Here is a 72,089-nt window from a genome sequence, read left to right on the forward strand (position 1 = left end):
TGGTCAACAGTTTCATCAACTTCTTTGCAGAGTCTGCTTTTGGCATCATCAGAGGATTATTATTATTATTATTATTATTATTATTATTATTATTATTATTATTATTATTATTATTATTATTATTATTATTATTATTATTATTGCATCAACAGAAGGGTATCACAGCGGCCAGTTGTTTCGCCGGATTTGGCATTAATTACTAGTCGGGCCCCACCCAGGGGCCTAGGACGTCATAACGTATTTTCGTAATATGTGTGCAGATCCAAGCAGTGCAGCCTTTTGCATTTGACTGATGGTGATTTTGTCAATTTTTAACTGTTTTAAATGTAATTCCAGTGCTTTTGGAATAGCACCCAGTGTGCCGATTACCACTGGAATTACCACTGCTGGTTTGTGCCATAATCGTTGGATTTCGATTTTTAAGTCCTGGTATCTCGCGATTTTTTCATATTCCTTCTCAGCGACCCTGCTATCACCTGGTATTGCGATGTCTATGATTGTAACCTTATTTTTCTCATCCGTTTGTATGCGAAAATCCCACAAGATTTTGACCATCTGACTCTCGACGACTTTTTCAGGCTTATGTTCCCACCAGTTTGCTGCTGTTTTAATATTATAATTTTTGCACAAATTCCAGTGGATCATTTGTGCCACTGAATTGGCATCATCAGAGGATTTTTCGATTTTGGCCTTAATGGCATTTGTTCGGATAGCTTGTTCTTGCGCAGCCAGGATTAGTGACTCTGTTTCTTTCTTTAATGTACCTGCTGTTAACCATAACCAAGTTTTTTCACTGTCCACTTTATCTTTTATTTTTTCCAGAAATTGACCATGTAAGGCTTTGTTCTGCCAACTCTCCATTCTTGATTTTATCACATCTTTTTTGTATTCTTGTTTCGTCTGTTGGGCCTTCAATAGATTTTTGTTCTTTACTTCGATTAATAGATGTTCTTGACTTTCTTTTAAATAATCAGCCAGTGCATGTTTTTCTTCTTCAACTATTTGCTTCACTTGTAATAATCCTCTGCCACCTGATTTTCGGGGCAGGTATAGTCTATCAGTGTCACCACGTGGATGTAAACTGTAGTGCATTGTCATTAGTTTCCTGGTTTTTCGGTCCAAAATGTCCAAATCAGTTTGTGTCCAGTTAACTATACCAGCTGTGTATCTTATAACTGGTATTGCCCAGGTATTTATGGCCTTGATTGTATTTCCACCATTTAATTTAGATTTCAAAATTTTCCTAACTCTGTTGGTGTACTCTTTTTTATTATTATTATTATTATTATTATTATTATTATTATTATTATTATTATTATTATTATTATTATTATTATTATTTTAAAAGGAAGGTACTGCAGGAAAATATACTCAGCCAATGTAACTTTTCATTAAAATTAAATGGCGTATACACAGGATCAAATTAATCTTCCGATGATAAAACAGTAAGCCCTGAATTAAACATATGTCAGTTTAGCAGAATGCAGATAGAACATACAATGTCTTGTATGCATTTAAATCATATTCATAACTGTGTAAAATATGTTAAAGAGGCACTGGAACTGTTTAAAATATGTGTGCATAAAATATTCATAAAGTATTCAGATTTAATGAACATTCTATTAAATGTCTGATTTAACAGACATTTCACCTCCCCCAATTAATCCATACATTCAGCAATTATGATGGTCACAAAAACATCCACTTTTTGGGAAATGATTTTTTTTAGAAGTAAAATGTTAAACACCAGTCCCTATACTATAGAAGCACATGCTATAGAGAGCCTTAATGGTGAACCTATGGCACGCGTGCCAGAGGTGGAACACAGAGCCCTCTCTGTGGGCACATGCACCATCACCAGCTGCTCTTCTGGTATCCATTGTGCGCATGCGTCCGGCCAGCTAATCCCTGTGCATGCCAGAGTACCAGAAAGCCGAAGACCCGAGTTTCAAGGGCTCCAGCATGCTTGTTCACATATGCGCGCACTGGACACCAGAAGACCAGGGGGCTGGCATGTGCATACCCACTGCCCAGCTGGTCTTCGAGTTTCCTGGGCTCTGGTGTGCTTGTGCATGAATGCACAAACACACATTCTAGTTTGGGCACTCGGTGCCGAAAAGGTTCACCATCACTGCTATAGAGTGAACTACCTTTGCTATGATAATAGTAATTACTAATGCATATACAATATAATACAATACAATAGCAGAGTTGGAAGGGACCTTGGAGGTCTTGTAGTGCAACCCCTGCCTAGACAGGAAACAAATGGCTATCCAACATCTTCTTAAAGACTTCCAGTGTTTATTCACAACTTCTGGAGGCAAGCTGTTCCACTGATTAATTGTTCTAACTGTCAGGAAATCCTCAGTTCTAAGTTGCTTCTCTCCTTGATTAGTTTCAATCCATTGCGTCTTGTTCTACTCTCAGGTGCCTTGGAGAATAGCTTGACTCCCTCTTCTTTGTGGCAGCCCCTGAGATATTGGAACATTGCTATAATGTCTCCCCTAGTCCTTCTTTCATTAAACTAGACATACCCAGTTCCTGCAACCATTCTTCTTATGTTTTAGTCTCCAGTCCCCTAATCAGCTTTGTTGCTCTTCTGACTCTTTCTAGAATCTCCACATCTTTTCTACATCGTGGTGACCAAAACTGAATGCAGTATTCTAAATGTGCCCTTACCAAGGCATTATAAAGTGGTATTAACACTTCACGTGATCTTGATTCTATCCCTCTGTTTATGTAGCCTAGAACTGTGTTGGTTTTTTTTTTGGCAGCTGCTGCACACTACTGGCTCATATTTAAATGGTTGTCCACTTGGACTCCAAGAAACCTCTCACAGTTACTACTATTGAACAAGGTATAACCTATACTGTACCTGTGCATTTCGTTTTTCTTGCCTAAATGTAGAACCTTACTCTTTTCACCATTGAATTTCATTTTATTAGTGCCCAATAGTGCCCAATGTTCAAGTTTGTCAAGATCATTCTGTATCTTAAACCTATCTTCTGGAGTGTTGGCTATTCCTGCCAGCTTGGTGTCATCTGCAAATTTGATGAGTTCCCCATTTATTCCCTCATCTAAATCGTTGATGAAGATGTTGAAGAGTACTGGGCCTAAAACAGAGCCTTGGGGTACTCCCCTGCATACTTCCCTCCATGTAGATGCAGTTCCATTGAGGACTACACGTTGAGTGCAGTTGGTCAGCCAGTTATGAGTTCATCTGGTGATGATGCTGTCTAACCCACATTCTTCTACTTTATCTAGTAGTAGGTTATGGTCTACCTTATTAAATGCCTTACTGAAGTCCAGGTAAACTATATCGACGGTATTTCTCTTGTCCACTAATTTTGTCACTTTGTCAAAGAATGCAATAAGATTAATCTGGCATGATCTGTTTTTGATAAACCCATGTTGAATTTTGGCTATTACTTTGTTTACTTCTAGGTGTTCGCTAATTCGTTGCTTGATTATATTTTCCAGAATCTTTCCTGGTATTGAGGTCAGGCTGATAGGTCTGTAGTTTCCTGCATCTATTTTTTTTCCTTTTTTGAAGATGGGAACCACATCAGCTCTTTTCCAGTCCTCAGACAGTTCCCCACTGCTCCAAGATCTCTAAAAGATGTAGTTCAGTGGTTCTGAGATCTCGTCTGCCAGTTCCTTCAGAACCCTAGGGTGTAATCTATCCAGTCCTGCTGATTTGAACTCATCTAGGGTAGACAGGTGCTCACTTACAATTTTCTTCCCTATTTCAATTTGTGTTCCTAATCTGATTTTTGTGGTGCTATTTTTGATAGGTTGGACTGTTTTATCCCTTTGTGTAAAGACAGATGCAAAAAATGAGTTAAATAGTTCTGTTTTCTCCCTGTTGCTTGTCACCTTCTTGCCACTTTCTCCCAGCAATGGACCAATTGTTTCCTTAACCTTTTTATTGTTTTTAACATGTTGGAAGAAGCTTTTTTGTTATGTTTTACTTTTGTGACAAGCCTTTCTTCATTGTGAGCCTTAGCTTTCCTCACTTCATCTTTACAGGCTTGGGCTATTTGCTGATATTCTGACTTAGTTATGTCCCCCTCTTTCCACTTTTTATACTTATCGTTTTTGTCTTTCAATTTGTCAGAAAGTTCTTCATGCAGTCATGCTGTTTTTTGGGGGGAGCTGTTATTTTTCTTCTTCATTGGTATTGTGCTAGACTGAGCTTTTGTAATCACATTTTTCAAAATTTCCCAAGCTTCTTGAGTTGTTTTCCCCTTGAGGATTCTCATCCATGGAATTCTTCCTAAGCTCTCTCTAAGTTTATTGAAATTAGCTTTCTTAAAGTCCAAGATTCTAGTTTGACTTTGTTCTACTACTTGCATTTGCATAATGTTGAATTCCAATATTGCATGGTCACTTGCCCCCAGGGTTCCTGTGGCTTCAACACCTTCTATCATTTCCTTTCTGTTACTGAGAATTAAGTCCAGTATGGCTGATCTCCTTGTTCCCTTCTCTACCTTTGTCTGCTAGGTTTGTTAGGAACCTGTTGAATCTTCCACGGTGCAGAGTTTGTTTCCCAGTGAAGTTTCCCAGGGTAGTTAAAATCCTCTATTACTATTGTGGTGTGCTTCCTACATACCTTAGTTAGCTGACTAGCAAAAAGTTCATCTACTTCTTCTGCTTGGTTGGGTGGCCTGTAGTATAGACCTATGGCAATGTCATCCCCCCCCCCCAACTTTTAATATTGACCCAAATGCATTCAAGATAGTTCTCATCATTGTTGTGCTCTATTTCTGTAGAGATGTAGTTATTTCTTATATATAGTGCAACTCCACCTCCTCTTTTATTTGGTCTATTTATTTTAAATAATTTAAATCCTTCTAGCTGTATGTTCCATTTGTGGGTTTCATCCCACCAAGTTTGTGTAATGGCAACAATATCGTATCTGCCCTCATTTACTTAAATTTATAAATCACCCTGTTTATTCCTCATACTCTATGCATTGGTGTATAGACATTTGAGTCCATTTTCACTTGACCCTGTGTTTACTGTCTACATAACCTGTGTTATGCCTCACTGATCCTATTTTCTTTCCACTTGTATGATTCATGCACTATTAAATGCTTGGTTTTGCTTGACAGCAGGAGTGATAATCTTACCTGCACAAATATCTATGTTACATGCACTGATAACCGTATGAATTTGAGATTGCTGTGGACAGAAATGTTCTGTATCAATTAATTCTCTGTCCCTGCTGTTCAGTTTAAATGTTTATCCAGAAAATATGTGAATTTAATGCCAAGTAACTCAGTCCCTTTCATGGATGGGTGCAAACCATCTCTTTTGTACAGTTTTTCATTGGACCAGCTGCAGACATCATGACTAATGAAACCAAAGCCTTCCTTTTTACACCACTCCTTTAGCCACACATTAAACTTTGCTACACACTGGCCCTTCCCTTTTTGTTCCTTATATACTGGTAAAACTTCTGAAAAGATAAGCCTACAACCTATTCTATTAAGTTTATACCCCAAGCTCTGGAAATCGTTCTGCACAGAAAGTACATCTTTTGGGGACAGATTATTTGTGCCAAGATGTATAATAGCATCAACATCACAGTCCTTACTTGCATTCTTGACTATATTTAAGAATACGCCTCTTGTCTCTGCTGGCAGTAGCACCTGGCAGACACCTGACATCTTTTAAAACCTCTATATCCTTTCCTAAATTTACATCCCTTACCATTGAATTGCCAACCAGAAGGTGACTTCTCTTTTTGCATACCTTGCTCTTCTTGTGCGACTGATTGTGATACCTGGGTCCCCATTTCATTTTTACGAAGAAAGTTCTTCATTTTGGACCACGATCCCCTGCTTATTTGAGTCATCATTAGCACAACTACCTTGACCTGTGTCTTTAGTGTCCCCATTAAGGTCAGCAAGGGCACTATATCTGTTATGCTGTGTCACAGCAAAAGGTTTGTGTTTATGGCTCACAGCTCTCACCCTGCCAGATCCCACAGTTGTCCAGACTGCTCTTCTCCTGCAGGAACTTTGCGGTAGAGGGGGCTGATAGCGTGGTATCTCCATAGAGTGGAATGGCTGAAATGGACACCTAATTTCTGCTTGGAGAACACAGATTAGAGATTCTAGATAAGTAATTTGTCTATGTAGACTAGTAATTTGTTTACAAAGGGGACATTATCCAAATTTGAAAGGAGTACTGCAAAAAACAGGTGCAAAACAGCTATTACATTGAACTAAGCTGGTCATTTTGAAATAAAATAAAATCACAATCTCAAGCACACGAATCCAGAATGTATTATTGGTATTTTGATTTATAGATATATGATTCACTACCTTAGTCCTCTTTGTCTCTCTGACTCCTCCCTTGTAGCCAGCAGCTCCAATCACCAGCCTCAGGAAAGTTCAAATGAAATAGAGCTAAAGGGCCACTACCTTAGTCCTCTTTGTCTCTCTGACTCCCCTCTTGTAGCCAGCAGCTCCAAACACCAGCCTCAGGGAAGTTCAAATCAATATAGTATTAGTTATTCAAACAAATGCTGAACAAATGGATATATTTGCTAAACATTTATCATAATTCTCTCATATAGTAATTGCTTAGTTAAGTAAGCACATCATGTGAGATATTTTGAAACCATGTTGTAGGTCAAATTGCAATGATAAAAAAGTACTTTTTGCAGTTAAAGAAGGCCAGATCAGAAATAGATACTGGAAAGAGCACTGGAACGCTATTGTATAAAAGCTGCCAAAGTTTATCTCTGTCTCCTTTCATGCCACCTACAATCCAGCTAGATTTATCTTGAGTTCCTTTCTCACATTCCCAACTTTCCAGGCCTGAAGTGTCCTTTATTGGTGCTTTAATCTGGTAACAGTTCTTGTATTCCATGTTCAGTGGCAATCTTTGCCTTCCCTATAGAACTGAAAGAGAGGAAGTTTTAGACTATGAAGTAACCATCAAGTCTACCACAAGATTTATGCTTCTGGTTCTGTTGCCATGTTCATATACCTTTACTTCATTGTCATCAGAGTTATAAAAGTAACTCAGAGCAGAAGAAGAAACCTGCAGATGAATACTCTTCAAGTAGCCAAACATAGTCTATCATATTTTACAATCAAGTGAAATATAGCTATGGTCAGTAGATTTTCCCATTTTATCCAAAATAAAGAAAAAGAGGAGAAGGAAGCATAGAAGAAATAATTTACCAGCAAGGATATATCGCAGGGGCCACCTGTCACATTTTGGGATACTGCAACAGATCATTTGTACTTAATATGATTAACTCTTGTTGTTCTATAATTTAGTTATTTCTTCATAACCTGATATGCTAATCTGTTCAACTAGCCAGGGTCAAAACTGTAGCATAGAAGCCCAAATGAGCACCTTGATCATTTTAAGGACCAAAAACAACTTGCCTATCTTTACTCCTTCTTGTAGTTTTTTCATTAAATACTCTTTAATTCTTTAATTAAATACTGATTTTTGTAGCAGTGTAATAGCAAATTTGATACTGCATGCAGAATCTGAATTATTGTTGTGGACTTGAGCAACTTACTATGTCTGCCCATAAGTAAGTTAAACTGAGACTAAATTGCAATCCAAATATTGGTATTGAGTGTTTCTTCATGAATACCCAGATCTTTTTTAAAAATACTTTTGAATAATACTATTGGGCTTCATATTACTAGTGGTGTGTGACTCAGTACACTGTATTTTCATCTTCCTACTGCTAATACACTTGAAAAATGCATGCAGTTTACAAAAGTGATAAAAGAAACTTGATTAAAGAAACAATTTTCTCATGTGAGCTGATTACAGTTTACACAATGGCAGAATCTAAATCCTTAGCTGATAATACCTTTAGATTCATAATTGCAATTAAGAGAGTGCTTTCGTTTTTAAAAAAGCATTGGCACTTATGTGTATCACAAGAAACAAAACTAGATTGAGTCAACCATATAATCCTCACCCTGGAATATTAATCAGGTCCTTTACTCATTATCTGAAATCGCTGTTTTATGCTATCTTTCTAGTTTTATGCTAATCAGTACTTTCACAAAGCTCCTGAAAACAATAACAGTGCATGTTTACACATTCATCTAGACATAGGCATATTCTACAAGCTTAAGGTTAATGCTTATAGATTGATGCCAAATATATAAATATATTAAAAGTTTGATTAAACTGATTTGCCCTAAAAATGTGATTCCGGAAACTCAATTTTTCCCTACTTATGATTAATAGAAGTAACACTGTCTGCTCTTTGGATGTTGTTTTATTGCGAAGCAAGTATGCCCTCACTGAATACAAAATAAAATTAATTGTGGTGTTTTACAAATTTATTATTTTCACGAAACATTTTGTCAGTAATTTAATTTATTGGGAATCAGCATTTAAATATTTCTCCCACAAGAATGATACAGATTTAAAATAGCATGTCCATCAGAAGGGACTCTGTGAAATATTCAATTTTTATATTATTTTTATTTTATTATTTATTATTAAATTTATTACCCACTGATATTGTGTTCAAATTACTCTGGCAGGCTTTTAATTAGTCAACCACCTCCAGCATGAACTTCTGAATTGGGTCACCAAGCCATCTCACAGAGTCAGGTCTTAAGGCTCTTATGAAAAATCAGGAGGGTGGGAGCCAATCCACACCTCAAGGGATAAGATATTCCAAAGATAAGCCAATCCACACCTCAAGGGATAAGATATTCCAAAGGGCAGGAGACATGGCAAAGAAGGCTGTTCTCCTGAACACCCCTGATATTCCCTGACTGATGAGATCCACAATATGTCCCTTTTGCCAGCGTGGCTAGGCAGGCCAATCCCATTACAATGAAACAATTTCCCAAGTAGCCTAGACTCATGCCACACAGGACTTCAACGTGATAGCCAACAACTTTTATTACAACATATATAATTAGTTTACATGGTAAACTTTTTATAACTGTCACCAACCTATATTTGACTGAGAAATCAGTTTCTACAAAACTCTATCTTAATGTCACAGCCAAGTGGAAAATGCTATTTTAACCCGTCCTTTCACTGAAAAGCATATAATAAAAGTTTGGTATAATGCAATGGTTACGTAGTAATTAGACCCAGTTCTGAGCAATGTATAAGGTATCAGGCTAGAAACTGGGAGAATGTGAGTTCCAGTCCTGCCTTAGAGTACAAAGCCAGGTGAATGACCTTTGGCGGGTCACTTTCTCTCAGTCCTAGGAAAGATGCAATGGCAAACCATTTCTGAAAAACATTGCCAAGAAAACATGTCTAGACAGTCATTGAGAATCAGACATGATTAAACAGAAAATAAATAAACAAAATAGAAGACGTTTTTCCCCCTAAACCATTGCTAAGGAAGATATACTCATTTAAAATTTAATAGCCTAACAACATGGAACTATATTTTGCTCATGATAATAATAATAATAATAATAATAATAATAATAATAATAATAATAATAATAATAATAATAATAATAATTTTATTTGATTAGCCGCAACCCTCTCCCGAAGGACTCGGGGCGGCGTACAATCAAAACAGATAAAATACAGATAAAGACAAACATACATACGTAAAGAACAAAGACATATACATGTGCATGGAGGAGGTAGGCTCATAAGTGAAAGACAATTAAAAAAACACAATTTAAAATCCCATTAAATAAAATTACTGAATTAAAAAACCCATCAGGAGCGTTATGAAGTTATGATTGAGCCAGGCCGGCTATTTGAAATAGGTGGGTCTTGAGCTTTACACGGAAGGAGAGGAGGTCAGTAGTGGTCCTAATATCCGGGGGGAGGTCATTCCACAGGGCTGGGCCCGCCACAGAGAAGGCTCTGCTCCTAGGCGCCGCCCCATGGCACTGTCTGGTGGACGGCACCTGGAGAAGTCCCTCTCTGTGCGAGCGAATGGGTCGTAGGGATGTATGAGGCAGAATACGATCCTGCAGGTAACTAGGTCCTGAGCCATGGAGCGCTTTAAAGATCATAATCAAGACCTTGAAACGCACCCGATAGACCACAGGAAGCCAGTGCAGCTCGCGCAGGAGAGGTGTCACATGGGAGTACTTAGTACTCCCCATAATCACCCGCGCGGCCGCATTCTGGACCAACTGCCGTCTCCGAGTGCATTTCAAGGGAAGCCCCATGTAGAGAGTGTTGCAGTAGTCCAGGCGAGACATCACCAGCGCATGGGTGACTGTGCGTAGGGCGTCCCGGTCCAATAGGGGGTGCAATTGGCGCACCAGGCGAACCTGGTGGAACGCCCCCCTGGCCACGGCTGTCACATGGTCATCCATGGACAGCCTGGCATCCAGGAGGACACCCAAATTGCGCGCCCGCTCCACAGGGGCGAGTTGAATGCCCCCAATGGCCAGAGATGGGATTAACTGGTTGAACCGGGGGGCCGGAACCCACAGCCACTCCGTCTTGGAAGGGTTGAGCTTGAGTCGGCTGTCATCCATCCAGACCCGTACGGCTTCCACACACCGGGACATCACTTCGACGGCCTCGTTGGGGTGGTTCGGGGTGGAAATGTACAGCTGAGTATCATCAGCGTACAGATGATATCCCACCCCGAAACCACGGATGATCTCACCCAGCGGCTTCATGTATGTGTTGAACAGGAGAGGCGAGAGGACCAACCCCTGTGGCACCCCACAAGTAAGGGGGCTTAGGGTCACCTCTGCTCCCCTGCCAACACACGTTGCGTCCGGCCAGAGAGGTAGGAGCCGAACCACCGCAAAACAGTGCCCCGGACCCCCAACCCCTCCAGTCGGTGCAACAGGATACCATGGTCGATGGTATCAAAAGCCGCCGAGAGGTCTAATAGGACCAGGATAGAGGAACAACCCCTATCTCTGGCCCTCCAGAGATCATCCACCAACGCGACCAAGGCCATCTCTGTACTGTGCCTGGGGCGAAAGCCGGACTGGCGCGGGTCTAGATAATCATTCTCCTCCAGATGTCGTGGGAACTGAGAAGCCACCACACTCTCTACAACCTTCGCCAAAAAGGGAAGGTTGGAGACAGGACGATAATTGGCCAGCTCCGTAGGGTCCAGGGAAGGCTTCTTGAGCAAGGGTCTCACCACCGCCTCTTTCAAGGCGGCCAGAAGAGACCCCTCACCCAACGAAGCGTTCACTAGGCCCAGGAGCCAGTCGCGTGTAACCTCCCAGGATGCCAGTACAAGCCAGGAGGGGCACGGGTCCAATAAACATGTGGTGGGTCGCAGTCGTCCACGCATTCTGTCCAAATCCTCGATGACAACCAAGTCAAACTCCTCCCAAAAAGGTTTCTCAAGACTCACCACTGGCGTCTCGACTGGGCCACTGAAGGGGACCCAATCCTTCCGGATTTGAGCGACTTTATCCTGCAGATATTTCCCAAATTCCCCTGCCCTACCCTGTAAAGGGGCCTCCGGCAGCCTCTGAAACAGAAGGGAGCGGGACACCCGAAACAGGGCGGCAGGGCGGTTCTCTGTGGATGCAATGAGAGCGGCACAATATTGGCGTTTGGCCGTTCTCAATGCCACTAGGTACGTCCTTAAATGGGCTCGTACCTGTGCTCGGTCAAATTCGGATCGGGAGGATCTCCAACGACTCTCTAGGCATCTCTTGCGGCGCTTCATCACCCTTAGCTCCTCGGTAAACCAAGGAGCCAGGGTGGATCATTGGCGCCGGAGAGGCCGCAAAGGCGCCACCCGGTTCAAGGCCCCGGTAGTCGCATTATTCCACGCGGCCACCAGGTCCTCTACCCGAGGGCGGGTCAGGGCTGTAGGAGGTGGCCCAAGCTCCGTCTGGAACCTATCTGGTTCCATCAGGCGCCTGGGGCGGAACCATCTAGTGTTTTCCGGTTCCGCCTCCCCGCAGCGAGGGGTAGCACCAGGGAAGTCAAGTCGGAGGAGTGAGTGATCTGACCATGACAGAGGAGTGATGGTTAAATTCACTCCTCCCAGATCACTCAACCACTGGCCAGAGACAAAAACAAGGTCCAAGGTGTGACCTCCCTCGTGTGTCGGGCCCTGAATCATTTGAGTCAGGTCCATGGCTATCATGGAAGCCATGAACTCCCGAACCCCCTCTGATGCTTCTCCCACCGATGGCAGGTTAAAATCCCCCATCACTAGAAGTTTGGGGGTCTCAACTGCCACCGATGCAATCAGCTCGAGGAGCTCAGGCAGGGTCGCTGATGTATGGCGGGGAGCCAGGTATACTATCAGCAGGCCCAACTGCCTCCCAGGGCCCCATTTCACAACAAGGGATTCACATCCGGACGTCTGTGGCACAGTGGACTCCCTCAGCTCTAAGTCCTCCAGGATAATCACTGCTACCCCACCGCCCCTTCCCCGGGCCCGGGGCTGGTGAAATGCTTGGTAACCTGGTGGGCACATTTCCACGAGGGGTAAACCTCCCTCGTGGCCCAACCAGGTTTCCGTTATTCCCGCGAGGTCCAGCTCCCCCTCCAAAATTAGATCATGAATGAGGGGGGCCTTATTGACAACGGACCTCGCATTGCATAACAACAGCCTCAGGCCCTGAAACGTTTTCTTCTATACTTAGCTATCTGAAATATAACATTTCTAATGAGACTCTGTCAAATGATGAGAATAGAAGAGAATATAACTGATAGCTTGAACTATGGATTCCTTAGTAGTCTACTGATTATTTGCTACGTGACTTCATCGGTATGAGTGAGTGCAGGTTTTCCTCCCTCTTGGGGGCCTTGGTGGCCTACGTGGCAAGATGCTGAGCCTGCACTACACTGAGGTAGGCAGCTCAGCAGTTCAATTCCCGTGAGCGAATAAGCCACGTAGGGACAGGATTTGCCTACTGGCATTCAGGTAGTACAGGTAATACGGGTAAAATAACACCACCCGAAAAAATTCTTTTCACACAAGCAACCAGTCACCTCGGTGGTCCCTGGCTAACATATGCCATATGCTAAATAAAAAAAATTCTTCCCTATTTATATACTCTAGATTACCCTGCCACTGTTGGTGGGAATGTTGTTTTCTCATTGGCACCTTACTCAGTTAGAACAATTAATCAGTGGAACAACTTGCCTACAGAAGTTGTGAATTCTCCAACACTGGAATCGTTGACATTGGACAACGATTTGTATGAAATGGTATAGGGGTTTCTGCCTGAGTAGGGGGTTGGACTAGAAGACCTCCAAGGTCCCTTCCAACTCTGTTATTCTAGTCTACTTGATTATTGTTTTCTGCTTGTTCATTTGCTATGTTCATATATTGGTGGTGGTTTTATTTATACCTCAGCTGCTGATTATGTGTACTGTATTTTTGTGTCTTTTTATTTGGGGTAGGTTTTTATGGTGCTTTCAACTCCTGCTCTTCATCCAGAATCATTAATTTATATGGGCAGCTATATACATTTAAATAAATATATAGCCAAGTATATGCATGGAGAGAGAGAGAATGAGACAGACAGATTCAGATGACAGTCTCTCTCTCTCTCTCTCTCTCTCACACACACACACACACACACCTCCACACACCTCCACACACCTCCACTGACAAACTCTCTAAGTGTTTTCCTCTGCAAAAATGAGAGTCTGGAAAATAGAGTTTGGTATAAAAGTAAAAGATTCATTATATTTTAAGCACTGTAATCAAAGGTTAATTGGTTTTAGACACCTAATAATTATGACTCTATGAATACTTTAGATAAATAGCTTTAAAAGTACTTGAGAGTTTTCATGATCTGGGAATGGACACTTCAGTTTTGCAGTAATACGATTTGTTACCTAAAATGGCTGATGTCATTTTAATTTTAAAGGAAAATCAAAAAACAGTGTCACTCTATTATAATACCTATAATTATTTGTTTTTATTCATAAAAAATAGCAAACAAATACAAATCAAATTCTTCTTCATATTCACCTTGCAGTTCCATAATCCCAATTGTTTATTGCAATTATTTATCTATCTTATTATTTAATTGTCATATTTTACATTTTTCTTGTTCTATACCACTTGAAGCTATCTGTAAATACTGTAAAATAAGAAACTGCCTAAAATAATCTTTATTTAAACCTTAACTTACACATAGTATGTAATAGTATTATAGTATATTATTATTACAAATTGGCTTTCTATCCATCTATTGTGAGCCACAGTGGTTAGAGTGCAGTACTGCGGGATACTTTTGCTTACTGCCGGCTGCCTGCAATTTGGCAGTTCAAATCTCACCAGGCTCAAGGTTGATTCAGCCTTCCATCCTTCTGAGGTGGGTAAAATGAGGACCCAGATTGTTGGGAGCCATAGGCTGACTCTGTAAACTGCTTAGAGAGGGCTGTAAAGCATAATGAAGCAATATATAAGTCTAAGCGCTATTACTCTTGCTGTTGATCAATCACTTTACTTCAGTTCCAGTTGGTTTCAGTATTTAAATTCTGTACCCAGTATTTTACATACAGCATTTTTAAAATTTCACTACATATGTCTCCCATATTACATTACTCAATTTGATATATTACTATATGAAATTCTGCTACTTGCCATATAAATTTAGGTTTTTTATCTGTAAGAAGATATTTTACATGAATATTATTCAGAACACTTTTTATTATTATTAGAATTCTACGAATATCCCTATACCAGCAACAGTACAAGAGGATATGTATCAGTTTTTCAAATACATGTTCTCACATAAGCAGGCTTGGACATCATTAGTAATTATTCTGCTGCTTCATGAGTCAAAAATGAGAGATATAATACTCAGCAGTAACAACAACTCGTGGTTGACAATTTTACCCACATAATACTGATTCAAAAGAAATTTTGGAGATTGCCACTAGCGTAGAATTTTTTTTATAGCTTTTGTAACAGGACCATATGTAAGGGGACTCTCCAGCCACTTGAAACTCATTGAAATATGCTTGAGATTGACAATGTGTTGAGAACATCTGTCAAACTTGGCCAAGATTTCAATCAAGTGTGATATGAATGTGTTACTCTGATACACTAGAGTCAATAAATAAGTTGGCTGCTGTTGATAGAAGAAAAGTTTGATTGTAATTGCCAACTTTCCCTGTTTTATAACTGAGCTCTGTTATATCAAGTGCAGTTTTATGTGCTAAATTTACTAACAGAAAATCAAGTAAACAAGTTCTACACATTATTTTCTTAATTTAATTTTATAAGACTTTTTTATTAAAAAACAAAAATACAAAAACATCTACTAAGAAATGATAAAGTAAAATTATATATGTGCCTTCAAGTAGTTTTGATTTCTAACAAAGTGCATACAGTTCTTGGCATATTTTCAGAAGTAATTGGGCTGAGACAGAGTGACTAGCCCAACGCTAGCTTTGTTGAGCAATAGGTGGGAATAAAACTGTCAATGATTGTCCTGGTGTCTTTAACTAAATTGGCTTTCCTAAACTAAACATATTGTATACAAGGAAAAAGGGGAGAATGCAAGCAAGCTATCTAACCATTGAGAACAAATGTTACATCTGTTGGAATACAGTATTCATATATTTTGTACAACTATATCAGTATTCAGTAGAGTGAGATATTCTACAACCAGTAGATGGCAGTGTTTATAGGTTTGTAGTTGCATCTATACTCTATGTCTTTTCTACAAATAGCCCTGTTTTCCTGCTTCATTGTCACAGTTAAACAGAAAAACACATGTGGACTGTGCAGTGTCTGTTCTATAGGGATATATACAGAACTTCTAACAATATCTATACTTATAAATTAAATAAAGTAAATTATAACAGTGATTTGTTGGAAAAATTTTATGAAATCCATCCCGAAGTAAAACAAGTTGCAACATTTTTATTAGTTAAAAAAGTGCCTTTTCAAAAATGGTAAGATTCACAGCTCTAGAACACAGTTCTTGATATTCAAACTAATATTAATTTCCCATTTTTAAAAAATAATATTTTAGAAGTATATCACTTCCAGTTTAGCCATAATTCTTTTTAAATGATCAAGTTCAAAATTTTTGGAATAATTCAACATAACCTTAGCATTTAAAAGATTTTCCCATAAAGTTGCCTATATATATCTTAACATATTGTTCCCCAAAAAAATGCCAGTGATTCAGAAGACTAAATCACACGAGTCAAACATCCTGCAATTTTTTCCTATGTTGACAATAAAGTAATACGTATGTGCCATCCATCATTTTAAATACAAGAGAAGGAGTGGGATCAAATAAATACAAAATGAAATATTTTGATTCAATGATAGTCCATTAATGGATGGGCCAATTGTTTAATCCATAAATCATAAATGCCAATAATATCAACATTGAATATATTCTTTAATTTTTAATGCAAGCAGGATATTTCTAACATAGATTCCATCAGAAGACAATACATTTCAAATTTCTTTTAAGTGGCCAAAACGTGATCAAAACAGATCAAGACGTCATTGGATATATTGCCACTCTTGAAGGTTAGGGAGGCAAATTTCTATTTGAAATCAAGAAGACCCTTGAAATTGTAATTGCCAAGTAAATGATTTAAAGCAACTATTCTAGGTTCCTTCTATAGTTTCAAATAAACATGCAATATAATTTGAAGTAGAATTCTTCCTTATTACAAATATTAAAATGCCGTAGAAACATAACAGAGCTCAACCATGATTTCTGAGGAAGATGGGGAATTGAAAGTAGTTCTGCAACAGGAATTTGAATCAAGCTACGGTGGGTCTACTTGAGGACATTCTGTTTCCAGAAGAAGATACAGTATTACAGAAGAAGATATGCAGCAAAATTTATTGCATTCAAATGAGACTTTGAATAAGAACTTTCCATCAGATATACGTAAACAGTAAACTGGATGAGGCTTTAAAAATAAGAAAGAAATAAAAAAAAATAACAGTTCCAGGGAGCAATTGGAATATTTTTAAATTATATTTGTGTATTCACATACAGAGAGGGAGAGAGTTACGTTGTCTATAAGGTACCATGCTGGTCTGAAAAAAAAAAAAACATAATCCTTGATACTAGAAATTTCAGAGGCAACCTAGGAGCAATCTGTCTGGTACATCTTTTTGTAAACAGGTACTTTGTAACAGAACAAACAATTGCAAAAGATGGTTGACCAAAATTTTCACATGTGTGTGTCTTCTGAAGCATTTGACATTCATGTGAGGTACTGGTAAAGGGGAATATTTGTAGCTCAGGGCTGAAATGAGAGGTGCTTCATGCTCTTTGAGCTTGGTTGTTGTTGTTTTTTGTTTTTTGCAAATATTTCATTACCAAACTAGGTAACACCATAAGTAGGAGATAAGCATTTGCTCTCAGTTTACTGTATATTCTAATGGCTTGTTCTGGCAACGTTGGTGGGAGTGGTCTTGAAAGTTCTTTGGTTGGATTGCTTACTATTAGCTTGTTTGGCAGTTTCTTCTTTGGGGTGTTATCTACTTCTTGATTGTTGGCGTGATGTTAATCTTGGTGTTAATCTATGCTCATCTGACTGATGATTGCTGGTGGGGAAGTATTTTAGGTTTTTTGTTCTTTTTTCTTGGTTTGTTGATTGTGTCTTTTACATAGTATGTAGATGTATATGTCTATATATCTATTGATGGCTAATTTGTCAGAGTTTCGGGCTCCCAGAAATTCTTTAACATTTTTTGACTTGGCTTGGTCTAGGAAGGTCACAGCTCCCAGTTGAAATTATAATTAAATTTGTCACTATGTTGTGAAAATAAAGAGTTTTCTGACTGCTACTTGGTGTTCATGGATGGGTGTTTGTCCTATATATTGGCTGTTGCAGTCTACATGTTATATTATCGATGACTCCTGTTTTTGTTTTGTTTTTTGTTTTGTTTTTTTTGTTCTGGGGCAGCTTGGAGAGCTGTAGCTGGTTTTGTACTATTTCATTAGGTCATAATGGTCTATGATAGTAACAGTTTTAGTCAATGACAAAAGCTTAGACGCCTTTATTTTCTATAAACGTATAATGCACAAAAAAAGGGGGAAATGATTTGCCATTTCACCAAATACTTGTATCCATTGTCTATATAAATTCTGTAAATGTAAAAGCTGGATCCATAGCATTTACGACCACAAATATGCATATTTCTTCACAAATATATCTACATTTTTCTATCTCTACAAATGATCCAGAAAATTGGCAGTTTATTCATCTCCAAAAACACCATTTCCTTCATCCCTAACTTCACGTTGACCTCATAGCCAAAGAGATAATAATATTTTGAAAAACTGCGATCGTGGTAATTTAGAATAGATAATATTGTTGCAAGTCACATGACTAGAAAAACGTTTGTAAAAAAATTAATAAATTGATCGTGCTATTTTATTATTTCCGTTAAGAATTAAGAATTTGTATTTTATTAAAACACACCGAAACAATTATTGATGTTATGGAAGAATCGCTTCACTCCACATTGATAGGACACATTTATTTTTTTGGATCTAATTCAATTCCAGAGCAACTCTGTATGGTTACATTATAAAAAATAAAAAGCAGTAATAAATAAGTGACAATTTATACCTGGACACAAATGCCAAGAGTTATACAAAATACTCAACAGTCGCCCTATGCCAGAGCTGGGAGAAAAGCCAGGTTTTTAAGGATCTCCAGAACAACATTTGAATGGTGATTTGGGAGGTCAGGTAAGTTATTTCATATTGTGTTATGTTTTCATTAAGTTCTACAGATTTTTTTAAAAATTAATTTATGGTTATATTAATCACTATATATTAATTCACTTAACTAATGAATGTTTAATTACACATAATTAAATTAATTACATAATTAAACTATTTTAATTACATTAATTTTATTTTAATTTATATGCAATTATTTTAATAATTAATGTAATCATTAATGTAATTATTAAAATAAATAAATATATAAATATTAATTAACTGTTTGGTACAGCAACCATACAGGACTTGCAAGATTCCAACAAACAGGACTACAGAAGAAACAATTGCAACCAGTCTGGTTCCATAAAAGGCCTGCGTATTGGGGGATTCAGAAGGACTGAGAAAATATCTACAAACCTTTCACATCCTGGTCAGAAACTTACAACTCCTTCCCTTGGGATGCCATTATAAGGCATTACATGCCCCCCCAAAAAAACTAGATACAGGGATATTTTTTCCCTTTGTGTCATCACTCTGCTGAACACCTAATTCTCAGAATACTATCATATATCTAAATATAATTTACTCATGTTGTACAGCTGTAGTATTATTATCATCCTTCTTATCTTCTTTGCTAACCTCTTATTGGTATTATTTTTGTTGTTGTTACTTTGTTGCTTTGCATGGATACGGAGAGCTTCTACACTAGAAGTAATATGCTTGTGTATCTAATCATAGTTGGCCAAATAAATGATTCTGTTCTATTTTGAAAGTATTCTAACTAATTAATGTATCTAATGTATGTTTTAGGGGGTGCGATGGCTCAGAGGTTAAAGACGCTGAGTTTGTCAGCTGGAAAGCTGACAACCCAGGTGTGAAACCCAAGCACTGTGCAATGAGATGAGCTCTCGTTTCTTGCTCCAACTGCTACCCACCAAGCAGTTCAAAAGCATGCAAATGTGAGTAGATAAAAAGGTACCATTTCAGTGAGAAGGTAACAGTGTTCTGTGCACCATGGCATATAGCATGCAGGCCAAGACCATGGAAATGTTTTCAGACATTGCTGGTTCCCTTGGCTAAGAAATGGAGATAAGTACCGCCTCCTAGAATTGGACGTGACTGAAAGAAGAAACCTTTACATTTAATGTATGTTTACTTAGAACTAATTCATACCATGTTGAATAGAATGCCATTTCACATAAGTGTGCATAGGACTGCAGATATAGACAATTTCACATCTGTTTGACTTTACTTCTGCTTCTCTATTCATCATGTCTTTCAGGCAGCTATATTGTTATGTTTCCTTAGTTTTTCTTTTAATTTCATTCTCTACTTTGATAATTATGTAAAGGCAGCGGATACATTTTTAGATAATTTAATGACTGGGAAGACACATGGGAAACATCTGACCTACAATCATTTGCAAAAGGTGCTTCATCCTTTTTCAGATGTATTGTAAATTGAGCTGGACTCTGACAAAATATTGATGCCACTATGAAAAAGAAACAGGGACAAGTTGAATTAGTGCATTCTCTTACTGGTTGATCAAAATAAAGATTTGTAACCTAATTAATCTGAGATGGGTAGGTTAATAACCATACCTGTGTGAAAATAGCACTAAGCACTATTTTTATACAAGTCAAAAGTAGGAAAAATTCTTGTTTGGTTGCTAATGCAGTAACCCCTGACAGAAAAGATCAGCCTACTTCCAAATGCTTCTCCAAGTCTGATGTCTTAGGCTTACTCCAGGGATGCAAAGTTGTGGAAAATCTTCCTATTAACCATCATCATTTTTTTGTAAAATTAGAATGAATATCAGTTCAGATTTTCTAATATCTATGGACATCCTTTTCTAACTTGTTTCGTCCAAGGGTCAGAATTCTGAATATCAGTCCCTTTGGACAATGCCAGATTGACAGGAGGCTGTACTAATCTATGACCATACAATGAGTGCATAATCCTGCAGAATAAATAATCTGGATAGAAATGCGTAATATTTTCATGGGATAAAGGCATCGGTTTTATTTTTCCATATTCTGTTGTGAATTATCACTGTCAAATTAACCATCTCTAAAAATCACAGAGCTGAAAGAGACTAAGTTATCTGACTGTCATTTCAATGAAACTCAGCTAATGAAAACTAATAACATATTTGGCAGTTTTATCTCACCCAAAATTATCTCAAGATAGCATTGTTATTAAACACATGGTTAATATTGCATATAATATCATTTTGATAGGACAATTATTTGATTTTTAATTACCATACCCTGACAAATTTATTTGGATCAATTTTACAATTTATGACCAAATATTGGCAAGTTGATTAAAATTTAATACCTTGTTTACTCATTCTTTGAAACTTCAAAACTAATCTGTTCAGAAATGTCTTATTATATTATGTATATTGGGTTGAGTTCTAGCCTAAAATCGGAGGAGAAACCTGAAAAAATCTAGCTTACATTTTCAACATCTTCATATAACAATCATTTTAAGAAGAGTGTAGTAGATAATAGAGATTCATCTACAGTGCACAATGTTTAGACATTTGCATAATGTCCTTTGGCATAATAAACAAGAAGCTTTTTTTTTGTAGTTTGATTTTCAACATCTTGTATAAATGGGCCCATTTTTGAAACACAAAAGAAGGAAACAAGATAGAATCTTAGCTTTTTGGCAAAGCAAACTAAAGTGGACGGAGGCAAACATGTTTCATTCCATTTCCAAGGAAAACATTCTTCACTAAATTGAGAAGAAATCAGGGTGGGCAATAAAATATTAAGAAGTATGAATGAGTAGTAAGAACCTCAGAATGATGTATAAAAGCAACAGAAAGAATAAAAAAAATGATACGCAGACATCGTGACAATACTCAGTTAGAGAAAAAGTGCTCTGCAAGATTGCTTACATGTGATCAATATTCAACATCCTCTTATCTGTGCCTGATAATACTATTTTTACTTTGCAGTTCAGGTTTTTGTTTTTTTGTTTTTGTTTTTTTAAAGTCCCTCTTGGGCAACCTTGCCTTTGGCATCATATATCATTGTTTTGGGCATTTCTCATTATTGGCAAACACATCTTTTGATAGACTTCCAATGACAAAATGTAGCTAAGTGGGGGAAATGTACCACCTCCATCCTAATTCTTTATGCAGTCATCAGTGAAGTCAAATTGGTAAATAAAGTCATACCTATAGGCTCTGTGTACATGTGTGTGTGTGTGTGTGTGACAGAGAGAGGAGGTGAGATAATATTATTTTCTATAAATTAATGCAAATCAATCCAATGTCTGGTGAAGTTTTCTTTGTTGAAGGATATGGACTATAATATATCCACTACCAGTACTAGGAAGGTTGTTACATCATTTTTTTTACTTCCTAGTCGCGTGATGGTGAACCTATGGCATGTGTGCCCGAACTGGCACATGGAGCCATGTTGCCTGGCACCTGCAGCATCGTCCATTCACCTCACGACAATCAGCTGGTCTTTGTGCATGCAGCAATGCTGGAAACTGGAAGAGCTAGCCTTCTGTTTTCTGGCATGAGCATGCGCGCCAGCCAGCTGAGTGTCATGCATGCATGTGCACCAGTTACCAGAAGAGGAACAAGTGGCATTGCACATGCCGGAAACCAAAAGTTCATTTTCCAGTGCGCACATGCTCCCTGGGCAGCTCCTCTTCTGGGTTGTGACCCAGATGAGCATGCACGGACAAAGCTCATGCACAAAGCTCACGTGCAAAGCTTGTGCACATGCGCACGCTCCCTTTTCAGCACTCGGTGCCAAAAAGGGTTGCCATCACTGTCCTAGTCTAATGCTAAGAGGATATGAGAGGTCCAAAGTCATTGAGCCAGCTTGTCCACCTAATGAAAGACTATAACCTGAGTTTACCTGCTTCAGGTCCAGCACCATAATTACTACACAACATAGGCTTTCTTATACAGACAGAAAAACAGACATTAGTGTAATATGTATAATACATTCTAGATTCCCACAGAGATAAATGCTTTCCTGAGTCCTGCCTTTTCAGGAGCATACCTTTTGTTTTGAAGAGCCTTTACTTCTAAGAATAAAGTTGTTTTGATAGTGAAATTTAATTGTAGCATCCACCTACGCAGTCCTTTAGAAAAACTGAAGTAATTTTATTTTTTAAAAAGATTAACTGATGCAAAAGAATAGTATAACTTCTAGCTCTTTGCATTAAAGTAACTGCAGGGAATTGTAAGAATCATTTTGTGCCAGTTTACTTAATTTAGAGAAATGTATTTCTGCTTTTTTAAAGAAGTTTTTTTTAAGTCATATTTGAAATCCTAAAATTTTCTTATCCTAATTATTTCTGTTCCAGTTGCATTTCACTGTTGTTACAGTGGAAATCCTATAAAGCAAAATAGTATATCTAATATGAGAAAAATCTAAACGAGGTGACTGAGTTTGTGCTATGAAAACCTATTTAAGTACATGCCAACAGTTAAACAGGATCCAACATTTTATTGAAGCTAGAAAATTATATTGAGTCACTCTTGTTCAGAACAAAAAGCACCAGAGATTAATCAACCAATTTTTTATCAAAGGCTATAGAAATTGAAGATAAATATATATATACATCTATTGACATTTATTTTACAACTGGTAAGTATAGATAGGGGTACACAGGAATATGAGCATTCATGACCATAAATGAATTACTTTGTAATTCAAAGTGATAATTGCCTTGGAAAAGTGTCAGTCAAATCGATTGTTAGGCAAACATTGCAACCTGCATCCCATTTTGAATAGAAGAGTTGTAAACATGCACATCATCAATATCCGTGACAATATTGTAGTTTATGGAAACATATGGTGTGAATCAAAGGCTATTCACTGATTAACAAAGGTTGCAATTCCAGGATATAGGTCATATATGGAAGGAAAACTCTTTAGCATTAAGATTCTTGCAATCATATACAATGAGTTTTAAATTAAGTAGATAAGCAAAGGCAAAGATAATCATGGGTTATCATTGACCTAGATATGAGCATATACAGAAAAATAAAAATTCCTCCCACTACTTTAACTTTTGTAGGGATTTTCATGATCAAAGCATAAAGTGCAAATTGTGAATTTTCCATTTGTGTTTCCTCCCAAAAGTCCCTGTATGAAAAAAGAAAGCAAACACAATCTAACCACTATCCCATTACTACTCAATTCTATAGCCATCAAAATATATATTTAAAAAAAACTCCATAAAAGAAAAATGTTGCCAATAAAGTCTGGGCTGTCTTAATTTCATGCACTGTGAATTCAACAATTTCTTCATTTCTCATTTATTTCTCTAAAAGTAGCTTCATTTAAAAACAGGGAAACCACATTTCATGCTCCTCAGTTTCATTAACATTATACAAATGCTTCTACCAAAAGGAGACTTCTCTAATTAAACCATTGTAGCAGATAAAAACATTTAAAATGATGAATCTGAATGGAATCTGACATTCCATATATTCTGTTGCATTTCTTTTCCTTATAGAATGTGATCTAAAACCATAAGCTAAAGATATAAAACTATAAGCTAAACTATTCTGTCCTACCAATAACAGAATTTGACTATCTCATTCATTTTAAAAATTTTGACAAAAGTCCTGATGAAAATGTATCAATACTGTAAAAACTAAATTCTATGACAAATGAAAACCATAAATTGTTGACTAAGTGAAAGATGCACCAAATGCAGTCTCCATTTTAAATGAATTTGGTAAGTCAGACCTATCATAATTAAACAATTATGAATAACAGTATCTGGAGCTTTATGACATCTTGAAATAAAATGTTTCCAGAAATGAGAGTAAATGGTACTTATATCCTTAGGGGCAAGAAAATAAGCATTTTGACTGACACCTTCCAAGGAATGAAAGTAATGATAACGATTATTCAAAGCACAGTAGAAAAGTGAAAAGAGCAGTATTAAATATTTTTTGTTGGTGATAGTGTTACCTAGATTTCATTGTATGTAATATCTGGTTATAGAAGAAAGCTATGCAATCCTTTTGCTTAGACAAACAAAGCTGATGTATCAGCCACACCAATAATATCAAGTAGATGCTATTGTCTTATGTTTCCATTTCTTTAACTAGCATTAATGTAAGCATAATATAAACATAAATTTAATATATAAATAAATATAAACAACTTGACACCTGATGACTCCATGAATGATCATGTTATTGTTTTTCTCAGCAATCCTCCTTACATGGCATAAAGCATCATCAGGTTCATTTCCTTAGTAATGTTGTATAAAACTACCCAGGATGATTTACATAGCTTGAGATATGACTTGGGAGATTATGTAATGTCAACCTGATTATGATTTATTCAAAAAGGTTTGTCTGTGGAGCTTCTCGGTAATCCAGGTCCTAGCTGTCTCAAAGGTGCTTCTTCAAAAGGCAACTGGCCATCTATCCCCTGCCTCCAATGCAATCCTTTCAGCAGTTCCAAGATCATTCCACCGCATTTGTACTCTGATACTGGTGACTCTGAGGGCCCAGATAAACCGCCAAGTTGCCTCAAGAGCTCTCAGGGAGAGTGCCAGATGACTGCAAATAAATAGGAAACTTTCAAAGCCGCCACCATCTCATCCTGTCATAATTAATCTTTCTATTGTTCCCACCACCCTGCCAGAACCGATGAAGATTCTTGGATGAGAAGCAAAATGTCGTCTTTTCGTCAAGGAAAAAACATGATTTTTTTTACCCCACTCCTACAACTCTTGAAAGGATAATATGCTGCTTTTTCCAAGTCAATTAACATTTAGGGCAAATGAAAGTGGAAAATCAAAAGTCAATTGTTGTAGGATGACCTCAGAAACCTTCCTGGTTTAGTGTCTATCTAGTCATTCTTTTCAAAAGTAGAAAACTTCAAAAGTTTACATTGAAAGTAAAAGTTAAAAAAAATCTCCTTCTTGTAATTACTTCCTGTCCTTTTCTATATCAGACCAATATTTCTTCTGATTTAAACCACAAAAACCTATATACACCCAGAAAAATAGAATTGTGTAGGCTTGTGATAAAGTAGATTGGTAGAAAACAATCCCAAACACAAAAGTCATTGAATGTACTGAAGTTATTGGAATTATTTACACTGAAATGATTCCCATTTTCTATTGCTATAGTTAGCTAAGAATCATTTTTCCTTTCAGGAAATTCACCTCCATTAAAAAATTATTGCAACGTTTTCTGTTACTTTGCATGTTTTTTTCAAAAAGAAGACTCCTTTGAATCTAGCTTAATTTTAGATAGAGCTGCTAAGTTTTCTTGGCAACAGTATAGAAATGGTTTGTCACTGCTCTCTTTTGATTTTTTGGGGTTTTTTCCAAATTTATGGATGCCCATAAATTCAACCCCAAGTAGGTTATGCTGAAGATTATCTTTTTAATTTAAGAATAGGAAAAAAATAAGAAATAAGCATGGATAGGTTTTCCCTCATATGTAAAAATTTTAAAAAAATGATAAGCTTTTATATCATACATTTTAGCTGCCATCAAAACACATTAAACAAGTGAGAATTTTATAGCAAAAAGCAGGACATCATGCCAAATACAATATTATGTGTAAATATAAATAATACTATATGTTATAAGAAGTTCTTCATTACATACAGCACATTCAATTCCTTGTGCTTTTTTATTTCTCCACACTACTTAGGCAAACAAAATAATAATCTTCTAACAGTAACACTGTCTTTTTTTTTTTTTTTGAGGTGATCAATTAAGAGAAAATTAAAATTCAACTATAGTAAGGCTCCGCAGTCAGGACTGGGCTACTGGGAGTTTGCAAGGGTTCGGGAGAACTTCTAGCTAATATTCTGTGCAGTTTGGAGAACCCCCAAATCCCAATCCTGGCTCCCCTGCCAGGAGTCCCCACGCGGCCAGTTTTGATGCAGGTAAATACAGGGCGCATCCGAAGGCTCAGGGAGGACGAAAAATGGGCCTACCAGAAGTCCAGGAAGCACCTGTGGAGCCTGAAGAGGCCATTTTTGCCCTCTCGGAAGCTTGAGGAAAGCCTCCAGAACCCGGGGAGGGCAAAAAATCCCCCTGGCATGGTGCAGGAAGCTGATTATGCCACACCCACCATGGCCACGCCTACCAGCAACTGGGCAGAGAACCCCTTGCTAAAAATTTTGAAGCCCACCTCTATCTGCAGTGCCCCCACTATTTCAAAATATGGGGGAGTTTCCTGTTTGATTCCATTTGTTTAGGCATTTTTGGTGATTTCCTTAAAGAAAGAAATACGTTGTGCTGAGACAATCAGAAGAGAGAGACTCACTTCTTGCTTCAATTCTACAGCAATTGTCCTACTACAAAATTAGAACTAGCCAGGTAAATACATAGTCAGGAATATACAGTACTCTCTCTCTCTCTCCATATGTTGTAGATGCATAATTTGTAGAAGTAAAACCAAATGCAAAAATCAGAAAGGCAGTTTTTGGTTCAAGTATAATTGCTCTCAAATTACATTCATAGTACAATCTGTGAATGCTTATACAGAATTGCCTAATTACACTTGCTGAGTTTTATCCTCAATTTGAGTGTGCATAGAATTGCAGTTTTGTGGCACAATCTATGTGGACTGATCTCAGAGCATGCCTCAATGAGTGCAATGAGATTTTCTTCTGAGAAAATATGCACCTGGTTGCACTGCTACTAAATCGATTTAAAGAAACAGTTAATAAGGATGTCACACAATAAATTAATGAAGAATAAATTAATGAAGGATAGAAAGTTAATGCAGATAAAACTATGGGCTGATTTACATGAACAAAAGACAAGCAGAATATTACCTGCTTTTTTTTTAAAAAAAAAGAGAAAACTAACATAACAATTCAAATACAATTCTGTTTTGTAAGTTTTTCTTGACAACAATTTTCACATCAATGTCCTGATGTTCCAATGTCTGTAGGATACAATGAAATAGCAAAGTTATATACCATCTAGCATAGTAACACCCAGCACAAATTTGAAACAATAACATTTATCAACAGTTTGAAAGAACATTTTTAGAAGTCACTAACAAAATCATTTTTAAAATGTGCTAATTAAGATTTATTCTATTCTATTTTATTCTATTCTATTCTACACTGTTTTAGTATAGCAATATTCAATCCTTGGATGAATATTAAATCAGGAAGGTTTCTGAGATCATCCCACAACAATTGACCTTTTGATCTTCCAGTTTCATTTGCCCTAAATGTTAATTGACTTGGAAAAAGCAGCATATTATCCTTTTAAGAGTTGTAGGAGTGGGGTAAGGAAAAAAAGAAAAGAAACTGATCTGAGCATGCCAAAATCAGCATCAAAGCTCTGTTAAATCATAGTGCAGTGAAGCTAGAAATTAGAATCAAGAAAGGGGAGTTAAAGCGCTCCAGTGACATCTACAGGCAGTCTAACTGGGGAAACCAGCTCTACATTCCAAAATATCAATCCTGCATACAACATGCATACATTCTGATTTACAGAATTCACATTTCTAATAATACCATTTCCAAATAGAAACTAATACACAGTAGCTTGAAATGTAACTGCATACAATATATAGGACATTTTCAATATCCTCACATCATATTGTTTTAGATGTTCATAAGAAAGAGAAGGATTAACAGTGATAATGTTTGTAACCTTTCCAACTAAATCAAATATTCAACCTTCTGCTGTGCAATACATAAACTGAAAGAATTTCTATATTCTGATATGTTACAATATTCAATTCAATATGAAACACAAAGTACTGAACTATTTAATAAGACATTTCATTAGACCAATTTTAGATTGATATTACTATTGTAATAACAAACTATTATAAAAATATGATCAATACAGGTGACGTTAATTGTCAAAACATTTTAAGGTAATGACTGCTTGGTCTCATTATTTATCACTTAAAGGTTGCAATGTCAAGCAGCATTTCAATGTGCAAAAGAATAATTGCAATCCATAGAGCCTTTACAATATATAAGATATATAAGAAGAAGTGACAACCTTTAAATACATTAAATGACTATTTTGTAATTGCATTTTTCTATTTTTTATCTCTTCTGGAGAGAGAGGGCGGGAGAGAGAGAGAGAGAGAGAGAGAGAGAGAGAGAGAGAGAGAGAGAGAGAGAGAGAGAGAGAGAATTCATGGCTGAATAGCATTATGCTTAGAGCACCTCCTTTGACGCAGTGGACTAGAGTTCAAATGTCAGCTGACACCAGAAGTGGGTTGCTGCCGGTTTGGTCTGGATTGGCCGAACCAGTAGTAGTGGCGGCGGGAGACTTTACCCACCCACCTGGATGCTTCTGTGCATGCGTAAAAGTGTTGGTGCATGCACGGGAGCACGCCCGAACTGGTAGTAAAAAAAATAGAACCCACCTCTGGCTGACACCTACCTTATCAGTCCTTAGTCAAAGGTCCTCCCTCAATGCTTCACTGCTTATCTCGAATATGAGAGTGATATGAACTAGGACATTCATGCCAACTTAGACATTGGTTAGATTAATAAGATCCTTATCACATATTGAGGAACTAGGACAATTTGACAATAAATGAGCTATTAGAATAAATTAAAGCTGGACAAGGCAAGAAAATCTGCAATTGATTGAATGTTACAACAATAATAGACCTGAGAGAGATGTATGAAACTATGGATGAACAGAAAACCTGCATGCACAATAACTGAAAAAGCAATAATTATTGCTTTAAACATTTCAACATAGTGAAGAGAAAGCTGTCCTCACAACTTGAAATAGATCAACTACCGGTATATATTAGAACACACTAGAACAACTGGATATACATCCAAACCTGAAGCTGTAAAATCACTATCACCCCTTCTATTACAGAAAAAAAGCAGCTGTTGATTATGGATAAAGATTATGGATAAACTAAACTACAGTCATCCCAGTTGACTTAAGGCTAGTGGAGATCAAGTAGAGATAAAGTGCCATCAAGTGCAGCATATTCAAGGTGCTCGTTGTCACCTTTAAAACACTTCATGGCTTTGGACCAGGTTGTAAGAGGGACCATCTCTTGCTGATCACATCTACTCGACCCATCAGAACAGGGAAGCAGGGACTGTTATGTGTCCCATCCCTGAGGGAGATATACCTGATGGGATGCAGAAGGGCCTTCTCCATGGTGGCTCCCTCTCTCTCTGGAACATCATTCCCTCAGAGATTAGAATGGCCCCCACTCTAATACTCTTCCAGAATGCACTGAAGACCTGGTTCTGCCAGTGGGCCTGGGAAACCCAGAGTGGCATGGAGCCCATTAAATGGCTCCTGTCATCTGTCGTTGCCAGGGCAGGAGGTGGAAGATGGGAGGTGATTTTGTTATATTGTAGTATATTAATTTATTTGATTATTTTTGTTAGTTTTTATTGTTTTAAATGTGGTTTTATATTCTGTAAGCTGTCTTGAGTTGCCATAGGCAGCAATATAAATTCAATAAATAAATAAATATACTACATGATTGTATTATCCCCATTGCTATTCTGCATAGGCTTGAACCCCTTCAGTCACTTAGTCATAAAGACTAAATATGGTACAAGTTCAACAGTGGAACTAATACCAAGCATCTTATCTGTATGGATGACATCAAGCTGTATGCAACATTAATTCACTGAGCCACCTGACACAGATGTACAGTGAGGACTTTGGGTTGCCATTTGGACTGCAGAGATATGGATGGATGGTAGTAAACTGAAGTTAAAAAGTAAAGCAAAAAAGGAAGGTAGGTAAGAGTCAAATTAGCAGCAGTTCTCATGGCAGACATACAGGCCAGTTACAAATAACTTAGTATCTCATAATCACATGGGAACTATGATGAAAAGACAAGGAACATCCAAGTACCTCCAAAGGATAAAACAAGTCATGAAAAGCTAGCTTAATGGGAAGAAGATCTACACCATCAACATTTGTGTCTTTGCCAGTCATCAGATATCCTGCAGGTATAATGAATTGGCCAAAGGAGAACACAGAAGCTGCCAATGTGAAAACCTGAAAAAGGACGGCCAGGCCTGGGGAGTGTCAAAGTCACTGTCCTAAATAAAATCCAGAACATCCAGGAATACATCAATAAGATTACACCCAAAGATGGGCTCCTGAGAGAATGCCTTAGTGACATGGGAAGAAGATCAAGCTGAGAAAATGCCATGGCAAAACAAGAGCCTGCATAGGACAGACCAATGACAGTTACCTGAGGTGATAGACATTGGGAAATTCTACCAGTGGCTGGAAAGGTCTCATCTAAAAGACAGCACTAAGGCACTGATATGAAGAGGGTTCACAAACAGTCCAATATATAGTGGTAGGTAAGATATACAGCATGCACTGAATGGCACAACCAAGTAAGTTGCATTGTTACAGGAACATCTGCATAGTGTATGGGGTAGATCCACTTATGTCCAGATGGGTAGTTTCACAGAAGGTCATGTAGAATAATAGGAATAAGAACCGTGGCGGTGCAGGTGGGAATGCACTATTGCAGACTAACTCTGCTCACACTGATCCTGATGAGCTCAAGGTTGACTCAACCCTCTATCCTTCCAAGGTCAGTAAAATGAGGACCCAGATCGTTGAGGGCAATATACTGACATGACAAACCACTTAAAGAAGCTGTAAAGCACTACATACAGTATATCTAAGTGCTATTGCTTTTGCTATTGCTGTGGGACTTCCAGATCCAGATGGACAAACAAGTACCAATCAACAAACCAAACACTGTGGTTATAGATGAAGATCTGAAGGTGATATTGATGATTATTGTACCCAGAGAGAGAAATATCTGCCGCTATATACATACATACACATTCATTCTCTCTCTCTCTCTCTCTCTCTCTCTCTCTCTCTCTCTCACACACACACACACACACACACACACACACACACACACGAGAATATTTGCTGTTGCAAAATGTACTATTAACATTTACAAAAACAATATGCATTTTTTTCCTACAAGTTATGCAAAGACCAGAGAAGTCATAGAATTTTCAAACAGGTTATTTATGAGGTACTGCCCAGCAGGCCTAACGCTTTGGTCATTGTGTTAGCAGCAGAATAGATTTTTGTTTACTGTGTATTTTATTATCACTGTGTTATCCAGGTTTATAGTGCCCACCCACAGTCCATGAAGAATAACCAGAGATGCCAGGCAAGTCAAATCATTGGAATCAAGTGACACAAAGTAGCAGAGGCATAGCTGGGATTGAGGAAGCAGCAGGCAGGGTGCCTTCGGGGAGCTCTAATAGCCTATCTGCTGCTTTCTCATTTCCATTCTAAGTAGGATTGTGCTGCTTGTCACCTGCACAGCTTTCTGATTCAGTTCAAAGCTATGCATACTCATTTGCAAGTAAATCCCACTGATTTTGAGAGCACTTACTATTCTGGGGCATGCTTAGTATCGCAGCATAATGTTACCATTCAACATGTGTGATTAGCAGCTACCAAAAAATAGACATATATACAATGTTGCATTAATAGCACAAACGCTGTTCTTTCATTCAGCCTTGAAATATTGTTTCCGTACCTATCAAGACAATGTACCTTATATTAGTATCTTTATTACAGAAGGTTCTTCAGACTTTATCATATCATTAATAATAATATAAAGTGTGAAACAAACAAGAGGACCGTGTGCTTTTGCTTGCATTTCTGTCCTTGTATGGCAAAATCCAAGAATTCTCAAATGGACTTCTAGAGGTTTAAGACCTGGAATTCCAGTGTGCACCTCATATACCTATTTTATGTCTACAGATATCTCCTTTGACTCCTTTGTGTGGTGTGTGTGTGTGTGTGTGTGTGTGTGTGTGTGTGTGTGTGTTGCAAAAGAATATTGTTTTAATGTTAACTTTTGTCCAAGAATGTCCTTGGGTTCCATTGTGGTGCAGTGGCCTAGAGGTGGAGCTCTTGCGTCACAATCAGGAGGCTGTGAGTTCAATCTTAGGTAGCGGCAGATATTTCTCTCTTTCTGGGCACAATGAGTAAATATCAGCTGTGAACTCTGCATTGACAACAGGAAGGGCATCCGGCCAATAAACATTCTGCTCCATTCAGTTGCCCCAATTCCACCCCGATGCAAGGGATTACGGGGTCATTAAAAGACAAAAAAGAATGTCCTTGGGTTCCATGTTAGTCCAACTGGTTCATTAAGGGGCTATATTTGTAGAAGGCACCGAGACTAACAAGGGAAAAAAAGATGCCAGGGTTAAGGAAGCTGGCAATAAGCAACCTCATCAGTTTTCTTTGTCTTTTATGATTGACTACATTAGCTACAGCAGGCCTTTTTTGAAAGACAAGTCCTATCATAGAGCTATTTGCTTTAGGGGTGGGTTCCTGCCAGTTCTAACATCTTCTATAGAAGAGGTTGCACAAATCTACCATGCCATTTAGAATCGGTTTCAGCTCCCCCCCCCTGCCTGTCTGCACCACACTTGCCCCGTCCGCCGCTCACTGATTGGCTGGCTCACCAATCACCCCACCCGCCTCTAAGAGTCCTATCTAAACTTTAAAATCTTAAAACTGTCAAGTTTGAACATCCCTGTGGTGCTTTTTCTAAAGGTTAAGGGTGCAAGGCTCTTGCAACTTGAAAGCTTTAAGACTTGCACATTTCAATGCCAGAGTTCCTGAGCCAACATGACTGGAGGAGGAATTCTGGGAGTTGAAGTCCACAAATCTTAAAGCTGTCAAGTTTGAACACCTCTGGGATTTTTTTTTCTAAAGGGTTAGGGGTGCAAGGGTCTTGTAACTTGACAGCTTTAAGACTTGCGTGCTTCAAATGCCAGAGTTTCTGAGTCAACATTTTGGTTGTTAAGCAAGAGCATTGTTAAGTGAGTTTCACCACATTTTACAAGTTGGCCACACCCACCCAGTCACATGGCTGGCAAGCCACTCCCACTTGGTCACATGGCCGGCAAGCAACTCCTACCCAGTCACATGGCCATCAAGCCACTCCCACAAAGCAGGCCATACCTATAGAAGAAGTTCTAAAAAAAAATGGAAACCCACCACTGCACAGTATGTTTGTATTCAAAATACACCTTTCCTGAAAATAGTATCATTCAGATTCAATGGACTTTATTCTCAAATGTATCACCTAGTACTGAAAGGATCTGGTTGGGGAAGACAATGTAATCTAGACAAATCCGTGCTTTCCTACCTCCTTAAAAGTATGTTTTTGCTGGTTATATTGGCATCTACTTATCCAGTTCATGTTTATTTGTATTCACATAAGTCAGGGGTGTCCAAACTTGGGAACTTTAAGACTTGTGGACTTCAACTCCCAGAATTCCCCAGCCAGCCTGGCTGGGGAATTCTGGGAGTTGAAGTCCACAAGTCTTAAAGTTCCCAAGTTTGGACACCCCTGACATAAGTTAATTAACATCCACTGTTTTAAAGCAAAGCAATACTAACAAAGAATATATATATATATATATATATATATATATATATATATATATATATATATATATATATATATATATATATATATATATATATATATATATATATATATATATATATATATATATATATATATATATATATATATATATATATATATATATATATATATATATATATATATATATATATATATATATATATTTCACGGGTGTTTGTATCCAATCAGCTGAGGTTTTCGCGGGTGTTTGTATCCAATCAGCTGAAACCCCCACTGGCAGTTAAAAAGAGGAACCGGCTGAGATCTCACATTGCTCCTGGAAGCACCAAGCCGGAAGCAGCAGCCTGAAGATGATGAATGAGACTTCATCGAAACGTCGTGAAGATACTTCCAATTCTACGCGGGAGAAAACCCGAACAACCAAAGACGTACATATATATATATATTGTGTGTGTGTGTGTGTGTGTGTGTGTGTATGTATGTGTGTATGTATGTATGTATGTATGTATGTTGTATATTTTATTTGTGCTGATAAATATAGCTGGGATTGAAATATATATATTTAAAAACCTAGAAATTGATGCACATTTGTTACAGGATTATTAAGGTAGTTAAAATATCCAAGATTGTTAAGGTAGTTGTACCTAAAGTGGCAAAGCTCATTAAGGATTAAATTATTAAGAATATAGTGTTGATATATATGACATATTTAATAATCTAATCTAAACTAAGAACTGAAGCAAGAAAAATAAGGCCTCAGCTAAAGTTGTTTCGAGAATTGACAATGTGCTTCTAATAGAAATCTTAACCAAGAGATGTTTTATTCCCAAATTACCAATCCAAGGAAGGTTGGGAGTACTTCTAAGTAAATCTTTTATTTGCAATCATATTGTCCTGTTATGGAATGAATAGAGGTTCCATAAATTGATATATTTATCCGTTCCCCCAACTCCACCAGTATAATTTTGAGGACTTTTTTCATATTCTTAAAAATTCTTAAATGTTGTTCAAATTAAGCATAGAAAATCTACATAATGATATTTAGCAGTAATGTGGAAGACCTTGGTTGGAAGTACAATTATTTTGGACTCTGGAACATTATAATTACATTATCCAACTGGAAGACCTACCCATTTTGTTCAAAATGCAAAATAGTGGTAAAAACATGTAAACTGTCAGTACAATGCAGTATTCCTGTGTCTTTAATAAAATTAGTGTAGAAGAGGCAATTTCTCCTTTTCCTATCCTAGATTTGCTGTTGTAAACTCTTCAGTGCAATTATTAAAGGTTGCTTAGACATACCTTTTTTCTTTATAATTTTAATTATACCTTCTAAATTGGAAGGGATGTGTTCTTAAATAATATAGGGTCATTCTCTAAGCAACAAAAAATTTTAAGTTTTATTTTTTCCTATGCCTTGTGTCCTATACACTCTACCTGTTCTATCTATTGACTGGTCTATCTGCCATCATAAAGTTGTCTGATTTCCACAATAAAAAAAAAAAATAAGGTGTCTGATATATTATCCTGCCAAACATGACATTTAATGAACCCATATATATAATCAGAAACCCTAGGAGACATATGTAGCATACAGTAAGCATGATACTTTCAAAGCTTGTTTGCATTTGTAAATAAATGCAGATTCAAACAAGTAAAAAGAAAATAAATAAATCTAACTTTTCCTTCCGTGCCTTTGACAATAGAATAATCACAATTCAAAATTAACAATACTAGACATTTATTGAAATCCAGTTGAAGACAATGTTTTTCACTTTCTGAATCTCTATTTTCATCAATAGTTTTTCAAAATTTTCTTCCATGCATACAGTTTAAAATATATAGATGTATAGAATAATTTCAGAATATCACTGGAATTGAGCATTTTAATTTAAGAAATTATATAATGAAAGAAACACCGTTTTAGTAGAATGATGTCATTAAATGTGTCAAGATCAACTTGAAAGGAAGCAAGCTGACTTCAGAGAATCAAACTTCCATATGCAATTGCTTCCTTGAGAACTCAAGATCCTAGTATGTGCTAATGGTGACATGAGTTTTAGCACTGGACTAATCCAATTAATATTTAATTTAGAATCCAAATTAATTTTATAGCTGCCCAGCAGACATCCAATACAGCTAAATTAATTATAGAGAAGATGGCCTCACAGTTTTCTGCTATTAGGAAAGCAAAATTTGTAAGAACGAAGCTAATCTGAACAAAAGACACAAATACTTTCCAAAGATACTTACAGTATGTCTTTATATAGTTTCTCTACAGTATGTGTTCCTGTAATTAGAAGTTTATTATAAGTTAGAATCCAAAACTTTGATTCTAAGGTCTAAGCAGAGTTTATCCTTTTCAAAGAAAAGGGGGGAGGGGGAGGAAGAGAAGACAAAATAACCCAGCAAGAATTCCAAGTTTATCCACTCCTAGTTGCTGCAGGATGGGCTGCTACGGGTTTGCCCAGGTTCAGGAGAACCCCTAGCTAACATTATGACCAGTTTGGAGAACCTCCAAATCCCATCCCTGGCTGGCCCTGCCCACCCTCCACCCCTCCCATCCCACCCCACCCTTCCCAGAAATCTCCACATGGCCCATTTTGGATGCGAAGTAAGTGATGGCCCCGCATGGAGGCTTGGGAAGCGGGAAAAACATGCCTCCTGGAAGGCCTCCAGAACTCGGGAGAAGATGTTTTCACTCTCCCAGAGGCTCAAGGAAAGCCTCCGGAGCCTGGAGAAGGCAAAAACACCCACCACCACCATGGTGCAAGAGGCTAACTAGGCCATGGCCACCATTGCCACGCCCACCCAGCAACTGGCCAGAGAATCCATTGCTGAAATTTTGGAAGCCCACACCTGTGGTAAAGGACTGATCTACCCCAAAGCTAGGGCAATTGTATATGGGATATGAAGACTTGAATCACTTAGAAGACCAAAACAAAGCTCTGCTAGCTATTTCCACCAGAAATCAGGAACAACTAAGATTGTCTTATCCTGTAGCAGAGCATATAATTTTCCATAAAGAAAATTCACTTCAATAAACAAGCTTGGTAAAATACATTCTGAAACAAATAGAAAAAAAATGTTTTCCTGATTCAGATTGCTAAAAGCTGATGGTAGATCTGAGCAAACATAACTACTAAATGTGATAGTAAAAATAATGACTGACATTTCTATAGCATCTTTCATTTCAAGTTCTCTCACAAGCTTCACATAATATTGATTTACAAAAGCTGAACCCAAACCTTGCAAAGATTAAGCATCTAAGTAGTCTGACATGCATGAGTAGCACCATCACAGTCAATAAGAGGGCTAGCCATGCATACAGCTACTCATAAGCTCAAATTGATAGTGATATTGAACTAAAGACCCACATATCTAAGTTAACATTTCATCTCTTTATGTGAGCAGCAACAAACTCTCAGAACCAATCGTCAGTAAGAGCTTATTCTAAAGTCCAGGATGATTTTTATAATTACAAAAATTGAATGAGTCTTAAAAATATGGCTTGACTTAATGATATTACCTATCAAAAACCTCCAATGAATGACCTTCTACACAACTGTAGAAGCAAAGAGCAAAGCAATTTAATACACTAGTGGACTGCAGTTTAGGTACCGTTTGAGCCACTCTCAAGAAATGAGGGAAAGTGTACTATATATAAATTCTTAGCCTTGTATGGAATAAGATAAGACAGTTTGGACAAATGAAGCTATTACTACGGCTCGTATTAATAACATTAATTTTATTAAAATGGTAATCATCATTTAAAATTAGACCACTGGGAGATTAAAAGTAAAGTACTGCAGTGCCATCTGCTGGTAGTACAGATTTTTTTTTTAAAGAAAACCACTTGAACTGCAGTTCTCTCTTCATTTGAATTTTTAAAAAGTTACAAAATTCCAAAACATTACTTTAAAAAGCCCTTTGAAGTGTTTGCAATTTTTTTAACTGAATGAATGAACTTGTTTTTGCTTAAAGTAATATATTTCTTACATATCATATCATTGTCACATATATATACCAAAACTGAGGGAGGGATAATAGTTTAGGAAAGTTATGCCATTTGAGCAAGTCTAGTTTGCTGAATGCCCTGTATGTTTTTTTAATCCTTCTCCCCCTCCTCCCTTTTGCTCTGCATGGAGAAAAATAGAAAATAAACATCAAAATGAGTTTTCACATTTAAGACAAAAAACAATAGTGAAGTTCTGCTTTAAAGCCAGTACCTGATTTAATTCCCAGTTCACATTCAAGGTACTGCTTTAAAATAGTATCTGTGTTGTTGGTGTGCTAATTTTGATTATAAAATTTACTTATCCCATTCCTTGAAAAGAAAGGTAGGAATAATAGCATCCTTCTAGTTTTATCCACAAAGGTACATTATTTCATTCTTTTTTCCCCACTAAACTGCTTTAGATAGAGATGCAATTATGTTAAAAAAGCAATTGTTAATGAGTGTTACCCTAGAACAGGGGTGTTAAACTCAAGGCCTGGGGGCCGGATCCAGCCTGTGGAGTACTTAGAACTGGCCTGCGGGGCTGTCCTGGAAACAGCAAAGGACTGGCCTGTGGCGCTTCTGCCAGCGAAAACAGAGCTCGCGAGGACTGCACACACCTCCCCCCAAGTTCCATTTTCACTGGCAGAGGGTTGCAGGAGGCCATGGCAGCAGTGGCGGATTAAGGCTCACTGGTGCCCTAAGCACTGACAAATCTTGGTGCCCCCCTCCTTCGTACATACTGTACAAATCTTCATTGTTCTTTGTTCTTTCCCAATTTTGTGGTGCCTCCTTGGGACTGGTGCCCTAAGCACATGTTTAGTCTGCTTCATGGTTAATACACCCCTGCGTGGCAGCTGAAAATGGAACTCAGGAGCCTGTATTCAATGGCAGTGTGCTTGGGCCACCACAGGTGCCCCCAACAGGAGTGACGCCAAGCTGGCCATACCCACCCTGACCCCTCCACCCTGACCCTCCTGAGATCAAACACAACCCTGATGCGTCCCTCAATGAAATCGAGTTTGACCCTCCTGCCCTAGAAGAAATCCTCTTGAAAAGAATCCCAGGCAGAAGAATCAACATTTGGCAAGTTATCCACTCAGGTTTTCCATACTCGCACCCTCTTCCCCCTCCCCCACTTCAAATTCACATGGGATCACTTCAGGCAAAACAGAATTGGAGTTCTATAGTCAAAATTATGCAAAGGAAAGAACATTTCTGAATAAATGTTCATGGACTAAAACTGCTAAACCTGCTAAAATTTGCTTCTTTTAGCCTACTCTTCCATATCAGCCAAAGACAATTTCCTGCCTTAAGGGCAGCCTAATTCCTCCTGCTTTTTCACATCTTGAAAGATCTTGCAGTACAATTCAAATGTCAGTTCTTACTTTTCTTTATCTACAACTTGATGCTTCTGCCTGAAGTAGGTAGCCTTACTTGCTAAGCCATAAGCTCTTAAAACTTTAAAACATTTTATCCCTCACATCTGGTCAGTTATCTTAATGGCTTTTCTAGCAGGAGCACAACGATCTACTGAATATTACTTTTAAAAGATACTGAATTTGATGAAAATAACAAATCCTTTTCTTCTTCCAGTTGTTTCTGATATTTCTTATACCCAAACACCAGAAATTTCTTTTCATACACTATCTCATTATTTCTTTATCTTTATTCAGGATCTCTCCAACCCTTATTCTTACTGAATGAATAATTTCTGTGCTCATTGAGATTTATAGGTTGTTTTTTTCAGTGTGTTGTTCTGCATTTTGAAGTAGGCCTCTATTATCTAATAATGATGGCTTGCAAATTAAATTCATTTTTAACAGCATAGTTAAATGCTAATTTATATTTTGGAGTTTTGTTTAATTCATTTAGTTGTAATGCAATCATTTTCTTTTATTAACTTACATTACCCAAAACCTGGTGCTGGAGAAAATTAAACACAATAAATGTACTGTCTGAGATTTGTTTGACATCCTAGGCGCTTAACCATTATCAGTCATAGCCAATGACGTGCGGTGAGGTTTATGGCTGGTGAGGCTGGTGACGTCATCAGGAAGGCGGGGAATGGGACCACGTGTGCAGGAGGCTGAGGGGAGCCTCAGCCTCCTGCACATGTGGTCCCATTCCCTGCCTTCCTGAGCCAACATAAAGGGGACCACAGAGCGCGAGCCGGCGGAGCGCGAGCCGGCGGAGCGCGAGCCGCGGTCCCCTTCATGCTGACTCAGGAATGCAGGGAATCGGACCACATGTACCTTTTCCCTTTTCCCTTTTTTTTTCTTTTCATGATGAGAGCGGTGAGGCTCTGCCTCCCCTGCCTCCCCTGACCGCACGTCCCTGGTCATAGCTCATTATTACCCAGAATACCTTCTCACATAGGTAAATACGCAATCTCATAGTGATCTTTTACTTACAATATGGTTTGAAGCAGAACAGCCCAGTTGTGAAAAACATCCTTCAATCAAGGCACTGCAGCAAATACTTCCAGATCAAGATGGGAGCTAAACCACAACCAGTGCTTGTGACTCAGCTGCCTTAATGCCTCTGTCTTCTCTTCTCTTTCTTTTCTGTACACTGGCAACAAAGCAACTTCAACATTCTTTTCTTCTCTCTTTGGAAGGCAAAGAAGAATTGGACAGAGGTGGTATTCAGCAGGTTCTGATAAGTTCTGGAGAACCGGTAGCGGGAATGTTGAGTAGTTTGGAGAACCGGTAAATACCACCTCTGACTGGCCCCGCCCCATCTATTGTCTGTCTCCTGAGTCCCAGCTGATTGGGAAGGAATGGTTTTTTTGCAGTAACCTTCTCCTGGAGTGGGGGGAATGGAGATTTTACAGTATCCTTCCCCTGCCATACCCACCAAGCCACACCACTCCCACAGAACCAGTAGTAAAAAAAATTTGAATCCCACCATTGGAATTGGACCTATCATAGTATGCACAGAAGACAATGAGGCCATGGGGCTGGTTTTGATCTTTAGTTGTCGTTATTCTATAATTTTATTTTTTAACCCTAATTTAATTTTTAAATTTTAATGTTTCTTTTTCTGTTATATTATATTGTACGCCACCAAGAGCCCCTCTTTGAGGGAGATGAGTGGTTTAGAAATATTAAATGTAAATAAATCAATAAACGGGATGTCATGGTTGCATTAAACTTAACCTAAGCCAGTTATGCATTTTGTAGTCCACAAAAGATTTTTTTCAAAAAATGTATATTTTTAAAACAATTAGAAATATTTTTAAAAGGTGATAGCAGAGTATTGAAATTGGTGTGATAGAAGTTTGATCTTTATCAAAATGGCAGTTCCATTTGTGGAGTATACATACTTCGCTATCCTTCACGGTGTATTTCAAACAGTATACAGCTACTTGTCAATGTATACAACATTTAAATAAATGTAATACAATAGATAGATAAAAATTGCATTGAAATACCGAACTAAAGAAGAACAAGAAGGTAAGTCAAAGATTGAAGTAATGTTGCTTCTGTTTGAAACCTTTAGCTCACATTCCTTTCCTCTCAAGTGTTCCTGAAATCAACAATAGTTATTTCCAACTAAATTGCCTAGGACAAAAGCTTCACATTCTGTTTCTAGCACTTCATTCTACAGTAGAATTCTGGGACACGTTTAAAGTAAATATAAAAATCTAACCTATACGTTTTTTTTAAATTGCATTAATTATTAGAGTTTCCACTGATTTATAATGGCAGAACTACTCCAGATTTGAATAGTTTCCCAGCAAAACCCTATGCCATCACTGCTGCTGCAACTATGGGAGTCTCCCAATATTTTTTTTATTGTTGGAGATTGAAATATTCTGCCTTGTGTGTCAGTACTCCTGAGAGTGAGAATCTGATCTGAGGAATGAATAGTGAAACAGGTTTTTAAACTATAAAGGTAAAACTAAAGGTTCCCTTTGCACATATGTGCTAGTTGTTCCTGACTCTAGTGGGCGGTGCTCATCTCTGTTTCAAAGCCGAAGAGTCAGCGCTGTCCAAAGATGTCTCCCTGGTCACGTGGCCGGCATGACTAAATGCCGAAGGCATACGGAACGCTGTTACCTTCCCACCAAAGGTGGTTCCTATTTTTCTATTTGCATTTTTACATGCTTTCGAACTGCTTGGTTGGCAGAAGCTAGAACAAGTAACAGGAGCACACTCCGTTACATGACACTAGGGATTCAAACTGCCAATCTTTCTGATTGACAAGCTCAGTGTCTTAGCCACTGAACAACCCTGTCCCTGTTTAAAACTATAACACAACATAATTCATATGTAGCTTAGGGTTGAAATATGGGGTCTTTGGTTCCCTGTGATATTTGTTGCTGTTTTTTGCAAACATTTCATTACTAAAATAGGTAATATCAGTGCTAGTAGGAAGTGTGGTTTTCACTCATTTTATATTTTAGTGGCTTATCCTGTCAGTGTTAGTGGGGTTGGTCTTGGTTGGGTTGTTTCCTGTTAACTTGTTTGGCAGTTCCTTAAGTGAGGTATTATCTCTCATAAAATGAGGTGATGATATTACTTAGTTTGGTAACAAAATGACTACAAGAAAACAACCACGCTCAAAGAATACAGGAGCCACAGTAATTTATTTACAGGCAATCCTCACTTACCACAGTCAAAGCCAGCAATTCTGTTGCTAGGCAATAATGTTATAAAGTGAAACATAACATGATCACACAAACTTACAACATCAGTTCCTTCTACATCATTAAGTCACTCACTTGTGCTCATTTAGCGCAATGTCACTTCCTGCCTGCTTTCCCATTGACTTTGCTTATCAGAAGTCAGTTGTCAAAGTTTCAAATTGAAATTACGTGACTGTGGGATGCTGCAACTATTAAAAATGCATGTCAGTTGCCAAGTGCCCAAACTGCAGTCATGTGACTGTGAGGAGGCCATGATGACCATAACTTCAAATATCAATTGTAAATTTCAACACTATTTCTTTTTCAATTGTAAATGTCCACTGAATGAACAATAGGTAAACAAGGGCTACAGGAAGTCCAGAAGGTAAATCACAGATTGCAATGGAATTCATTCCCTAGTAAGATAATTCTCAGGGCTAGAATCTTAAACGTTTCATCAGGAATGCACTAATATCCATTGTACTTGATACTAGTTATCTTGGCAGTTATTGCTGCCAAGATGCTGATAATGTATTGTGTTGTTTTACTGCACTATACTGCATTGTACTCTACTGAGTTGAATTGTTCTGTAGTATACTGTATTATATTGTATTGTACTCTACTGTACTTTTCTATACTATGCTACACTAAGTACTACTATTTATAATATATAAATAATGTTACAGGACATACGATGTTATGGTTACCATTTATAATAAACAGGAGTTATTATTTATTTGGCGTATGGCACACAATGTCAGGGAAATCTATATATATGCTAGACACAATGCAGTTCTGACAGCCTAGATTTCTAATTCATTCTGTTTGGCACTTGCACACGTATCCTTGCTGATTGTGGGGAGGGAACTAGCTTTGCACTAGCTAACTAGTGGTGCTCAGGTTTGCTGGTTCTCCCGGGCTCCCCTGCTGGTCTTGCCTCACCTTGCCTTGTGTCACCAGGTCCAGGCCCAGTTTTTGCTCTTATGCACACGTGAATGCAGCTAGGTATTTCCCATCAAAGTGGAGCCCATTTATCTACTCGCAATATGCTTTTGAATAGCTGGGTAGGCAGAATGAGTGACGAGAACTCATTCAATTTCATGGAGCCAGGTTCAAATCACTAGAGTCCAGATCACTTTGCACCAGCAGTTCCAGGATCATTAAATCACTGTACCACCATGTCTCCAATGAACAGTCATATCAAGATGTAGCTTTTTAAACTTTGGCTGCTAGCGCTGACTTCCAGGGACAAGCTGTAATTCTGTCAATTTTGCCCACAACTATGATAACATCAATAAGCACTAGGCAAGCCCAACCCTAGCCCTATCTTATTCATACTTCCATATAAGGAAAGTAGTATATGGAAAGAGACAAATAATAAGAGGTATTAAAATGTTAATTCATACTAAAATTGGTTTTAGATTTGCAGTACTTCCTTTTTTAATATGTAGGAGATGAACCTAGAAAACTAAGAACAGCCTACCTATATACTATGGATAAAAGCACCCAAAAGAAAATTTTCATACATTTTGCTATATATTTCAGTTCTAGAAAACCTGGAATGATTAATTATGCCACAAAAATGTCTGACAAGATCAGGAAAGCAAAAATAAAAATTTAAAATATACTTACACATTAACAAAATTATGCATACACATTACATAATAGTTAAGTATTATTTTTTATCTATCTATTAATATCACGGTGGTTTTGAAACTGAAGAAATAGCATCCAAATGTTTGGTTTTATATCAATGAAATAAGATTGGAGTTCAAAACTGGGTTTACATTAATATCAGAATTTTAATGAATATTTCAAAGTATTCTAACTTCTTGAACAACTCAATAATCTTTAATTTACTGATGTAAATTAAACTTCATGAGAATCAACAGGTTACATTAATTTAATATTTCAGCCAACAAATTAGTCCAACAACAAATATTATTTAGATGACAAGTATAATTAACTAAGATTTCTCATTTTAAAAAAAATAAAAAAATAATTATTCTGCTAAAGATGTTAGTGTGTGTTTTTGCAAGTCTTGGTTGATATAAATTGATAGTTTCCAATCTTTTGGCTTGCCTGGACCTCACTGAGCAAAGATGAATTATTTTGATCTGCATATAAAATGTATAATATAGTTAATATGTATAAATCATATAATCATGTTAAAAGTTAACAATCCTGTGGGACTGCATTACTAGCTGTCCAGGATTGCATGAGTTGGACACACCTGATATAGATGATAATATAGAGTTTTATATGTAAATAAAGATAGAGATAACAGGAAGTGGCAGCAACCAGTAAATGTGGGTGAGTTCAAAAAGTTAAATAGAATCAGACCTGCTCAATACTGAATGGAAAGCCATTAGTAGATCCCAGAATTTTAATGCAGACTTGGAAAATTGGGAGAGGGGGAGGAGTCCCCAAAAAACCAATGTCAAGCTACTTCTATATTGTTGCCAAGATCCAATGGAACTATATCAGAAATGGGGAACTATGGGCCCTTTTATGACTTGTGGACTTCAACTCCCAGAATTGAACATGGCTGGCTCAGGAATTCTGGGAGTTGAAGTCCACAAGTCATAAAAGGGCCATAGTTGTCCACCCCTGGACTATGAAGTCATAGGAATCAACAGGATTCAAAGCAGATTTACTAGCTTTTGTGAGGGCAAGGGAGCAAGGAAGACTCAAAACTGAAATGTATTTTTAGGCTTCCCAGTATCACAGCCAAATATTGCCTGTTGTAAAAGACAGCTATATAGAGAGCATGGTAACAATCTGAAGATTCATGTACTATATGAGCCTCAGTGTTTAGAACAAAGAGGCAATTTTTGTTGAGGAAAACCTTTTGAGATGTGCTAGACTGACAACTGACTGGAGTTCAATTTATTGAAGTGATATTGAAATATTGGGGAGAGGTGGCTGCAGAATGATTACAGTTCAAAAGCTCTATTGCTAGCTCTATTTCATGAACCTGTATGTTCAGTTGTCACCATGGCAACATGGTCATCAGAGCTATTCAGGAAATGGCAACTTCATTTACATTTTTATGTCAGATGTTGAGAAGACGATCAAAGAAAAACACAAGATGAGGCTCAATATACACAACTACCCTTCAACCTTCTCATAATTCAGAGTAAGAAAGGGGGAGCGGAGAGGGAGGGAGGGAGAAAGATTTTTCTTATTTTATTAAAAAAACATGCGCTCAGAAATGTATTTTTAACAACAATAATTGTACTTTGTATTTTTAAGCAGTATAAAAATATGACACATTTTTATAAGTGATACATATAAAAATGATCACAATTACATAATACTAATCAACTTGTGGGCCCCAGTTTACTGCCAAAAGCTTTCTGTTATTAATCCAACACTATGTCAAAAGCAATCTACCTTAGCCAACAGGATGAAAAATGGAAATCAGACTAGAAGCATAGTTAAATTCTTCAAGAATCTATAATACTTTTATTACATGTGAATAGTCGAGGACTTAGCAGATTTAATTTAGATTGATGTATAAGTTAAAATACTAGAGAACTACCTCGTCCCTTATGCAAATTCTCAACAACATTCTCATCTACCAATCCAGAATTTTCCCACTTTCCGGGTAGCAAATTGTGAAGTAGCTCTTTATATATAACAATCTGAGAATGACAATTCTTGCTTTGTGTTTCATGCTGTTTAGCTATAGAAAGGGAAAGTACTATGCAACTATACTGGCTGATTGTACGTCTAGCAAGGATACAGTAACAAAAATACTACTAAAACTCTTATCATCACCTTTAACTGGGTGAAATGGTGCATCATAGGACAATGATGTTTAAACTAAGGTATCTCAAACTAACAAACTATGTGCATGTCACTGCATTAATTGTTTGCTAGCCGAACTGATGAGTTACTGCACAGGTCATAGGCAGGTCATAGGTCCTTATCAGCAAGTGATGTACTGCGCCTGCTCACACACATCCCAGAGACTTCTTTACTTTTGATCTTCTGTTCGTCTGCCAAGAAGGTGGGCGACAAACTGCTCTTGCCAAAATGTAACAATTAGATAGATTTGTTTATTTTCTTATTTTCATATTAAACGTTTGTTTTAATTAGAACTTGTTACTGGATCTTACTTTCGCTTTCTTGAAGATATGCTGTTTGGAAAAGCCATCAGTCTAAGACCTCATTAGCTCAGGGTGAAATTTCCCCTGACAGTGCAAAAGTCAGGACCCAATACTTTTCAATGGAATGAAATTTGGGGAAATTGCAACTGTCTCAGTGCTAGTGACTGCTGCTGCAGTCATCATTCATCTTCAATGTTCCATGACAAGTTTCCCAGCCAATCTTGCAATTTTCAGTCTCTCCCCTAACCAGCAGTTGCCACTGGCTGTGGGAAGCGAAGGGAAAGGAAGAAACCCTTCCTGACCATACTATGCCCTAAAAACTCTAGCAACCTGTGCTTCCCCTGAGTGCCTTTCCCAATCCATACCACCTTCTGTGTGCTTTCTCTAATCAATGCAGCACTTCTTCCACATCCCCATTCACACACATTAACCCACATCTGCGCCTTTTCTGACCAAAATGATACTATTTGTGTATTCCTATGTCCCTTCCCTGAACCACATAGCACTTCTTGTGCACCCCCAGATATTATTCCCAAGCAATGGCCATCCCAAACACCTCTCTTGACCAGTATCACTCCCTCTCCCCTGCATACTATCTCTGACCTCAACAGCACCTCTTACCCCAAGCACCTTCAGGAATTCTTGCCAATCCATGCCATCCCCTCATATATTATCCCCAACCTGTGCAATAGCTCTTACTAACCTCATACATTTCTCTTGTCCTGCATTGCCTTCCCTTACATGCCCAGTCTAACCTACATAGCACCTCTTATATACACTAGGTATCTTTCCCAACCAATGCCACCCACCCATGCACACTCCTAAACCTGCCTGGCATCTCTGGTGTACATCCACACCCACACATCCTTTCCACCCCATGTAGCACTCCCACATACCCTCACATTCCATTCCTGATGTGCACCCCTGGACATCCTCTGCAGAGGTGGGTTGCTCCCAGTTTTACTACTGGTTCACTTCCTGTGCGCTTCGCATGTGCGCCAGACACACACTGCACACCTGTGCACAGTTCGATGTAAATTGTTCTTCGCGCATGCGCAGAACAATTTAAGTGAACTGCACATGTGCATGCACTACTAAACAACATGCCAGCAATGGTAGCAGCAACCGGGGAACCAGTTCGAGGGCATGGCTAGCATGGGTTTCTGCCAGTTCTGCAACCCAGGCCAAAATATCACTACCAGTTCACCAAACTGGGCCGAACCAGGAGCAACTCATCTCTGATCCTCCGTCAGTGCTCTCTCACATCCAATAGCAGTCTTGCTAGCCTTGGTCTTGTAGCTTCTAGGAGTAAGGGGGAAGATTTTTCATGTTCCCTACCAGCATCCAACAAAAATATTCAAGGGGGAGGCCAGCAGGAAGTTGTAAGCTGGTCTCATTCCCACTGCTTTTTTGCCCACCTGTGGTCATTTCATTTTTCTATTTGTGAAAGAAAATATCTCTGAAACAATGACCCAGCAGGGCTTAAGTTGTCTAATAATTACGAGGTTAGCTATATCAGAAGGTGATGGCTTCTTAGCAGCTAGATAAAATGGTGTAGAATTTATATTTTATTTTATTTCAAATTTTTTTTTTATTAAAAGAGTTTTGTACAAACAATTTTTCCCCCTTTTCACCCCCTCCCGCCATACAATATAAATCTCATACAAATGCTATACCCCCCAACCCCCCCACAAAAATTCACTTTCAAATATTATACCAAATACTTTGCCCCCTCCTCTCCCCCCATCTTAAAATAGATTACTCGTAAATTTTATTTCAAATTTTTAATACCCTTTTACTGTGCTGTCTTAGAAGCTGTTGACCTTTTTTTTACTTGCCCTCATCATGTCTGTTGAAAATGGTTTCACTATTACACAGTGTATTTCAAACAGTATACAGCTACTTGTCAATGTATATAACATTTAAATAACTATAGTACAATAGATAGATTAAAATTGCATTGAAATACTGAACTAAAGAAGAATAAGAATAAGAAAATCGGTCAAAGATTGAAGTAATGCTTCTGTTTAAAAGCTTTAGCTCACATTCCTTTCCTCTCAAGTGTTCCTGAAATCAACAGTAGTTATTTCCAACTAAATTGTCTAGGACAAAAGCCTCACATTCTGTTCCTAGCACTTCATTCTACAGTAGAATCCTGGGACATGTTTAAAGTAAATATAAGAAGCTAACCTATACATTTTTAAAAATTGCATTAATTATTAGAGTTTCCACTGATTGATAATGGCAGAACTTCTCCAGATTTGAATAGTTTCCCAGCAAAACCCTATGCCATCACTGCTGCTGCAACTATGGGAGTCTCCCAATATTTTTTTATTGTTGGAGATTGAAATATTCTGTCTTGCATGTCAGTACTCCTGAGAGTGAGAATCTGATCTGAGGAATGAATAGCGAAACAGGTTTTTAAACTATAAAGGTAAAGCTAAAGGTTCCCCTTGCACATATGTGCTAGTCGTTCCTGACTCTACTGGGCGGTGCTCATCTCCGTTTCAAAGCCAAAGAGCCAGAGCTGTCCAAAGATGTCTCCCTGGTCATGTGGCCAGCATGACTAAACGCTGAACGCATACAAAACGCTGTTACCCTCCCACCAAAGGTGGTTCTAAAAGTTGTCTAATAACTACATAAGAGGTTAGCTATATCAGATAGGTGAAGGCTTCTTAGCAGCCAGACGAAATGGTATAGAATTTATATTTTATTGTATTTCAAATTTTTAATAACCTTTTAACTGTGCTGTCTTAGAAGCTGTTGACTTTTTTTTCACTTGCCCTCATCCTGTCTGTTGAAGATGGCTACATGTTTGCGTTCTTTGAATATCAGCTTTACGGTCTTGATAGCTCCCTCAGGTTAGTATGGGAGCAAAATTCTGACACAAGGACTCACTTAATCTAGATGTCTATTTAGCATTATGACTTAACTTCCACAACCAGTTGGTCTCCTAATATCTTCATTCCAAACTCTCATTCTTAAATGGCACAGCTGGTGTCTGTGCTTTCTAAGAATTTTGTGAATGGTAGACATAGGCTCTGGAAGGCTGGCATAACAATTAATGCAGCTGGGTGTAGGGCCATGGCAGATTCCTTTATATGTCCCTATAAGATGTATTATGTTATAAAAACAAATATAAAATTGAAACATGACTCCTATATTCTGTTTTATTGCTATATCTGTACAATGACAATTACTACACTATGCCTTTATTTATGACAATTACTACAATCTATCCAGAGGTGGTATTCATCTGTTCTCTCTGATTCGGGCAACAGGTAGCGGCAGCTACTGGAGGCTCCACCCCACCACCCGACGTAATGCACGAGCAGACAAAGCACATGTGAATGAAGCGTGCGCATGCACTCACATTTGCAAACCGGTAGGGAAGGTAAGTGAATTCCACCTCTGAGTCTATCTTATTACTATTCAATATACTATATTACTATCCTCCATATTACCTATTACTTTATTACCTAGTGCTTTGTTGCAATTAGCTGTATACTATTCTGTATACTGTTTCTAGTATACATCAAGGATTCATTCTTGAGCCTGTTCTGTCTTGAGTCTCCTCTCTCTGATTAATTAAATTAATGGCCAACATGTAGAACTCTTGTACCATTTTGATGTTGTGCTCTGTCTTTTTTTGGTTTCTATACTTTTTTTATCTCCAACATCCTCTCTCTATCACCACCTTATATTCGATAAGGAAGCACCACAGTTATAATGACTGGGGTCATTTACTTCAGTCCTAGATACATTTACTTAGAACCAAATCTTGGGGTATTCTGTGGGATTGTGTTTAAAATTGCCCTGATTGGTTGGTTGTTTAGTATTAAATTGCATCCTTAGCTATTTTTCTTTTTTCTTTTGGACAATCTACTTCTTCTGAAGGACTAGAACTGTGTTGGCTTTTTTGGCAGCTGCTGCACACTGCTGGCTCATATTTAAATGGTTGACCACTAGGACTCCAAGATCCCTCTCACAGTTACTACTATTGAACAAGGTACCACCTATACTGTACCTGTGCATTTCGTTTTTCTTGCCTAAATGTAGAACCTTACTCTTTTCACCATTGAATTTCATTTTATTAGATAGTGCCCAATGTTCAAGTTTGTCAAGATCATTCTGTATCTTAAGCCTATCTTCTGGAGTGTTGGCTATTCCTGCCAGCTTGGTGTCATCTGCAAATTTGATGAGTTCCCCATTTATTCCCTCATCCAAATCATTGATGAAGATGTTGAAGACTACAGAGTAGTGACAGATTTTATCTTCCTACTACAGGAAAGCTGAATACCAAAGAATTGAGGCCTTTGAACTATAGTGCTGGAGAAGACTTCTGTGAATCCCTTGGACTCAGGGGTGGATTTCAATTTTTTTAATACCAGTTCTGCAGGCGTGGCTAGGGGGGGGGACTGTGACTGAGTGGCTGCGGCCAACTTGACATCACTCACACCCACACCCACTCATTCACATGTCCCCCCACCTAACCACAGGAAAAGAACCAGTAAAAATTTCTGTTTTGCCAGCTGGGAGGCTGGCAAAGAAGCCTCACTTTCCCTGCTGCTGTGGCTCTCGGAGGAAGGAGGTAGGGATGCCGGCCTGGGTCTCACTTCCCTTACCACTCGCTGCTGCCACCCCTGCCGGATGGAGCATTGGAGGCCAGGCCAGCTGAGCCTGCTGCCCTCTCCTGCCTCCTCCCTCTCCTCCTGCTGCCACTGCCCTCTCCTGCTGCCACCCTCTTCTTCCACCTCTCCAGCATGCAAAGCTTACCAGGCCACAATGGTAGCAGCTTCGGGAGACAGTGGCTGGGGGGATTGGGACTAGGCTAGCGTGAATGCTTACCTGTGTGTAGGCAGGAGCAAGCAGTTCTGTGGATCCATGTGACGACGGCAAGGCAGGGCGAGCATCCGAGTGGGCTGGTTCAGAGGCGTGGCCAGCCAGCCATCACTACTGGTTCAGTAACCCAGGCCCCATTTCCACCATTTGTTTGCCCAAACCAGTTTGAACTGGGAGCAACCTACCTCTGCTTGGACTGCAAGGTGATCAAACCAGTCAGTCCTAGAGAAAATCAGCCCTGATTGCTCTTTTAAAGGCCAGATTCTGAAGATGAAACTCAAATACTTTGGCCACCTAATGAGAAGAAAAGATTCACTGGAGAACAGCCTAATGCTGGGAAAGATTGAGGGCAAAAGAAGAAGGGGATGACAGAGAATGAGGTGGCTGGATGGGGTCACCGAAGCAGTAGGCGTGACCTTAAATCGACTCCAGAGGATAGTAGAGGACTGGAAGGCCTGGAGGAATGTGGTCCATGGGGTTGCGATGGATCGAACATGACTTCACAACTAACAACAACAACAACAAAACATCTCTTACAGGTTCAATAAAAAAGAATATTCATATACTGTAGTCTCACATACTAATATCCTCTGTCTCCACTTTTTCTTAAGCAGAATTACCAGACAAGAAAATCTTAAAATGAGAAATGGCATTTCATTTCTTTTGTTAGTTTTGATTTAGTATTGTACCTGTTTGGTATTAGCATTTATTTTATTATTACATTTAGTTTTCTTCTATGCTATCTAGAAACAGGTTTTTCTCTTCTGTATACATCTTAAACTATTTTCCAACTTACCTATCTTACTAAATCGTGCTATAAAATAACTTTAGAGGTTTGAGACATCACAATCTTCATAATTGTTTCTTGAGACTTCGGCCAAATCATTTTTCCATTGACAACATTATCCCTTGTGTAGCTTTTTCTGTTTTCAGCTTTAGTTATTTTACATTTCCCTGTGGTAATAATGTTTATCATCTTCTGGACCAATGCCAGCATCATCATTGGAAAAAAAAACTATGTATGAATTTGAATGCCGACCAATTCAAATCTGTATTTTTTTCTTATATAAGACACAATAGACATAATCTAGGATGCACATATTTAGAGGCTTCAATAGTAATTTTTTAAAAAGGTTCATGCAAATTCAGCAATCCTACCGGTTTCATTTCTTGAAAGATTACGGGATTTTGTATGTGTTTGTGTGTTAGAAGAGGATAAAATAATATTATTTATCTGTATTAATCAATATTTTCAATATACAACAAAAATAAATTTTGACACAAGCTTTGATATTTTAGCATTTATGTTTTTGAACAAATGGCAGCTTTAATAAAGTGAACGATGTGCCACCCATAGTCTGACCCTTTATATCAACTGGCTTGTGATGTGTCATTCTGTAAAATACAGCTCTGCGGTGGCCCTTTGATGCTGCTTCTTATCTACTTGTCTTCACTTATTCAGGCAGCCAAATGGGATTTATTGCATTTTAAAGCATACGTTCACTCCTAGCCACTTTAAGCTTTAAAAGCTAAGTCACATTTTGTCCTATGTGAATTTTATCCTCTATTTCATTTACACAGAAATGTATAAAGTGCAATATCAAAGGACAGATTATATCTGAATATATGCAGAAGCTGACAACTATATCTAGTCACAATGTAGCTATTTTTTTCATTATTAATTTGCAGTATTTGTTTTTCCATTGTGTGAAAATCAGAGAACAGAAACCTTCACCAAAGAAAAAAAATTAAAATATCATCCAATTTGGGCTGATGGTTAAGCCACCAGGCTATTAACCAGGATATTGTGAGTTCTAGTCCTGCCTTAGACATGAAAAAAAAAACACCTGGGTGACTTCAAGTTAGTCATTCTCTCTCAGCCAGCCAACCTTACAGGGTTATTATTGTGGGCAAAATAGGAGGAGGACAATCTTTTGACAAACCTTTGTCAATTTTTTGTCAGAATATTTATCAGTCTTCTGTTTGTTTATAAAGCAGAAAACTTGCAGAAAAGAGCCATGAACACCAATTAGTGGACAGATGAACAATCAATGGATGGAAACTCACCAAGGAGAAAGAAACTTCCTAACAGTGAAGACAATTAACCAGTGGAACAGCTTGCCACCAGAAGTTGTGGGTGCTACAACACTGGAGGTTTTTAAGAAGGGAGTGGTCGGCCACCTATCTGAAATAGTATAGAGTCTCCTGTTTGAGCAGGGGGTTGGCCAAGAAGATCTTCAAGGTCCCTTCCAGCTCTATTCCGATTGTATGAAGTAAACAATATCCCAATCAAGGAAGTGCCAAAGAAGCCAACAGTAAACAACCCAACTAAAGAACCTCTAAGATCACCCCACTAACACTAGAATATAAACTGAGAGCAAACCCCACTCCTTACTAGCATTGATGATATTACCTAATTTGGTTATGAAACATGTGCAAGAAAATAACCAAACTCAAGGAACACCAAAGACCCCTCATTTCAAACTTGATCTACAAATATTTTCTTAATTAGAGGCATGTTTTTCTTCAAGAAGACAGTCTGCATTCTGAAACAATGTGATTCTCTTCAGCAAAGCACTGAGAATATGCAGCTTGCCCAGTTGGGACACTCTGAATCACTTTTAGATCTTCTCTGGCAGTTCTCCTAGTGGAAGTGGTGGTAAAATATCCCAATCCTTTCTTCATAACATTTAAGGATTGAAAGAGAGTAAGTGAAGCCTTCATCTGGAAGCATATATTTCCATTATTTTGTGAAATATGAACTATCCTTGTGCATACATAATATTCCAACTGACCCCTCATCTACTGTATGGGCTATTCCAATCTGGTCATGATTTGGTACACTTTGAATGTGGTCATCATGCTTGACAAAATCCTCCTCCTTCTTCTTAGTATTGCACCATATTAAGTAAGAAAAGAAACTTCAAAATGACAATATAATTAAATTACTCTAGAATCCTATGTACTAGTTTTCAGAAATGAAGTTAAATACAATGCCAATTCAATTTCCTTAAACACCCAACAGCACCTATTTTCTCTGAGATTTCTTGCTAACAGCCTTTCAGTCACATTAAGTGCTTAAAAGTGCACAAAGTTGTATTTTATCATAAGGGCCTCATTGAGCTGTCCGGACTAAGGTAGTAATCCACTACATCTGAAACTAGGATAAGAGCATTTTTGTAATTTATCCTTGCTTTTTTTAATAAAAAATGGCTTTTTATCACCTTTCTCATTTTGGTGAGTTATATTTATAGAGATCTTCCAGTTAAATGAATATGGTTTGGTTCCAGTCAAAACATGAGAAGTGTCCCAATATTTCCTAACTGATTCTCATCTCTTGATGAATCCCCGTACAATAAAAGCAAACTTGTCTCTTTTATTTATAACCTGTTTTTTTTCTTTTCTGTACCATCACAGTCAAATTATGAATCTACCAACTTTGATTAAAACCTTCTTCATTTAATGTGTGTTCCATCTCACATTCATTTTGTTGGGTTTTATATCTTTTTAAGTCTTATTCAAATGTTCTTGAATGAGTATTAAAATTTCTCTCTTTGTAACAAAGTTGCATATTTATGGAATTAAAAATGGGCTTTCTCAAAGCAATGTATTTCCAAATATTTTAAATATTATTATTAAACAAATCTCTAAAATTATAAACCAAATATAATTTAGATTTTTCAATTAAAAATATTAGTCAATTAAAATAAAAAATAAAAACAGCAAAGACCTAACTATTCATGTTGCCAGACTATAAATAATGTCAAGTCAAATTCAAAACATAGTCACTTTTATGTCCATGTAATTTTTCTCAAAATTAGTACAAAAGTAATTTGCCATTACCTTTTTCCTGGCTATTCCATGGAATATTCTGATTATCTCCGTCCAAGCAATAATCTTGTATTATATTCAAGATTAGCCAAGATTGGCTAGGTAGTGAAGAAAAAGACTGCAATATGAAATAAAGTGGCATTTGAGGGACCAAAGATGTTAGGTGCTGCCAGATATATAATATCTCTGTAAAGTTAACAAAGTGAAGTTAAATAAAACCTGCTTTTCTCAATGTCCATCACTTTTCAGTATTGGGAAACTGTCAAGCCAAAGCAAACCTTTCTTTATTTATTGTAGTATCAAGCTGCAAAGCCTTCATAAATTGATGCCAATACAAATTGACCTGTGTGGTGTGTGGCTAATTTATGCACTAGGAGCGAAACACTCAAAATGTTGGATAAGCAAGCAATCTAAAATTATTATATACGATTTACTTCTTTTTAAAAAAATCCTGGTTACTGTCCCTGAAGAAAAGTGAATTATGCATATGCTTTCCCACATGCCATATATTAAGATACATTACTAGGATTTTGGCCCTTTAGAATATATAGCTGACAGATGTAGCTAATGTAAAAAATAAGTACTGTTCCTTGTAGAACTGGCTAATCTTCCTAGACTTTTATGACAACGGCTGAGTCAATGAATAACTGTTCTAAATGATCATCTAGACCAGGACTGTCTAACTCCTGGGTCCTTGGAGTGGAGCATTGGCCACGCAAGGTTTAGCAAAGGGAGAGAAAGTCCCAATACGTCATGTGACTCCGCCGTGACAATGTGAGTTTGACACCCTTGATTTAGACAAAACTCTCACAATCTTTTGTATATATGAGGAATTCAACTTCATCAAATAATTCATATTTACTCTAATTTATAAATACTGAAAGTCATGTTTCTAATGTATCTGGAAAATACTAGATTGATGTAAAAAGTCAAGGCTCCAGTTTTGCAAACATTTGCCTTTACCTTTACTTTACAGTACAATACAATTGCAGGAGACAGCCATTGGCCCTTTTACGGAATTTTACCTTACACTGATACTAAAAACGTACTTAGAAAAGCCAACAGATTGGTTTTGTGGATGGGTTGAAGACAGTTTCATTCTGCTTAGAAAAGGATTGTATTCTGTAAGACTAGAGTAATACTGTTCAATGAAATAATTTGTCTTTCAAAACAAAACTATGGCAGGACCACACATAGGATTACAACTATGAGTGAGACAGAAAATGATCAATTCGGTCATAAATGTTCTCGTTTTGTTAGCAAGATTTGTGCTGCTTATCATATTTTTTTTCTGTAAATGTCTTCTCTATTAATACCTAACTCACCTTGCTCTGTTTATTTTTCCTAAAATAACATCTCATTAAAATTCAAGATCCACACTAGACTTACACTTTGACTGATTTTCCCCCCTCTGTCCATACTTGGCAGGCATTTATTAGTAATTAAAGATTTCTTGACTATGTTCAAAGGATATTCAGATAATCAACAAGCAATGGTTTTGATTGATAGTCACTGTCAGGCATGCTGGAAGATGAGACTTTTGAATAGATTTGCTTGAAAAAGCTTCCTCGTGTAAAAAATATGTTCTGACTGGATTGAAAACAGACAAAATTCTCTCCATATGCCAATGATGCCAAAAAAGAAGGACAGACTAGAAAAGATTTGCTGCAGCCTTCAAAATTTCTTTATGATCCCATTTCGCTCCAGGGTGTCTCTTCTTTTCTGTGTTATCCTTGGCTCCTTAGTGGTATGACATTTCAAGTAGATATCCACAGCAATAAAACTAACACCAATGCAGCCTTGGCTGCTTAGGAATTAAGACAGAATGCGAATCCTGTGGGTTTTGAAATAATGAGAAGAGATGGCAAAACCAACAGTGGTAGTAAAAGGGCAGGAGCAGTTAAAGAGTCTCCATGGGTCATCTTCGGAAAACATATTATTTCTGTATACATTCACTTGATTTAGTGTCTTCTACATAAGGACTGTAGTACTCCAAAAGCTAATAAATCATAGCTCTGGGTGACAGCTTGAGCACCTGTGCTTTATCATACAGCAGGGAAGCTTGTAAATTACCCAGAGAAAGCAACTGGTGGCCATATAGTATGTCTGGGAGAATCATTCAGCACTCATCCTGGCACAGTGATTAACTTCATTCCCTTTTCAATACCATATAAAGCAAAGATGACAAGTAAATGTACAGTGTTTTTATGATTAATACATAGAGCTGACTTTAGGATCATGTACTTGCTGATGGTGTCCCTGAAAAAAAAGGGGGAAATGTGTACCTGCTACTTCCAACAACTACATATTAATATAGAACTCTGTGCTATGAACATATGTAGCATTATTAGGGTCACTATAATTTGTCTTGTTTTTTGATTGCTTAGTATTATGTGCTTCCCAAGAAAAAAATGTTGTTGTAGATCAACAGTTTCAGGAAAGGTAATGGCTAAATATTATATTTCTCTCTCCTAAGAAGAGCTATCGCATCTTCCAATATCCGAAAATTTCTAGTAATAGCCATTCTGGCTGAGAAATTCCATAAAATCTAAACCTGTAAAGGGTGTCCACTACAGACATCGGCCATGAGGCTTTTCTTCCAGGTTACACAAGAATAACAACTGGAAGATAAAAAGTTAATACCTATAGCAGGGGTCAGCAACCTTAAACATTCAAAGAGCCACAAAGGTCCTAACCAGAAACCATTCATTCAGTTCTAGAGCCAACTGGAAATCCCTTTCCTCCACCATAGAGTCTCCTCCTAGCACAGCATCCTTTTTCCTCTACCTGTTCTAACCGAAAGTCCTATCAATTGTGGATTCAATCGGCAACAGGGAGCCATAGCAGAAGGATGAAAGGGCCACATGCAGCTCCAGAGCTGCAGGTTGCTGACCCCTGATCTATAGAATGTAGACATGAATTTAAATATAGAGCTCAGTAATGGAACCAAACAATGTAGAGTATAGATTACTTTTTTAAATGTATTGGATTTCTATTTTTAAATATACATCCATCTGAATACATGAACAGTGTGGCCTCTCGGTATAGTTCATTTTGATACAAACAGCTATAATAATAATAATACTCATTACATTAGTCAAACATATAATCCTAGTATTGATATACATGATAGTTTTAGAGTAGTTATTCAATATTTCAATGTTCCATTTTAATGCCAATGATATTATTAAGCATGCATAGTAATACCATCTTTCAATCTCTAATCTTTCCATCTAATTATTCCTTATATTCTGCTATATGAAAATTATATCTGCTAATATCCCCCCTGTTTCTTATTTCTACCTCTATTCTAGCTTCTAGTCAGGTCACCATCACTAATCCTAGTGTTAATACACATATTTATATTAAAACATAATCTTTCATTATTTCGTTGTTCAAAGTCACAATACACCATTCAAGTACAGTTGTCTTATTTAAACACACTGTTAGATACTAGCATCAGCTATAATGGTTTCCACCAAGGTCCTCTGTTCTGGTGGGAACAGAGGTTTAATCTCATTGGTCGAAGGGTCTGACAGCTCCCTATAAAAGGGCTGCTGTCAGTGTTAACCTTTGCTAGATTGTACATAGTTGCTACTGAGTTAATAAAGAGCTGTTGTTACCATTAGCCTGTGTGTGCCTTTCCATTACCCGATCTAACACTGGTGACGAGGATAGGATTGGAAGGCAACTAGGCGAATCAAAGAGAGTAGCAATCCAGCAAGTAAATCCAGCTCGGAGTTCAGCACGGCTTCAAGCAGCCATTTTGAGCAGCAAATTCAAAATGCCCTCAGAACACAAAATGGTCATGCATGCCCCACCGACTCCGTATGACCCAGTCACCGAGCACTGGGACTCGTATATGCTGAGGTTCGACTGCTTCCTCGAAGCCAATGACCTTATGGGCCTTTCTGAAGGCCTCAAGAAGAACATGTTCCTCGGTTACTGTGGACGGGAAGTGTTTGAAACTTTCAAAGACCTGTCAGAATCAACGCCGCTACAATCGGTCACTTGGTCCGTGCTCCAGCAGACGCTGAGGACTCACTACGCTCCCAAGCCATCTAAGCATGTCCATCAGCATGAATTTAATATTCGCAACCAGAAGGAGGGCGAATCAATCAACGAGCATGTTGCGGCGCTACATAAGGCCACAGCGTACTGCGAGTTCCGAGACCTTGATGAGCTTATTCTTGACCGCATCATATGTGGTGTGCAGGACATTAATTTACAGGGGAGGTTACTCGCCAAATCTAACCTCACTCTACAAATTGTCTTGGACGAAGCCAGGGCATCTGAATCGGCCATCAAGTCAACAGAAACCCTGCAGTGCCAAAGCACTCCACAAGACGCGTGAAAGAACACACACGTTCATCGCGAGGCTGTGGAGGCTGAGAACTCAGAAGGTGAAGAAGATGACAGCTGCCGCATGTGCAGTAGCCGTATGCCGCAAGCGCAGTAGCCGCAGTAGTGGCGTGCAAATTTGAACAGTGTTTCCTGCCTTGCACTAGCTGCAGAGGAGACCATGCCCGATTGGTTTGCAGTTTCCGCGACACTACCTGCCAGCTCTGCGAGCAAAAGGGGCACATCACCAACAATTGCAGAAGCGAGCACGCCACGACGACCTGGCAGCCAAGAAGCCGATCCAACCGCCAGCAGAGGCCCAACCAAGGGGCATGGCAGAAGCCACCACGGTGCTCGGAGGGCCACCAGAGTCACCTACCACACTTCAAGTGGCCACGTCCGCACTAGGCGGCCAAAAAAGCTGAAGGTCACAGTCCTCATCGAGGGGTCTCCATGCAAGATGGAGATCGACACGGGGTCATCACTGACGATCATGCCATGGTCTACACTCAAGCGGGCTATCCCTAGCCTGAAGACGCACACCTGACATCCGCCTTCGCAATTACCAGGGGAACCGAGTCCCCATCGTGGGCCAGGGCACCTTCCAGGTGCAATTCAAGAAGTACAGCGGCCAGCTCCCAGTGACAGTGATCAGCGATGACCTGCAGAGCATCCTGGGGCTTGACTGTTTCGAAGAACTTGGCCTAGAAGTGACCGGTATCAATGCCTTGAAAGACGAGAGCGCTGAAGCGATTTTTAAGGAGTTCGAGGACGTCTTCAGCACTGGTCTGGGTAAGTAAGTGGGGTCTCTAATCTCTTTTAATTTGGACTCCAACATAGCCCCAATAAGGCTAAAACCCAGGAGAGTACCTTTCGCTCTCCGCCCCAAAATTGACAAGCTTGTAGGCCAGGGAATCCTAGAGCTGGTTGATCATGCACGCTGGGAGACCCCTAGAGTGACACCTGTCAAATCTGATGGGTCTGTCCACATCTGCACGGACTACAAATACACAATCAATTAAGCGCTACAACAAAGCGCTTACCCTGTACCAGTGGTGGGTTTCTGCCGGTTCGCACCAGATCGGGAGAACCGGATGATCAATGGACCCGGAAGTAAGTTCCTGCCCCGCCCCTGTCACTCACTCGCTCGCTCGCCCCCGCGAGCAAAGCAATTCAGGACGCTCCTACACCTCGCAATCAAACCGAGCTACAGGCGTTCCTCGGGCTCCTTAATTTCTATAGTGTCTTTCTTAAACAGAAAGCCACCGTTGCTGAGACCTTACATCCTGGGGCAGAGCCGAGGCTGCCACATTTGCCATGGCAAAAGACTTCTCTCAGCAGACATGTTCCTGGTGCAGTACAGCCAGACCCTGCCATTGGTGCTGACCTGCGACACTTCCCCGTTTGGCGTCGAAGCCATCCTCAGCCACCACATGCCCAACGGAACCGAGACTCCCATAGCCTTTTACTCTAGGAACTTATCCGCTGCCAAGCGGAACTACAGCCAGCTGGACCGTGAGACTTTAGCTGCAGTGGCTGGAGTAAAGAGGTTCCATGAGTACCTATATGGCCGTGATTTTGAACTAATTATGGACCATAAACCACTGCTGGGCTTGCTGGCTGGGGACCAACCTACTCCTGTGTCATTATCACCGTGGATGACCAGATGGACGATTTTCTTAGCCACCTACTCCTACCCCCTCGTCCACCGACCAGGTGCCACTTTGCAGCAGCAGCACCTTGAGCAGCAGCACCTTGAGCTGCTGCCCTCTACCAGAACTTCTTGCTGACCCTACCCCCGAGATGCCAGTGCTCCTCATTGACTGCCTTGAGACTGGTTCTGTCTCATCCAGTGATGTTGCCCGCCACTCTGCAAAGGACTCCACCAGTGGTGGGTTTCAAAAAATTTTGGAACCTCTTCTGTAGGTGTGGCCTGCTTTGTGGGAGTGGCTTGCCACCCATGTGACCGGGTGGGAGTGGCTTGCCACCCATGTTACTGGGTGGGAGTGGCTTGCCACCCATGTGACCGGGTGGAGTGGCCAAGACAATGTCACTGAATTATTTGCCCCAATGGATAAACTATAATAAGATTAAAATAAGTACACAAAACAATAAAAGAGCTCCTTACAGAAGGAAGATGACTGTCCTTGCCAGTCTTCAGTATAACTGACTCCAATGAATGGCCTGCACAAAGAAGACACACAGAAATGAACTTTTCCATTGCATGCACTGCATTAGGATGAAACCAGCACACAAAACAATAAAGACAGCTACTTACAGTGGGAAGATTACTGCCTTGCCGGGTCTTCTGCACACCACCACCTCACTACCTTGCTCCAATAACCTGCACAAAGAAGTGACACAGAAAGGAGGACTTTAATCGTTTGCACTTACTATATTAAGGATGAATCCAGCACACTCAGCAATAAAGACAGCTACTTACAGAGGGAAGATTACTGTCCTTTTCTCCGTCTTCTGCACCACCACCTCACCACTTTGCTCCAATAACCTGCACAAAGAAGAGACACAGAAAGGAGGACTCTAATCGCATGCACTGCATTAGGATGAAACAAGCACACAAAACAATAAAGACAGCTACTTACAGAGGGAAGATTACTGCCTTGCCGGGTCTTCTACACACCACCACCTCACCATCTTGCTCCAATAACTTGCACAAAGAAGAGACACAGAAAGGAGGACTTTAATCGCATGCACTGCATTAGGATGAAACAAGCACACAAAATAATAGAAAAGGAAGATTGCCGTCCTTTTGTGTGTTGAAATCACCCACTGACCACCTTGCTCCAATGAATGGCCTGCACAAAGTGATACAGAAAGGAAGATTTTAATTGCTTGCATTACTATATTAAGGATGAAACAAGCACACAAAGCAATAAAACAGCTACTTACATAGGAAAGATGACTGTCCTAGCGGTCATACTCTGTTGCTTCTTTATCCTGTTAAATAATACTAACTGCAGAAGAAATAAAACAATATTGGACTCAATTGTGGTTGTAAGCTGAGGACTACACTGCAGGTAACAGAAGGGACCTCTGTTTTCACCCAAAAATGTACAGTCTTTTCAGGAAGGATGTCCCCCAACAAACAGGAAAGATATAGTCTTTCATCCAAGAAGTTAGACCAAGAAATGTCATAGGTAGATTCACAAAGCAATGCAGATTTCATTTTCTGAAATTTAGTTCTCAGTTCAAAAAAACAGGAATATATGAATTAGGTTCAGTACTTAGTTCGGTCCAAGTAGCTGTTCAAGAGTTAGTGGTTAGAAGCAATGGTAAAGCAAGATATGGATTTAAAACCAGAAATATTTTGTTGGCTATTTGAAATGGAATACAATACATATTTAATTTTACACATGTTAGCAGCTGCTGGAATTGTGTTTGCACAACAGTAGAAAAACAGAGATATGAAAATGAATAAATATTAGAATGTGCAGGAATAAATAAATTGACAATTAAAATCGACAAGGCTTTGAATACTTTTTCATGTGGGATTTGTTTTAGCAATTGCTAACTAACAGAAACAGAAATTAGAAATCTAAAAGTATGAAAGAAAACACCAATTATGTAAGGAAAGGTCACTAAAATGTATAAGGAAATATTATTAATTATTATTATTAATGTGTAGATAACTGCGGGACATTACACACCCACAAACTATGACAGTGCCAGGAAAACACCAAAAAATAACAATTTCCCCCCCAAAGACTGCAGATGAAACCAGTTTTTTCCCTAACCCTAAGGACAGGAAAGACAAAGCCACTGGAATAAAAACATCAAGGCATTGTGGGAAATTATAAAGGACAGTGCCAGGAAGCTCACAGAACCAGCAACCACCTCACAATTACCTAAGCAACCAGGTATCACACAGAAACACACAAAATCTGGCAAAGCTGCCTTGCACCAACCTGGCCTGCCCATAGAAAAGCAGCCACTTTGAGACACATAAACCATGCACCAACCTGCACACTTAAAAGCAACATATTGCATCACAAATAAACCATTTGCAAAAAGGAATAACATTTCTTGCAATAAACATATTCTATAAACAATAAATAAATAAAAATTCCCTAAAAATAATTTTAAAAATATATTCTATAAATAATAAAAAGTCCTTAAAAACCATTAAAAATATTCCATACACAATACATTACAATAAAACCATTAAAATATTCTATACACAAAACTTTTAAATATGTTGAGTATAGAATATTTTTAACTGGTTTATTTCAATTTATTGTTGATAGAATATTTCCATTTAACCTTTTTTTAATCTCTTTCTTTCTCCAAAAATATAGTTTTACTTTTTCATCTTGTTATGTTTTTATGGCATGAACAAGGTTCAGAAGATTAGTACTTCAGCTTTCTGAAAATTACAAGTAGTTTCAAGAAAAGCCATAATGCTTTCATTTTAAAGCATTTTAGTGCCCTGTAGTTTAATTGGCAGTCCATTCTATATGCTTTCAGATTTTCTACTTACTGCTAGATTCACAAAATGGTTGGTCACAGGTGAAACAGTACAAATGCAGTTACTGAGAGAACTGGTGCTCAAAACATTATCTAACAATCCAAATACATCATGGGTACAAGAAAGAAAATGAAGGAACTCAGTCAAGAAAACCAACCATTCCAATATTTTCAAAGCACAAGAATGAAATGCTCAGAAGAACAGAAATATTCATTGGTGAAACAAGCTTGTATTATGTTTAAAAAATGTTATTTGAGAAGGAAAGGAGGAGAGAAAAAAATCTATGAAATGTTACCTGTTGGGGAATGTGTGAAATGCTTTTAACAATAAGTTTTTCTTGTGCCATATTATATGAAGTAATCCATGTCTGAACATGGTGGTGCTACACCAAATAAATGACTGAGGAAATACAACTGAGATTTCATAAAAATAAAATTAAAGTTCACAAGTTTATCTTTTAAGAGCTGATTATGGTTACAGATTTGTGATGCTAATACTTTAGGTTTAAGATCCAAATGAGAGCACTTATGTCTTTTTAATTTTTAATATATAGTTTTGATTGAAAATTTTAATTGCAGCAATAAATATTAATGCCAATTAAAATCAGTGAAAGATGGAAAGAAGTGCAAAGAGAGAAAAGGAAAAATAAGATAAAAAGAAAAGGAATATATAAACAAGTGATTTCCAATCTTCATCACAAGTATAACCTGGTTTGGTAACTCTTTATCTCCTACCTACATGGTTACAACCAGATATATTTTCTTCCCTTATCTATAAACTAATAAGATATCAACTTTTCAGTCCTGATACCTGCCATATTTTAACCTTGATCAAATAAACCATACATTCCTTCTTCTTATTCCTGAAAATATTAATCTTTAATTCATTGAAATATTTTAGGATTTGATCTTTCTTTGATTCTTTATCCCAAACAATGAAACAACAAAGATTTCTTCAAGGCTTTAGCAACACTTTGTAAATTCCATAAAAATATTATCCAGGTTATTCTCTTGGTTTATCATGTATAATTCCCCTTTATTTTTAAAAAAAGTCAGCTTTTTTTGTATATCTAATACACAGTCCTGGCCTGTCACTTGTATTTCTACTTTAAATGCCTTCTCTACTTTCAAAACAATATTTTTACCCAACATTTCCAATTCTGTTTCTGCATGAAGCAAGATTTGTTTCACATCTGTAATTCCATCATTAACATTTGAACACAGTCTACCTATTGAAACAGACATTGTTATTGATGTGATATTGTGGCTACTTCTAAAGTTAGCAAACTGGTGTCCTTTAAAAGGCTCCATCATGGTTGATAATTGATATCTTCATCTCCCGGTGCTCAAACCTGCAACAGCCTGCTTTCCAGGGGAGCAAGTGTCCGAAGCATACGAGAATGATTTAATTATCCTCTTTTTTATTTGGAGAGATTCCCCCCCACACACACACACACAAAAGCAGTCTTTTCAGTGTTCTTCAGTCTTTCCTATGTCATCATTTCCACTCTCCCAAAGATGTACTTAGCTTGCCATGGTCTCACTTAGAAGTCTGGACTTTTATGTCTTTAATGTAATTAAAGCTGTCTTCAAATAATTTGATGAAAATACCACAGAATAGCATATTCATAATAGGAAATTAAATGTTTGTATATGTATGTAAATATTGAAGTAGATATAACATTTGTCTGTTAGATGCTGATATACATACAAACATGAATATATGACTAAGACTTTAAATGCTATTATCAAGTTTTTTTCAGTATCCAAAAATATTGTGAATCTGTAATAATAATCTGTTTCTGTCCCAAGTGATACTATTGTTTGCTGTAAATTTTATTTTCAGACTTATTAGTGATAAATTCTGGGTTGCAAAAATCAACTATAGGTACAGTCCGTTTTTCGCTCATTTTTGCCTTCCCCAGCTCCCAGGAGCAATCTATAGGCTCTGCACGGCCATTTTTTCAAAGGGGGCGAGCTTTCAGGAGGCAAAAAATGCTGCATTCAGTGTATAAGATGCATTGAGATTTTCACCCTCTTTTCTGAGGGAAAAAGGGTATCTTCTATTCTGAAAAATACGGTAATCACAATTGACCCCAATTTCTGTTCTTAATTAAGTCAAACATTTGTTAAATGAATTTTGCCCAATTTTACCACCTTTCTTGCCACAGTTAAGTGAATCACTGCAGTTGTTGAGTTAGAAACCTGGTTGTTAAGTGAATCTGGCATGGGGATACTGCAAAGGTTGTAACTGTGAAAAATGGTCATAAGTCACATTTTTCAGTGCCGTAACTTTGAATAGTCACTAAATGAACTGTTGTAAGTCGAGAACTACATGTATCTGAATATAGTCTTTGTTTAATATGCCCAAGAGTAAACTGTCTTTTAAGTCCTTACTGTCATGTAGTCACATCTATTAACGACATCATCCTTGATCTTTCCCACAGTTTTTGTAATGTATTTGTTTCCATCATTACCAAATTATATTGCTCCTATTTTTACGCACATTATAAAACTATGGTGATGCCTCCATTTCTCAGTAAAACTGTCCTATCTTTTTGGTCTCCTCTTTAATTTGCTGTCATTACACTGTTCTCCATTTATGTTTATTAACATTTGCTTTTCCCTAGACAATGAACAGTCAGCCTCTATATAACTGGAATATTTGAAGACATGACATTCAAGTTAGAAAACACGACTTGCAAAAATAATAAGAAAAGGATTGTTTCTTTCCCCCCTCTTTTTGGAAAATGATAAGGGGTCTATAGAGTCTACAAATGTTCACATTCATTTTGGCATGAAAGTGAAATAGAAAGATAATCAAAAAATAATCCTTTTGTTTTTACAAAACTTTGGAAATCCCATATTGGTAGCTCCAAATAGCATATACACAAGCAGATTAAATCAGTTGCAGTTATAACGTGATTCAGAGGTGGGTTGCCAATTTTTCTACTACCACTTTGGGCGCGCTCCCGCGCACTCTTCTGCACATGCACAAATGTGTCCGGGTGGGTGGGTGGAGCCGAACTAGGAGCAACCCACCTGTGATATGATTACAGAGTTCTATTTTTCTCATTCCCTCTTTCAATTTCATTATATTGCATGTGTGTGTGTGTACCTGTGTGATACCCATGTCATTAATCACCTCTCTTCATGAGTGTTGAAGAAACTATCATCATCATCATCTTCAAGATAAACTACCATCTCCTGGTGAAAAATACTGACAAAATATAAACAAATAAAGCCAGAAATAATTTTACTACATATTTGTGCTATGAGCAGTAAAAGAATATTAAGTGGAAATAGATTTTATGTCCACTACTGAGAGAAAAATTAAAGTAGCAGTTTTAAGACTAGATTTAACTATAACTGAAAACAATTGATAAATTTATCAAACTCGCTCAACTTTCATCTGTTCTTTTAAAAAAACCCATTTGTTTAATTATCATAATTTCTGCTAGACATCATTAATCATTTGGTTGCCTATGAATGGTATGTTTTTGTGTGTATATATTGTTGCCACTATGAGGAAGACAAGATGGTTTATTTTGTAGGGAGAGGGCATTACTAAAGTGCAAGACTGCATACAATTCTCTGTGTTGTATTAGGGACGAATCTTTCCTTTGATGTACATTTGCATTCAGCAGATCACCAATGATGGAGATAGCTTACAGATGCAGAAGCAATTGCTTTTTAAGCTTGGAGAAAAACAGTTGTTCCACAATAAAAGACTTTAATTTTATTTAATTCATTATAACTGAAAGCGGATAAAAATATTTACAATATGCATTCACACCAGATGATTAGGACTGAGTAGTAAACACCAAAAGACATGAATAGAAACTAAAAAGTTATTATTAAGATTTCTTCTGCAGTTCCTTTTTTTTTAAAATAGCAGTGGTTTAATTTTTCAAGAGTATTGCTAAATGCATTAACAGCAGTAGTAAATGCAAATGAAATAACTTTAATGAAAAGTTCTTGATACTTTCTGGTTGTGTTCTTGAAGATTTTTCATTACCCACACTAGGTAATCAGTTCTAGTACAGCGTGGAGTTTGCTCTAATTTTACTTTCTAGTGCAGGGCTGTCAAATTCACGTCATCACATTGTTGTCACATGACATATCACAACTTTTTCCCCATTTGCTAAAATGGGGGTGGGCATGGCCAGTGTGTGACACATCGGTCTGCAGGCTGTGAGTTTGACACTCATGTTCTAGGGGCTTGCCCTGCCAGTGTTGGTGGGAGTGGTCTAGTGGGTTTTTTGTTGGACTGTTTACTGTTAGTTTGTTTGGCAAGTCCTTGATTGGGGTTTTGAAGTATTGATTGTTGATCTGATGTTAATCTTGATGTTAATCTCTACTCATCTGGGTATTGATTATTGGTGAAATCTTCTGGTTCCCTTTTTGACTTGTTGCTGTATATAGATATTATGTCTATATGCCTGTTGATGACTAATTTGTCCGGATGCCAGGCTTCCAGGTTTCTCTAGTATTTTTGGACTTTGCTTAGTTTAGCATGGTCAGAGTCTCACAGTTAAAACTCTGGTTAAGTCTATTGATGCGTTGTGAAATTAAGGAGTCTTCTGAGTGGTGGTCAAAAGGTATTCATGGATGTACACTGCTAGTCTTCTGCCACTTTGTGATGGTTGTGCTATATTGGGTTGAGTGGTTTAAATGAAGTTACACGGATATCCATTTTGTTGGAAGATGTTGTATAGACTATCTGGTTCCTTTTTCTGATGGTCAGAGGCTTTAATGATGGGAACGGTAGAAAAAAAGAGGGCAACCAGTTGTAACATGGATGGACTCATTTACAATGACTAGAAAGGCATCACTGGAAGATCTAAAAAACCAGATTAGGGATAGATCAGCATGGAAAAAATGTATGTGGTCATTAGGAATCAACACTTACTTAGAGTGTTAACATCAGCATCAATCAATAAGAAGAAATAAATCCTTAAGTTTTCCAGTGAGAGAAAGAAAACATTGTTTTAGTAATGATCTCACAAGCACAAAGATTATATCAATCAGTATGGAATATTCTTGGAATATTCTATTCTCTGTGTAATATTGAAAAATTACATTGCGGATAGCTTAAATGTTGTTTCTGAATTGTGATGTGTGGGTGCTGGTTCAATTTACATTGCTGTTACAGCTTAAAAAACAAAATCAAGAAGGAGTGGATTTCAGGATACCCAAACTAGTTCACTTTATACCTTTGCTCATCTCAAAAAATGCTAAGCTTAAAATATTAAAGAAATATGTTACATTTAAGAAGGAACATAAGAAGAGAAAATATCCTCCTCACATCCAACTACATTAAAAAATACCTCCTGCCCAAAAAAGTAATGAGCTTGTGCTTAGGAAAGAGCATTGTGCAACTTAATGCAAGTAATGAACCTTTCATGTGAAATGATATAATGTCACAACTCATTTGCATCCCACTTAAAGTGTAATCAGGTTTGCCTGACAACATGGCTTATGGCTGAAAGAGCAGACCTGGCTGCTAAATTAATCCAGAGACCTTCTAGTTAATAGCATTTCGCAAAGCAAATTTTAAACACTTTAAACTTCTTAAATTCTCACTTTACATGACAAATTAAAACAGGAAGCTGGCTAAGGCTAAGAAAAGATGGACCTAATTAAACCTCAAAACTCATTTTACAGGGAATTGTAAACTATGCATAGGAGATAAATCTGTTCCGCTTCTGTTAATGCAGGCTACCTAATTTCACAAAAGCAAGCCAACATATAAACTGAAATTCAGTTATACTTTTCAATAATAATCCATACATCTGGAAAAAATATAGGAAAATTGTGATATTAGCGAAAAAAATGTACAAAAATGAATTGCATTATGAAAGTTGCTTGCAGAATTATATATTAACTGAATATGCATAAGAAAATGTATACAATATAAAATATTTGTGCAAAATATAGTGGCCATATAAATTCTACTTTTTAAAAAAAATCAAATTATTAAATTAATTGAGTTGAAATCAAAATGGGAAATTTGAAAAACTGAAACCAAATTTAAAGTTAAACCACATTTTATTTATTTGTGGCTTACATGAATTAACCCAGTTTCTCTCTCACTCTGTCTCTTATTATCTATCCATCCATCCATCCATTTCCTTTTTACTTTATGGTGCAGAGGATCTTAGCATCACTGGTGCTCACCAAAGAATGAACTAGAGTAGTGGCTCTCAAACCGTGGTCCGTGGACTGCTGAGGGTCATCACAGGGGGTCCACAAAGGCTTTAAGGAATTGTATGATTTAAAACTTGAGTAATCTTGGGGGTCCATGGCCATGGTGCATGGTCACAAAAATATTTAGAGGGGATCCATGGTGAAAAAAAGGTTGAGAACCACTGAATTAGACTACATTTTTAAAAAGTCTGGAAAGCTAGAGTGGCAGTAATTTACAATTTGGAAATATGGATCAATTTTCAGAAATGGAAACTAACTTTGCAAAAGATTTGGAATGGAATTCAAAATTTATTGGAGGTAACTGGGAGAATTGAGAAGATAGAGTTTATACTAGAAAAAAATGATGGAGATGGAGCCCCAAAAATTGAAGAGAAAATTGAATACAAAGATAAGAAAACTAATGATTTGATTTGTGGAGTGAAAGTGGTTGAAAGCAAAAAAATGGGAATATGGAAAAGGGAATTTGATGGACTGCAGCTCTACCCCAAATTTCAAGGCACAGAAGAAGAAGAAAGGGGGAAAATGATCATTTTAAGGAGAGAAACCTTACCAGAAGCACGATCGACAATCAAAGATAAATTAATTAAAGTAGCAAATGGAGGGTGCCGAGATTACCTGAGAGATGCAACAAGTAACAAGGTGCTAAGAGATGTCCATAAAAACTTTAACAAGGAAATAAACAGAAGATTAACTCCACAAATGGCAAAAGAAATAAGACTATATGCCTTCTGGAAGGATACAGGTTGATATATGAAAGTTGATAATAAAAAAGTAGCTAGGTTTGGTGATTAGTAAGTAGGAATTTAGTAATTTTTAGATTGCTATGTTAAATAAATAGTTGATAATGGTAACAAGATACATATTTATGTTGGCTGGAGGTGAGGAAGTTGGATATAAGTAGTAAATGATTTTCTTAACAAATATTAATGATAACAATAATAATGAAATGATAAGAGATATACTTAACGACATATATATGTACTGGTTTAATATAAGGAATTTGGATATAAATTGCAAACAGTGACTTGGAAAAAAAGACTTAGAAATTTTGTGAATTAATCTTTATTTTGAATATGTTATAAAGGTGTAATGTTATTGGATATATGAAAGTTGATAACAAAAAATTAACTAAATCTTATAATTAGTAATAATTTAGTAACTTTTAGATTGTTATGTTAAATAAATAATTGATAATGACAATAAGGTACGCATATGTGTTGGCTTGATGAGATGAAAATGGATATAAAAAGTAAAGGATTTTGTAAATGATTTTGTTAACAAATATTAATGACAACAATAATGAAATGATAAGAGATATAGTTAATGATTATATATATGTATTGATTTAACATAAGAATTTGGATATAAATTGCAAACAGTGATTTGGGGAAAAAGGTTTAGAAATTTTGTTAATTAATTCTTATTTTGAATATGTTATAAAGGTGCAATGCTATTGGATATATGAAAGTTGATAACAAAAAATTAACTAAGTTTTATAATTAGCAAGTAGTAATTTAGTAACTTTTAGATTATGTTAAATAAATAATCGATAATGGCAATAAAGTATACATATGTTTTGGTTTGATGAGAAGAAAATGGATATAAACAGTAAATGATTTTCTGTTAACCA

The sequence above is a fragment of the Natrix helvetica genome (assembly GCF_964273705.1).
Source record: "Natrix helvetica genome assembly, chromosome: 7".
Lineage (NCBI taxonomy): Eukaryota > Metazoa > Chordata > Lepidosauria > Squamata > Natricidae > Natrix > Natrix helvetica.